Source organism: Schistocerca gregaria, chromosome 3, assembly GCF_023897955.1.
Source record: "Schistocerca gregaria isolate iqSchGreg1 chromosome 3, iqSchGreg1.2, whole genome shotgun sequence".
NCBI classification, from domain to species: domain Eukaryota; kingdom Metazoa; phylum Arthropoda; class Insecta; order Orthoptera; family Acrididae; genus Schistocerca; species Schistocerca gregaria.
In genome coordinates this window covers 534,094,231-534,166,319 of record NC_064922.1, presented here as the reverse complement: position 1 = coordinate 534,166,319, position 72,089 = coordinate 534,094,231, and the positions used below count along the sequence as shown (strand labels likewise).

Here is a 72,089-nt window from a genome sequence, read left to right as displayed (position 1 = left end):
TGCGTTCACTATGCTGTTTGTAGTAGCTTTCCCACACTGCTATTTCTTTATTCATTGTTAAACCTACTCCTGCATTACCCCTATTTGATTATGTATTTGTAACCCTGTATGTTCCTCCTGCCAGCGAACTTCACTAATTCCCACTATATCTAACTTTAACCTATCCATTTCCCTTTTTAAGTTTTCTAACCTACCTGCCCGATTAAGGACTCTGACATTCCACTCTCCGATCCGTAGAGCGCCAGTTTTCTTTCCCCTTATAACGACCTCCTCCTGAGTAGTCCCTGCCTGGAGATCCGAATGGGGGCTATTTTACCTCCGGAATATTTTACCCAAGAGGACGCCATCATCATTTAATGCCCTCGGAATAAATTACAGCTGCAGTTTCCCCTTGCTTTCAGCCGTTGGAAATACGAGCACAGCAAGGCTGTTTTGGTTAGTGTTACAAGACCAGATCAGCCAATCATCCAGACTGTTGCCCCTGCAACTACTGAAAAGGCTGCTGCCCCTCTTTAGGAACCACACATTTGTCTGGCCTCTCGACAGATATCCCTCTGTCGTGGTTACACCTACGGTATGGCATTCTGTATTGCTGAGTCACATAAGCCTCCCCACCAACAGCAAGGTCCATGGTTTATGGGGACCCAAAATACAATACTTATATCAAGAGAAAGAAGCGACCTGAAGAACAGAAGAGTAGGATCACAAACAGAGTAAATGAAGAAACATGAAGAACTGAAGACTAGGCACAATTACACTTCTCTTAGCAAACGCAGAAGAATTCTATGTGCCCTATAACGATCCTTTGTGACTGTATCTTCCCCATACTGTGTGCAAATTCAACAAATAATTTTTCTGTTTCAAAACACACACCCACTTACGTGGCTGCATATTCCGAGGACCCTTCCACATCATCAACTCTATGAGAGGCTGGGAACCTAACGAAATCAACAATGGGCTGAGGCTCCAAAGACTGACTTGCAAAGGCAACATGTCCGATCTCGAACGATGTTCACGTCTTAAACTTCACAAAAAAAACAAAAAAACGTAGCTTCCATCCCTGTACACAAAAGAAGACAAAAGCGTGTTGTGAAATCCCAATCAGTGTGTGACTTTTGATAAAAAAAAGGTGAAATACGTACTGAACACGGAACAGTTGCACCCACAAACTAACAGTTTCCGATATCTATCATGTGTGTAAACATTTTGTACTCATTTTTCAAGTAGTCTTAAGAAAATATTTGTGTATTTATTCGTCTAAAATATTGTTTGACATTCTCTTTGATAATGGTGTGATGTCCTTCACTGTTTTTATATATTTGCGTATTTCCAGAATTTTATTTGTGTATGTATCTATGTAAAATTATTGTTCGTCATTTCTTTGTAAATGATGTTATAGGTTATTGATGGTTTTATGTATTACAACTAGCACACTGTGAACAGTTAGTTCAAATTGATGGTCGATACGAACCCTAATTACAAATATTGTCAAAATAAATGTAACTGTGGTTCATTAAAGAACGCTTTATAACATAAGATTTAGGAAATTTCTAAAGATTATACACGTTAGGTAACACTAGACTTGGTCAATCAGTTTTGTCAAATTATTTTTTTGTGATGTAGGCCAAGAACATAAATATAACCAAGTGAAAATTATTCACAATGTTCCATAGAATTTTATATATTTGTATAATTAACAATAGATAACCTCTTGAATAAGTGATGTAACTGCTTGTCTTGCGTATTACTGGCTGAATGAAGCACATGGAATTTATTGGACGACCACTTTGAAAAGATTAGGATATTTTACTTTAATATTTCTTGCCTCGACCTATGTCCTAAGACAGAGAGCGTGGGCAAGATGGGAACTGCCGTTTTTGGAAGAGCATAATTTTTTTGTAATGTTAGATAATTTCCTTTGATATTGTATATTCTAATTGTCACGTCTCGGAAAAATGTCCCAAACATAAAGGGTAGACTGATTACAATAAACATGTAATATGTAAATATATGGCAGTAAACCCATGAATGAACGCAGAATAACTGTAGAAGGATATATCGTGATTCAAGTGCTCCTCTGCCCTCATATTCTTATTAGTTTGCTTGTACGGACAATTGATCGTCATATGGTTTTGTACTGGATGAGATAATACTATAAGAATTACCCCATCCTAGTACAAAATAGTTCCTTTGGTGGGGGTATGGTAAGGTTGTTATAATTTCGCACCTTACAAGCACTCATCCACAAACTTTGCCATGATCTACAAACACAGTTAGGTATCATGTGATACATCGTATACAGGATGGCTCATTGATTGTGTCCAGGCCAAATATCTCACGAAATAAGCGTCAAACGAAAAAACTACAAAGAAGGAAACTTGTCTGCCTTGAAGGGGGAAACCAGATGGCACTATGGTTGGCCTGCTAGATGGTGCTGCCATAAGTCAAACGGATATCAACAGCGTTTTTTAAAAATAGGAACTCCATTTTTATTACGTATTCGTCTAGTACATAAAGAAATATGAATGTTTTAGTTGGACCACTATTTCTGCTTTGTGATAGATAGCGCTGTGATAGTCACAAACATTTGGATCACGATTTTAGACGAACAGTTGGCATGAGGTAGGTTTTTTTAATTAAAATACAGAACGTAGGTAGATTTGAACATTTTATCTCGGTTGTTCCAATGTGATACATGTACCTTTGTGAACTTAACATTTCTGAGATCGCATGCTGTTACAGCGTGATTACCTGTAAATACCACATTAAGGCAATAAATGCTCAAAATGATGTCTATCAACCTCAATACATTTGGCAATATGTGTAACGACATTCCTCCCAACAGCGAGTAGTTCGCCTTCCATAATGTTCGCACATTCACTGACAATGCGCTGACGTATGTTGTCACGCATTGTCGGTGGATCACGAAAGCAAATATCCTTCAACTTTCCTGACAGAAAGAAATCCGGGGGCGTCAGATCCGATGAACGTGCGGGCCATGGTATGGTACTTCGGTGACCAAGCCATCTTTCATGAAATATGCTATTCAATACCGCTTCAACCGCATGCGAGCTATGTGCCGGACATCCATCATGTTGCAAGTACATCGCCATTCTGTCATGCAGTGAAACATCTTGTAGTAACGTCGGTAGAATATTACATAGGAAATTAGCATACGTTGCACCATTTAGATTGCCTTCAATAAAATGGGGGCCAATTATGCTTCCTCCCATAATGCCGCACCATACATTAACCCACCAAGGTCGCTGATGTTCCACTTGTAGCAGCCATCGTGGATTTTCCGTTGCCCAATAGTGCATATTATGCCGGTTTACGTTACCGCTGTTGGTGAATGACGCTTCGTCGCTAAATAAAAATCATGCAAAAAGGATCCGTCATTGTCTCGTAATTTCTCTTGTGTCCAGTGGCAGAACTTTACACGACGTTCAAAGTCGTCGCCATGCAATTCCTGGTGCATAGACACATGGTACGGGTGCAATCGATGTTGATGTAGCATTCTCAACACCGACGTGATGTGCAGATTATCTGCTACAGCAGCTAAAACACCTACTTGGGCATCATCATTTGTTGCAGGTCGTGGTTGGGGTTTCATATATGGCTGAACACTTCCTGTTTCCTTAAATAACGTAATTATCCGGCGAACGGTCCGTACACTTGTATGATGTCGTCCAGGATACCATGCATCATACACAGCACACGCCCGTTGGGCATTTTGCTCACAATAGCCATACATCAACACGATATCGACCTTTTCCGCAACTGGTAAATGGTCCATTTTAACACCGGTAATGTATCAGAAGCAAAGACCGTTGGTACTGGCGGAATGTTGCGTGATACCACTTACTTATATGTTTGTGCCTATTACAGCGCCATCTATCACAAAGCGAAAACAGTGGACCAACTAAAACATTCATATATCTTTACATACTACATGATTATGTGATAAAAATGGGGGTTCATATTTTAAAAAACGCAGATGATATCCATTTATCCTATGCCAGCGCCATCTAGCGGTCCAAACATAGCGCCAGCCGGTTTCCCCCTTCAAGCTAGATAAGTTTCGTTCTTTGCAGTTTTTTCGTTTGATGCTTATTGCGTGAGATATTTGGTTGACCATTCTGTATATGAATATATAAAGGAGACTGACATTGTCATCTATGTCTTGTAAATAATTGTTAACGCTTATTGAACGAATGGTGACGGAGTCACTTATTTTATGAAAATGGCTTAATGAATGATTGCCTCTACTAGTAGAGTTTGGAACGCCAGTGGAATTGAAACGGCTGCGGAACTCAAGCCCTGGGTGGAAGACCCACACTGGTGTGTTGGTTCAGCTTAAACACAGGAAATAGCAAGATGGACGTTGTAGATCCTAAGCGCTGGAGCACAATAGAATAGCGACTGGCCGATGTTGTAGCCGAACCGGAAGGATTATACTACGGAAACACTGAAAATCTTGGACGCAGGTGAGAGGAACGAAGAAGTTGCACCTCAGAAACCACGCAGGCTGGGTTATTTCCAAGGATTTTTACTCAGAAGCCTACCATTGTACGAGTTTAGGTTTTTCCTTGCAAACTCTCTGCACTGGACTACAAAAGACTAAAATATGGTTGGTCGGCGTTCGGAAGAATCTGTAGACAAAGAGAATATTCCGTGGTTTTGGGAATATTACTGGTTTTTTTGAATTATGATGGTGGGGACCTGAGCCTTGCTGAGAGGCCAGTGGTGGAGAGAAGGAGGTCTTCCACTGTGACCCCCCGTGTGTGGCGGTCGTTCAATATCATATTTGTTGAGACAGACGGACTGGGTATCTTTGCTCTAAGGAGATATTATAGTTAGAACAGTCAGGCCTGCACTGTTGCGAGCTTATACGATTCTGTACTTGACCTCCAGGCTGGACGCCTCAATGAGTATGCAGCATTCAGTGATTGAGAGCACTTCTTCTGTCTATACTTACGTTGAGACGATATTAGAGCTCCATCCTTGTGGGTGGGAGTTTGCGTTTCTCGTCTGTAGAAAAAAGAGAGGAGAAGACAGTATTAGAGTATATTAGTCAGAGGACCACTGTCTGCCATCCTAGTGTTTGAAAGAGTTTTATTTTGTGGCTGGAGTTATTCCATCAACACAGACGTGTACGAGAACCAGCAAGCCGGCGCACTAGACGCTTTGGTTTATTAGGGATACAAAGCTAAACAGCTGTGATCACGTTAGTTTATGTCCAATAAAGTTCCACACCATTGTAGATCATCTTTGAAAGTAGCGTCTTCTAATGTTTGGTACATAGATAATGTCAGTAATTTTGCGTTATTTATGTTAGAAAGCGTGGCCATACAAAGGTGGCAGAGTTGGGTGACTGACTGATAATTTTATTTAGGAAATATAGACAATTGTCAGAAAGGGTATTTTTTTTAAATCTGCAGTAAATGTACAATAAGAAATAACGTTTATCATTTAGTAGTATTAGATGCCTTCATCAATCATTTATGTTTAGATTGTAATTTATAGAATTAAGAGATCCTAAGATTAGGGGGTAGTGAGACAGGGACAAATCTTCATTTTTGGGTTTATTATTTTTCATTATGCACATTCATTTTACACCAGCATGGAGTATCATCTTGGATACTAAAACGTACATATAACCATGTACCAAAGTAAAATCGCAAAGTACATGTATTTGCAGATAGGCTTTGAAATTGCATCTAATAGTCAACGGCAACTTGAATAACAGGCACTTGTCAAGATAGGAGCACCTATCTCACTATGCTTACTTGCAACACATCTTCAGAATTTTGGAAGTAGTTCTTTGCTATTGTGTTTAGAAGTTAGGGCCTGAAGCGGATTTGCTACCTCAGTTAAATACAGCACCTGGAAAAAAATCTTTTCCTTCTTCTGATTGCTATGTCACTTTAATTAAACGTTAGAGGTAGAATGCTTCATGCTGTGTCTAATATTTCCAGTTGTCCTTCATTGTACAGAAACTCACTCCATATATATTAGTCGATTTTTAAAAATTAAAGACAAGACTTATCTGTTATCTTAAGGATGTTGCAAAAACTGTTTTGTTTTGCCATGGAGTGAAAATAGATTGTGGAATTGGAAAACTGGCAGCTAGAACCGGATTTCCAAAATCGATTTTGTAGTGTTTACTTGACCAATCATAAATTACTTTAGAACAACGGTATTGGGAGCCCTATGTAAACATACTCACTATGTTCATATAGTTTCCCCAAAACCGTATTTGGTAAAGACCAATTCACACTCGCCACCATGAACTGTCACATCATGACATTGTCATGCTAAGGTGTATTTACAGAGTATGTCATGTCCCAGCACGTCAAGTCAATTCAAGTCATGTGATCGTAACTCGCATTGCTCTTTTTTGGTGGAATGCGATCTTTACAGAATGATTTTGAAGTGTTTTCACACTTGAAGTGCATGTGTACAACATCTATACGTGGCTTACATATGTGGACACCCGAGTCCATATTTGAAGAAAAAAGACAGTTGTGGAACTCAAATGATTTGCAACTTGCAGGGATAGCTTGAACATCAAGGAAGGAAGAAAGAAATGCAAAATAATGCAAAAATGAGTATGGGTGCGAAAAATGTCATTATGTGGTACAAAAGGAAATATCACACATTTCCATAATCTTGAGAAAGACGAATCTGCATTTATAAGTATTTTAGAAACGTGAAGCTCCAATTTTTTCTTTTATTATGTTAAGCTGTATCCAGAATTACAGAAAGGGAGACAATGTTATGAGATGCCCTCACATCCCACGAAAAATTTATTTGTTTAAGGTTAAGTTTAGTTGTCAGACCAGTGCATTAGTCATATATTCCTCAACACCTTTCCCTTCAAGATTTATAGGTTTTCTTGAGTGTTTGTATTTCATTTTTAATAGTTGAAATGCCTTAATTGTACTGGGTTAACTAATGAAACCAAATATGTATTGGTCACTGATGTTTGCAAAATGGTTTCCAACACAATAAACAAGCCTACCACAAACACACATTTAAACGAACAACTCTAATACGTTACTTGATGTACACTTCAAGAAAAAGCATTTTGCTACTGTTTGCTATGTTTGATGATTTCAGTCCAACTTTTTATGAAACGTGACAAATGCCAGACAACATACAAATTAATTCCACTCAGTAATCAATCTGATTCTACAAAACGTTAATATGGTACCAGTAAGCATTTTAAAAATGTTGTAGATGGCAAGGAATTTCATACACTCGTTTACAGTTCAGACTGCTGCCTCACTGAAAAACAAACAATTGATAACAACCACTAAAACCACGACGAAACGAAATATGGAGTTGTGAACATGTCCTAATATCACGAAGATATGAGCTTGGCAGTCAGCTGATCAACAACAGACTGATGACGTGAGCCATCCAAAATTTCTTCCCAGGAAACTTTGATGGTGCTCTGATGGGACATGTGGGACAGCTGGTGTGTGTAAAGTAACTGAAAATATTGTGATTTAATCGCAGAGGTGCTGAAAAATTGTTCTGGTGACACACCAGAGAAATATCTGGTAAACTTTTTATCTTTGAGAGACATAGGAACAATTTCGCCCTTCGTTTTTTATTTCTTGTATGAACGACTGCTTTTTGTTCTGATGGGCTGGTGGGATGTCGTACTGTCTAATTACTAGTGTGTGTGTGTGTGTGTGTGTGTGGTAAATGAATGAGTTAAAAGACGCAAGATGTGTTTTATATTATTTTCATCGCACAACAAGCCTTATTCCCATGCCTATGGAGTATTTATGTTAAGCAGAGAAGGCGAGTTTTAGATGGAACCGAAGATCTTCAAAACGGCGCTGCGCAACAATAGAGGTACGTGATTGTGCTCTCTACTTTCCTTTCGTGGCCGCTAAAATTACTTCCGATTCGTTTTGCCGAGACATTCAGAACCTGCAATCTTCTTTTTCTTATAAAAATACTAGTCCGATGCAAAAGAAATACTCTTAGATTTAAATAATTGCCATTCTTTTACCCAGGCCACGGGGAATGATAGAACGTACGTGCCTCTACTCTGAATGTACGTTCGCAATCTCCGAGTGTGTTACGACGAAATTATTTCACAATGAAAATTTCTCATCAGACCGCAACCACTCGCACGCGAATGTACGTACCCTCTGAATGTATCTAGTCAGTCACGCGCGTTGTTCAAAAGCTTTACTTTTAATATTCAGTGGATACATTTCCGAAATTAATTTTTGTTTATGCTGCAAATCGTACTTCACGCAAAGTATTTATTACGTAAGTTTCAGGCTCAATTTAATAAAAAAAAGATTCCGAATAATAGAAATAAAGAATAACAATCAAACAAATCAAACCTAAATAAACAGAAAGAGGGAACGTTACAATGGCGACCGAGCGCCATGACCATTATTTCAGTAAAAATCAGTAGAATTGTTAGTTGAAATATTTAAGCTTTTTTTCTTGCCATCCATTATTGCCACTACAACATATTGTTTCTGTTGCATGTCATGCGAGCTACTTACCAGAAACGAAAAACCACATGGAAATTACTAATTTTCGAAAAAAAGTTTTGGACCATTTAATGTTAATTCTTCTCACTACAAAACCGTCAGAAAACACACGTAAGGTAAGAACAACAGCACTAATGCGCTTTAGTTCAAAGTAAATGTGGGACAGTTTTTTTTCATTTTTTCGACACCCACTGCGTAGAACGCATCAAATCCTTTTTTCCAAATTCTTTTCCTTTTCTTTTTAGTTTACGTAAAAATTGCATTAGTTCATTTTCTATTATATGTAAATGCATCACAAGATGGCGGACAATTTTTATTGATTGAGCGCGAAAAAAGTAAGAGTCATTTATCAGTCTTCTGTTTTGCCAGAGACATATTTTACTACGTGAATTTTCACGGACGAGTGCAAAGCCATCTGTGATTTATTTACGTGTAGTACGAGCTGTAGTGATAGTGAAGTTCGGCTGCACGCTGTTTTGTGTTGTGAATCGGCATGGTGAAACTCAGATCTCAGACAAAAACCATGGATAGTTCGTCAGATGAGGAATCAATAGTCCAACCCTTACAAAACTTTGAGGCCGAAAGTACTGCGAATACCGAAAACTCAGTCGCAGCGACCGGCAGTGCTCAGTCGCCAGCGACGGGCGACAATATGTCGACTACAGAAACAAATACGAATACTGACAATACACAAGATCCAGTAGAAACTGACCTTATACGCATGTTTAGAGAGATGCAGACAAATTGAATGTCGCAGTTTGCAGCTCAAGTTGTAGAAAATGTTGCGTCACAAATGCAAGCTCACACAGAAAATGTTGCAGCTCAGATAGGTACTGTTAACACACGAGTAGAAAATGTTGCAGCACAAATGCAAGCTCACACAGACAATGTCACAGCGCAGATAAACGCTGTCACTACCCAGATAGCCAGTGTAACGACACAAATGGACAATATAGACAATGACGTGAAGAACCTGACCGACATGCAAAATAATCTGACGACTCAACTGACCCAGTTAGAAAGAGAGGTAGCAGATCAAGTGATAGAGGTAGTACGCGAAGATTTAAATTACATGAGCCAAGACATTGATAAGTCCACAGTTAAGGATATGCCAGAACAGATCCGTACCTTAACCGAAAATTTTGAAGCTATGAGTTTTCAACAGACCGAGCTTAGTGTGAAAATGCAGGAAGCTGTGGACCAAGTTGATGACATGACGAAACAACAAAAACAGCAGTTTGACGAATTTTTAGAGGAAAAAGACAAACATATCAACCATACATTAGAAACAGAACTGAAAAAAGCAATAACTAACACTGTAGAACAGGTGTTGTTGTTGTTGTTGTTGTTGTTGTTGTCTTCAGTCCTAAGACCGGTTTGATGCAGCTCTCCATGCTACTCTATCCTGTGCAAGCTGCTTCATCTCCCAGTACCTACTGCAACCTACATCCTTCTGAATCTGCTTAGTGTACTCATCTCTCGGTCTCCCTCTACGATTTTTACCCTCCACGCTGCCCTCCAACGCTAAATTTGTGATCCCTTGATGCCTCAAAACATGTCCTACCAACCGATCCCTTCTTCTAGTCAAGTTGTGCCACAAACTTCTCTTCTCCCCAATCCTATTCAATACGTCCTCATTAGTTACGTGATCTATCCACCTTATCTTCAGTATTCTTCTGTAGCACCACATTTCGAAAGCTTCTATTCTCTTCTTGTCCAAACTAGTTATCGTCCATGTTTCACTTCCATACATGGCTACACTCCAAACAAATACTTTCAGAAACGACTTCCTGATACATAAATCTATATTCGATGTTAACAAATTTCTCTTCTTCAGAAACGCTTTCCTTGCCATTGCCAGTCTACATTTTATATCCTCTCTACTTCGACCATCATCAGTTATTTTACTTCCTAAATAGCAAAACTCCTTTACTACTTTAAGTGTCTCATTTCCTAATCTAATTCCCTCAGCATCACCCGATTTAATTTGACTACATTCCATTATCCTCGTTTTGCTTTTGTTGATGTTCATCTTATATCCTCCTTTCAAGTCACTGTCCATTCCGTTCATCTGCTCTTCCAAGTCCTTTGCCGTCTCTGACAGAATTACAATGTCATCGGCGAACCTCAAAGTTTTTACTTCGTCTCCATGAATTTTAATACCTACTCCAAATTTTTCTTTTGTTTCCTTTACTGCTTGCTCAATATACAGATTGAATAACATCAGGGAGAGGCTACAACCCTGTCTCACTCCTTTCCCAACCACTGCTTCCCTTTCATGCCCCTCGACTTTTATGACTGCCATCTGGTTTCTGTACAAATTGTAAATAGCCTTTCGCTCCCTGTATTTTACCCCTGCCACCTTTAGAATTTGAAAGAGAGTATTCCAGTCAACATTGTCAAAAGCTTTCTCTAAGTCTACAAATGCTAGAAACGTAGGTTTGCCTTTTCTTAATCTTTCTTCTAAGATAAGTCGTAAGGTCAGTATTGCCTCACGTGTTCCAACATTTCGACGGAATCCAAACTGATCCTCCCCGAGGTCCGCATCTACCAGTTTTTCCATTCGTCTGTAAAGAATTCGCGTTAGTATTTTGCAGCTGTGACTTATTAAACTGATAGTTCGGTAATTTTCACATCTGTCAGCACCTGCTTTCTTTGGGATTGGAATTATTATATTCTTCTTGAAGTCTGAGGGTATTTCGCCTGTCTCATACATCTTGCTCACCAGCTGGTAGAGTTTTGTCATGACTGGCTCTCCCAAGGCCGTCAGTAGTTCTAATGGAATGTTGTCTACTCCGGGGGCCTTGTTTCGACTCAGGTCTTTCAGTGCTCTGTCAAACTCTTCACGCAGTATCGTATCTCCCATTTTGTCTTCATCTACATCCTCTTCTATTTCCATAATATTGTCCTCAAGTACATCACCCTTGTATAAACCTTCTATATACTCCTTCCACCTTTCTGCCTTTCCTTCTTTGCCTAGAACTGGGTTGCCATCTGAGCTCTTGATATTCATACACGTGGTTCTCTTCTCTCCAAAGGTCTCTTTAATTTTCCTGTAGGCAGTATCTATCTTACCCCTAGTGAGATAAGCTTCTACATCCTTACATTTGTCCTCTAGCCATCCCTGCTTAGCCATTTTGCACTTCCTGTCGATCTCATTTTTGAGACGTCTGTATTCCTTTTTGCCTGCTTCATTTACTGCATTTTTATATTTTCTCCTTTCATCAATTAAATTCAATATTTCTTCTGTTACCCAAGGATTTCTAGCAGCCCTCGTCTTTTTACCTACTTTATCCTCTGCTGCCTTCACTACTTCATCCCTCAGAGCTACCCATTCTTCTTCTACGGTATTTCTTTCCCCTATTCCTGTCAATTGTCCCTTTATGCTCTCCCTGAAACTCTGTACAACTTCTGGTTCTTTCAGTTTATCCAGGTCCCATCTCCTTAATTTCCCACATTTTTGCAGTTTCTTCAGTTTTAATCTACAGGTCATAACCAATAGATTGTGGTCCGAGTCCACATCTGCCCCTGGAAATGTCTTACAATTTAAAACTTGGTTCCTAAATCTCTGTCTTACCATTATATAATCTATTTGATACCTTTTAGTATCTCCAGGGTTCTTCCACGTATACAACCTTCTTTCATGATTCTTAAACCACGTGTTAGCTATGATTAAGTTGTGCTCTGTGCAAAATTCTACTAGGCGGCTTCCTCTTTCATTTCTTAGCCCCAATCCATATTCACCTACTATGTTTCCTTCTCTCCCTTTTCCTACTGCCGAATTCCAGTCACCCATTACTATTAAATTTTCGTCTCCCTTCACTATCTGAACAATTTCTTTTATTTCATCGTACATTTCTTCAATTTCTTCATCATCTGCAGAGCTAGTTGGCATATAAACTTGTACTACTGTAGTAGTTGTGGGCTTCGTATCTATCTTGGCCACAATAATGCGTTCACTATGCTGTTTGTAGTAGCTTACCCGCATTCCTATTTTCCTATTCATTATTAAACCTACTCCTGCATTACCCCTATTTGATTTTGTGTTTATAACCCTGTAGTCACCTGACCAGAAGTCTTGTTCCTCCTGCCACCGAACTTCACTAATTCCCACTATATCTAACTTTAACCTATCCATTTCCCTTTTTAAATTTTCTAACCTACCTGCCCGATTAAGGGATCTGACATTCCACGCTCCGATCCGTAGAACGCCAGTTTTCTTTCTCCTGATAACGACATCCTCCTGAGTAGTCCCCGCCCGGAGATCCGAATGGGGGACTATTTTACCTCCGGAATATTTTACCCAAGAGGATGCCATCATCATTTAATCATACAGTAAAGCTGCATGTCCTCGGGAAAAATTACGGCTGTAGTTTCCCCTTGCTTTCAGCCGTTCGCAGTACCAGCACAGCAAGGCCATTTTGGTTAATGTTGCAAGGCCAGATCAGTCAATCATCCAGACTGTTGCCCCTGCAACTACTGAAAAGGCTGCTGCCCCTCTTCAGGAACCACACGTTTGTCTGGCCTCTCAACAGATACCCCTCCGTTGTGGTTGCACCTACGGTACGGCCATCTGTATCGCTGAGGCACGCAAGCCTCCCCACCAACGGCAAGGTCCATGGTTCATGGGGGGGAGGTGTACACTACCCAAAACACGTCTGTAACTAAACTTCAAACTGACCTAGCTCAGTTACAAAAGACTCTGACACAGGACTTACCTGACTGGAAAAAACATGTAGACGAGCAACTAAAGAGTAAACACCATACACAGAACGAAAGAGAACAACATTCAGAAGAGGAATTTGATGACAGACGCACAGGTAAGAGTGACGACGCAGCAAACAGTTATCTTTATCCCGATGTACCCATGTTTTCACCAAACCAAGGTCGTTACGGTAATCAACATTACCGCGACGAACGAGAGAGACACCAGACAACCGAACCAACTTTGTCGGCTGTTCTGTTAGAGGAAAGCCTTATAAAACACAGGCAGTTTCAAGTGTTTATCCCAGAAAAAAAATCCGTCCACCCGGTAATTTTTATAAAGTCATTTAAGAATGTGTTGCCTAAGACCTGGTCTGAAAAGCAAAAAATACAGTATATAACTGGATATATTCAAGGGGATGGTGCCCTATGGGCAATGGAAATGTCGGAAAATTGTCAGACATTAGAACAATTTGAAGCTGCATTTTTATCTAAGTATTGGTCCCATGGTGTACAAGAGAGATTGAGAAAAGCTCTGTTTAACCCGGAGCCATACAATCCAAAATTTGGATCACTCCGGAAGTATTTTGAAAAATACTTAAACAAAACGCGATTCTGGGACGAGCCCGTCACACACACAGACGTACTGCGCATCCTGAAGGCAAAATTACCTATTAGTATCAGAGAAAAATTAGTACAAGTACCAGAGAGCAATCTCGAATATTTCCTATCTGTATTAGATTCTATCGATTTAATTAATGAGGATGCTAGGCAAAATCAAGCCTACCAAAACAATTTTCGTGGCAGCTCTAGCAACCAGCTTATACAGCGCCAGCCGCATTACGGCGTCAACAATGTAGCGCGCGCGGCTGAATCGCGACCGGCTTTTGTCGATCGCGCCCCTACAGCACAGATGCCAGGCCCGAGTTCGGGAGGAAATTACAACTGCTACAATCAGACCTGCCATACGCAATACAATAGAAAAAGAAAAAACGGGGATAGGAATTTTTCTGGTTATTCCGGTGGCCGAAAACGTAACTGGTACAGAAATGGCAATAGGAACCAGTGGGGAAATAGTTATAATAATTTCCAGCCTGAATTTAGCCTCAACCACACGAGAGATCATCAAAGTAGGCAGTGGCAATATCCTGCTAACAGCCAAGCCTATCAATCAGAAACGCTAGGTGACACTATTCCGCTAAACTCAGGGCAAAACCACGACAGAAATACTCAACTAAGGAGCAACACGTCAGGGGTAAACATAATTGAAGTCGCAAACGAAACACAAACAGATACGAACCGTGGAACGTTAAACTAAACATGGCCTCATTATGCTCCCCAATGTTGGCCATAGATTGTCGTGGGGGCGATCCATGCTGTCATGAAAGTAAATTGCTCAGGTACCAAGATGAAACGGATATGCGTGATTTATTGACCAAGGAGGAAGAACCACAGTCATGTGAAGGTGATGGTATAGTACAAGCTAATTTACAGGCCGTAGTAGGAAAAGTACCTACGCATATCCTTGTAGATAGATACTGGTGCGAAAATTAGTGTGATGTCGAAGGCACTATTTAAAGAATAATGAATGGGTAAACCCTATCCCGTCTTTTCCTAGACAACCCGTCGACCTAAATGAAAAAATAAGGCAAGTATTAATCTCTATCACACAACAGGCCCAATGCCGAAAGAAGCATTATGATAAACGGCTACATGGTGTTACCAGATTTACAATCAGAGAAAAGGTGTTACTCAAAACTCACGTGAAATCTTCCTTGCTAGCTAAGAAAAACGCTAAGTGGCAAATGAAATATACTGGTCCGTACGTAATCGCACATATTCCGCACGACGGTTGTTATTTACTTGCATACCCTCACAGTGGTAAGATCAAAGGGCTGTATGCGCACAGAGACTTAAGAAAATTCTACTATAATTAAGTATCATACGTCATATCTAATAACGCACAAGTATAAAATAAGTTACTGTAAAAAAAAGGAACGAGCACGATTAGGATAAAGAAAATGCATCTTATGCAGCTAAGTGAATCAGAGCATTTCACTATTTCTGTTTACATTTGTCAGTGAACGTGGACGCAAGACACAGGTAAGCTAGGACATACACGTCAGTTGGTGACTAGCGATGTTTAACACGAAGTGTACTTGTAAGTTTTGACGGAATGTTTTTTGTTTGGTCACAGTGGTATTTTAGTTTTAAGTTTATGTACGGGGGTATCTGGAGCGAACAATTGGCACAGACCTCACAGCAAAATAGATGTAAGTTATTTATTCTTTTTTTTTGCCACTTGTGTATCAAGGCAGTAAGGTACAGGGTAAGTTACAAAGAAAAATATTGGACTCCCTAAGGTATAAAGGTTAAATTTGTGACGCAAGTACACGATAGGTTGCTGAGAAAGTATTTTGTGTCTTTGACGTATCCACACCACGAGTTTTTTATCTATAAATATATCGCACAAAACACGACCTTAAATTTTTTTTGTATGCTGCAATTATAAAAAAGGATTCCTAACTGCTAATGAAAGGGTAGGGTACTATATATATATATATATATACCATACGCACAGTGACTTGATCTAAGAAAAGTGCACCTAAAGATAGGATACATGAATAACAACTTGTGTGATCTTACTGTCATACAGATAATTTTTTTTTAACTTTATATACATGTTTGAATGCAAGTACGATGTTGAGATACAATCTGTGAATGTTAACTGAAGCAAACATAACACCGTCCCTTAAAAAAAAAATAAAGGAGTATGTATAAGGTAAGTTACAGGTAGCCAACTAGCCGAAAAACTGAGGTAACGCCGAAACAAACACAATTATTTACAGGTGGCGCTCGACGAGATACTGCGAGACTTCAATCGGCGGGGAAAAGTCATGAAGTTACATTAATGTCACTATGACTGACGATTGACGTAATAAAACATTACCAAGATCACTGAGAAACACACTACGTGATACCCAGTAACGCCAAAGAATTTTAATAATCTATTTTTTTAGTATGAAAATACGAAGGATGTACGCTGACTTTAGAAGGATGCAGTACATTGATTATATTTTTTTATGTGTTTATAATATTTTGACCAATCTGAGCGGAAGATATTTGATGGAAGGAGAAGAAGTAACACAAATATGAACACAAAAAAAAAGAACACCATATACGCGAGCACAGACTTTAGAGGCAGTAGCGCACAGCAGCCAAGCTTCATTATTAATCTGTTGTTTGTACTACCTAGCAATTTATGTATAGTGATTTATTTATGTCTGTTTACTCATTTCCTATTATTATTTTATTCCTTTATGTTTATGATATGTGTGTACCATGCGTTGTTACAAACTTGGGTGAAGAAAGGATGAAAGAATCCCCCCTCCCACATAATAACTCGCGGGTAGAGAATGAACAAACTTTGCCTCATTTGGAGACAACTTCTAAAAGCACTTATAGTGCGTTCATGTCCTAGTATTGTTATTTCAAAACATAAGTGCATCAGTAGCACGACATAGAGTAAAAAAGTGCTGTTGTTCTCAAACGTGTTCTCCTATGCTCTATGAGATGTCAGACAGTGTCACGATCGCGAAATATAGTATTAGAGGCATGTACTTTCTGAGAACACAATCACCTACCAATTTATGTAATAAAAATGTTATGAGCAAAAAGGTACGCCGACAAGGTTCAGTAAAAAAATCGCTGGAACAAATAACGAACGTGGGCATTTATCATAAAAGACAAGCTAGTGATATCATGAGCTACAGTTTTGTTTCTGAATGGACAGGACAGTGTGACAATGTTATTCAGTGTCAGTGACCTGTGAGCTATATGCAAATAGACAAGTGAAAATACGTTTCATACCACGAACCTTTTCCTTCGAGGTAAAAGAGACATAGTGAACTGACGAAGACTGCGGCGGTACAAGTGTTTGTGCACTACATAGGACAGTGTGCCGTTGCTAGCCAAATAGTGAAGTGCAGTACCTACCTTTGTGCAGTGGACTTCGGAGGCACCGAGTGGCCCCTTCCCACAGCCAAGGTGTACAGCAAGTGGAAACAAGTGCGGTTGGTTTTTTTTTTTGCAAACTCTGCGAACACTGCACGAGATACTGAAAAGTTTGGACCGAGACGCGCGGCATCGCTTTATGGCGGTGGGCCCGCGCAACTGCCGAGTTCCACACGGCGCGCAGCGCGCCACCAAACTGATTGTTGCGAGTGCAGTTATGTGCATATGACACATTATTGGCTAACGGCATAACATAGAAGGACAATTTAAATGCAAAGCAAAATCTACGTTTAAATGGACACCCAACGAAGTGCCAAGACATGTAGAAACACAGATTCCTGAAACCCGAAATAAAGTCTGACTACCCCAGCTCATGATTCACGCCCCACGTTACCTTTGAACAACGCCTATGTTTATATGTATATATATGTATTAGTATTAAGTTAGACTAAGTATTAATCCATGTGAATTTTTGTTTGTTACATGTTTATATTACCCATGACGAGACAATAGTAAAATACGGAAAGGATGTCACTAAGCAGATCTTGGCGTAGAAGAGAGAAGCAGTGGAAAGCAGAACCAACTCTAAGCAAGAGCTAACGCCTCTTGCTGCCCCAGACACGACTATTAACCCACAATCGAGATCCGAACACTCTAATAAATCTGTGACTTTCCTGAAAATTTTTTTTAATAAAAAAAAAAGACTTAGGAATTAAGAATTTTATGAGCAGCAAGTGTAAAAGAAGACTGTTTATATAGCGATAGACTATGTATAAAACAATGTAATACCTTTGTATAATGCGATGTACCAAGAAATAATAAAAATAATTTTGTGTATACAATACAAAACAAAAGAGAGAAGAAAGAAGGTAATAGGAGGATGTAACAATTATCCAAATGTGATGATTTTGTGTCAAGGACGATGTAATAATTTTGTGTGTATAGTATGTAAGTTTATGTGTGTTTTACATGTGTTCTGTGTATCCTTATATAAATGTTTTGTCCTCATTGTCATGTGTCAAAACTGGCATCAAAACCATGTTTGTAGAATGAAGTGATCGGGAGAGAGACACTGACAGTGCAATCCCATTATGTGTGAATAACAGTCAAGGACTACCAGTGTGCAAAGTGTTTGGGCTCATTGTCCGCAAAATTGACATTTCTTCAGACAATTCGCCCAAGGGGGCGATGTAAAGGAACTGAAAATATTGTGATTTAATCGCAGAGGTGCTGAAAAATTGTTCCGGTGACACACCAGAGAAATATCTGGTAAACTTTTTATCTTTGAGAGACATAGGAACAATTTCGCCCTTCGTTTTTTATTTCTTGTATGAACGACTGCTTTTTGTTCTGATGGGCTGGTGGGATGTCGTACTGTCTAATTACTAGTGTGTGTGTGTGTGTGTGTGTGTGGTAAATGAATGAGTTAAAAGACGCAAGATGTGTTTTATATTATTTTCATCGCACAACAAGCCTTATTCCCATGCCTATGGAGTATTTATGTTAAGCAGAGAAGGCGAGTTTTAGATGGAACCGAAGATCTTCAAAACGGCGCTGCTCAACAATAGAGGTACGTGATTGTGCTCTCTACTTTCCTTTCGTGGCCGCTAAAATTACTTCCGATTCGTTTTGCCGAGACATTCAGAACCTGCAATCTTCTTTTTCTTATAAAAATACTAGTCCGATGCAAAAGAAATACTCTTAGATTTAAATAATTGCCATTCTTTTACCCAGGCCACGGGGAATGATAGAACGTACGTGCCTCTACTCTGAATGTACGTTCGCAATCTCCGAGTGTGTTACGACGAAATTATTTCACAATGAAAATTTCTCATCAGACCGCAACCACTCGCACGCGAATGTACGTACCCTCTGAATGTATCTAGTCAGTCACGCGCGTTGTTCAAAAGCTTTACTTTTAATATTCAGTGGATACATTTCCGAAATTAATTTTTGTTTATGCTGCAAATCGTACTTCACGCGAAGTATTTATTACGTAAGTTTCAGGCTCAATTTAATAAAAAAAAAAGATTCCGAATAATAGAAATAAAGAATAACAATCAAACAAATCAAACCTAAATAAACAGAAAGAGGGAACGTTACAAGTGGATGCCCCATTTTAAATGCATTGCAGAATGTTTTGACAGGTGAGAATTGGCCTTAAATACCATTTCTGGTTGGTAATGTAAACCCCTCAAAATCGATTCTGGAAATCTGTTTCCAGCTGCCTGTTTTCCACTTACATAATTGTCTTTCGCTCCCATATAATCATACAACCGTTTTCACACTATTTAGCTACTATGGATGGAGTTATTTATTGTGCACCAAAGAAGAAGTGGAAATGTTAGACCAAACATGCAGATTTCGATGTAAATGCAGATAAATAATCAGAAACTGGAACAGCTATTTTCCAGACGCCGCATTCAGCTGGGCTAGCAAACCCGCTTCAGAGCTTGAAATGTAAACACGACAGCGAAAAACGACTTTTGAAATTCGGTTTTCGTCCTGAGGCAGATGTGTCACATATAAACTTAGCCACTGTATCGGAAGTTCTAAAAAGCTGTAATTAAGGTAATGCGAATTGCAGAGTAGTCATGTAGAAGTAAGGTGGATTCACATTTGACGGAACGTCACCGTTCCGTATTTGAACGTAGACGGTCAGAGGAATTAAAAGAACGTCGTGACATTACAGCTTTTCATAAAATACTCACCAGAGGCGCTATTTCGTATATCATGGTAGATCGTCATAAAATGCCGAAATTTAGTTTCAAGCAGTTTGCAATGATTGCTGTTCCATCTGATGATAAGGAACAGAGGGTAAAAAGAGTGTGGATTATAAAAAGGTTAAAAAATCGAGACTGTGAAAGAGAGTTCCTCACGCTTAACAGGAAGCAGGAAGAGAAGGAGTCATCGTTCGATAAATACACTCCTGGAAATGGAAAAAAGAACACATTGACACCGGTGTGTCAGACCCACCATACTTGCTCCGGACACTGCGAGAGGGCTGTACAAGCAATGATCACACGCACGGCACAGCGGATACACCAGGAACCGCGGTGTTGGCCGTCGAATGGCGCTAGCTGCGCAGCATTTGTGCACCGCCGCCGTCAATGTCAGCCAGTTTGCCGTGGCATACGGAGCTCCATCGCAGTCTTTAACACTGGTAGCATGCCGCGACAGCGTGGACGTGAACCGTATGTGCAGTTGACGGACTTTGAGCGAGGGCGTATAGTGGGCATGCGGGAGGCTGGGTGGACGTACCGCCGAATTGCTCAACACGTGGGGCGTGAGGTCTCCACAGTACATCGATGTTGTCGCCAGTGGTCGGCGGAAGGTGCACGTGCCTGTCGACCTAGGACCGGACCGCAGCGACGCACGGATGGACGCCAAGACCGTAGGATCCTACGCAGTGCCGTAGGGGACCGCACCGACACTTCCCAGCAAATTAGGGACACTGTTGCTCCTGGGGTATCAGCGAGGACCATTCGCAACCGTCTCCATGAAGCTGGGCTACGGTCCCACACACCGTTAGGCCGTCTTCCGCTCACGTCCCAACATCGTGCAGCCCGCCTCCAGTGGTGTCGCGACAGGCGTGAATGGAGGGACGAATGGAGACGTGTCGTCTTCAGCGATGAGAGTCGCTTCTGCCTTGGTGCCAATGATGGTCGTATGCGTGTTTGGCGCCGTGCAGGTGAGCGCCACAATCAGGACTGCATACGACTGAGGCACACAGGGCCAACACCCGGCATCATGGTGTGGGGAGCGATCTCCTACACTGGCCGTACACCTCTGGTGATCGTCGAGGGGACACTGAATACTGCACGGTACATCCAAACCGTCATCGAACCCATCGTTCTACCATTCCTAGACCGGCAAGGGAACTTGCTGTTCCAACAGGACAATGCACGTCCGCATGTATCCCGTGCCACCCAACGTGCTCTAGAAGGTGTAAGTCAACTACCCTGGCCAGCAAGATCTCCGGATCTGTCCCCCATTGAGCATGTTTGGGACTGGATGAAGCGTCGTCTCACGCGGTCTGCACATCCAGCACGAACGCTGGTCCAACTGAGGCGCCAGGTGGAAATGGCATGGCAAGCCGTTCCACAGGACTACATCCAGCATCTCTACGATCGTCTCCATGGGAGAATAGCAGCCTGCATACGACACTGTACTAGTGCCGACATTGTGCATGCTCTGTTGCCTGTGTCTATGTGGCTGTGGTTCTGTCAGTGTTATCATATGATATATCTGACCCCAGGAATGTGTCAATATAGTTTCCCCTTCCTGGGACAATGAATTCACGGTGTTCTTATTTCAATTTCCAGGAGTGTCTTTCAAAATGTCTAAACAACAGTTCTTTTGCCTGCTGAGCAAGATACAAATAAAAATTACGAAGAGATGTTTAAGTTCTTGGGGCCCATTGTCGCCTCGACAGAAGGTGATGGTTTGCCTTCGGTGTGTCTAGATTTACCGTTTTAGTGTACTTGATCTATGTTTACATATATTTCTGCAGCCTGACGCTCGTCGTTAAGTTATTACGAATCTTATTTTAAACTTGTGCATGACGCATCGGATTTACTCCCGTTTTTTCTTTTCGCTATTACACTGGAAAAATCTTGAGTAAAGCACACTGAACAAAGTATGAAACGTTTATTTTGCAATGTATTCCTTCAGTGTATAAAATAAAATACTTAAACTTAGTGCTGTCTTCCAACACATATTAAGGCCTTTTCGCAGTAGCGGTCAGTGGAGAATAGTTTCATATTAGTTCAGGACTTAAGGTAACAGTTGCTCTCCAGGTAGGCTACGCTATTTGCCGTCGACAAATTCTTCCCGAGAAAGCTTGACGTGACGTGGTGTGTCGATCACGTACAGTTGATGGCGTGTGTGAATACCACAATTTGAACTACAGACGAGAATATTTCGAGATGATGGACGTTTCGGTGACATTCCGTCATGTGTGAATCCACCTTTAGTCACGAAACGAAATAAAAACGACTTTGGCCGGCACGTTCAGACCATGGAGGTAGAATTTTTACCTCCATGATTCAGACACCTGGAGTTCGACATCACTGATCATGCAGGGCCATAGAGTGTAAGTGCAGGGTGTGATTGCATATCTTTGGATGGTTATGTTTGAAAGGTGTGTTGACTTGTGGAGTAAAGTCCCGGCGTGACATTCGACGTTTGATCGTAATAATTTTTTTTCCAAATGTTCCAGATGACGAAATAAGTAAGATTGCTGTCGCAGTTATCGTTTTGCAGACACGCATGTTCGAAAAAGTGTTTTGTTGTAGACTGACATTCTCGATTATTGTGTTATTTCATAGCACTTTTCGATTGACACTTCTCGTTTAGAAATCTGTACTTTTCATTTAGAAAATCTTCCCCATAATTTGCAGAAATGCTAGTTGGCGGCCACGGCGAATCTAATCCGAACACAAACTGGCTGGACAGTCGTGGTTTATGGATTAGTTACGCTGTGGGGATGCTTGTGCTTCATCTGATTCTTCTAAGTATACCAGTTTTCAGTGTAGCATTTGCTTGGACTCTTACGAATATCATCCATAATTTGGTGAGTATTTTTTTCATTGTTTCAAGTGATTATAAGTAAAATATAGATCGTTGTGTTTGTATCTTCGAGTGTATTTTGTGAGGATTTTAATGATAGCGCGTGAGCAAAGCGTTACTTTTGAGCTCGCATTAACAGTGAGGGGTGCGCATGTACTCATGAAGAGATACCGAAAATATTACTTTATTACATTCAAGTAATGTGCTAATCACCCGCAGTTGTCACCAAAAGATTTCATTTCTCAGTTGAATCACCTTTATCTTTTCTCGTAACAGGTATTGTAAATTTGACATACCGGTGACGGTAGTTCTAAAATACCACATCACTTTCACGGTTAAAACACAATAATGTTATCAAGAACAGTGATAGTGTGACGAAAACACCAAATGAATTTCGCAATTGGAATTCAGGCAATTGACACGTGTAAAGCGCAATGGAATGTGTCTGTTTTGAATTGACTGCGGACTGAGTACTGCACAATAGAAATTGCACTGAAAAATTCCTGTATAGCTTTTAAATGGTTATATATCATAGTGTGGTCAGATCTAAAAACCTCTTGTAGTTAAATATGCAGCCCAGTTGACATTTAACATACATATTTTTGCAGTAATTATTGCGTCTTTATCAATACAGTAGCCAAGTATATTCCAGAATATAATCGCTACTCAGCATGTAATGGCACTAAGTCCAGTGTGTCGACAAGTATAGTTAGAAGTCCTGATAATTGTCTATTGTATAAGGCGTAAAGCAAAAGAATTTCTGTATTTTAAATTTTCGAATCAGTTGCAAAGAGAACCGAATAACAATTCTTTTTCTGTATGCACCAGTTTGTAAAACGTATGTGTTATACACAGTTTTCAAAGTTATAGAGATACTTTGATATGTAATATTTTTTAATCAGAGAGAATCATTCTGATATGTTCTCTGTAGAGTGGAAGTGCATATGTCAACTGACAGAAAAGTGGAGTGATGTATTATTTTATAATTATTCATTTTATTTCATTTGCTTTATTTATTCATCTCATTATCATCCCAAATCAGGATTTGCCATCATAATACAGAGGTGTTTTTCTGGGAAGAAATTGGTTTAAATGTTGGTGTTACATAGGTTTTTAACTGGTACTTTCTTATGGCTACTTAAAAGTTGCCATTCACCTTCTAAAATGTTAAAAATACTACACACTTCCAAGTATACTCCCCTCCCTTACAAACTGTATTATTGCCTTTGGTAACAAGTGTGTTGACATTCATGGTGTCAGATGTTATCGAGCAGAATAATGTGCTACACGAAAGCCTAGTATTTTCACATTGAAGGTTATTATTTTGTTCATATCTAGGGCTGCCACTTTGAAGTACAATGGTCTCAAACTTTTAGTAAAATTACACCCATTGAGTTTTAGGCCTACTACATATATTAAACATGTAAATACTGAAAGTGATTTATGTTTTGTCTTCCTTTATTTTGAATCCATCCCCAAATTTCACAATAGAGCATTGCAGGCAAGATTTATTTGTTTCATTGATTAATTCCATAAATAATCTTTGGAATATCTTAATATTTATATCTAAAAACAAAGATTCTGTAAACCAAACGAAAGTGTTGGTATGTTGATAGGGGCGGAAAAAAAGAAACACACACACACAAATGTAAAGCTTTCGGTTGCTTCATCAGGAAAGAGGGAAAGACGAAATGATGTGGGTTCTGTATCTAATGATATATTCATATCATTATTTTAATATTTAGTTAGATGAGAGCATTAGGAGGGTATGCATGGTTTTTTCTTACAATGTGTGACTGGAAGCACACTGTGAACTATTTATAACACACAGCAATTCATTTCCATGATTTGAATAGACTACAAGCCATTCCCATGTAGGGTCAATCCATAACAAGTGGTCCAGCACTGGTTGCTTGACCATCTCAGAAAAAAGTTGTATTTGCTGGGTGAATTCCCAAATGTTTAGTAGTCGCAAAAATATTTTTAAAAAAGTGTTTATTATTTTGAAATGGTGGCCATATTTGTTCCAGGCCGCATGCGTTTTTTCGTATTTGCAAGCATCTACATTTTTACAATTATTCACAATTTTATTGTCCTAAGCCTTTCAGATAAAATACATTTAGTTCAACACACTCTGGGCTACCAATTAACTTCATTATCACTTAGCTAAATGTATTCTTTAATATATTTTTAGTAGTTCAAAGTTATGAGCCACAAATTAAAAAACTAAATTTTTGAACAGTAGTTTTCCAAATAGAGTTTCTCAGCTTTAATATTTTTTCTGCTATTACGCTGTATAGTATAGTTACTTTGTATAGAGCATGAATGATGAGCAGCTTACACTTACAAAATACAGTGTTTTAATAAATGGGTTTTTTTAATTTTTCCATTTTGTGGCCTGCAATATCTTTGTTGGGGACCAGATAAAAATCTTTAATTTCACAGTCAATAGACCTTTGATATCGAACTTAAGTATAAATTTCATCTTTAAGATTAAGTTGGAAGTTATGGAAAAACAATTACAAATACAAATCAAAAATACATTTAACATTTGCAATATCTGGTAGGCTAATCAAATAAAGTATACCAATTGCATAATGTAGCACACCACATTACACTAGCTAATAATTTGTTGAAACAATGCTGTGATAATAGTTTCAGCAGGCTAACAATAGCATCTGCAAGCCTAGACAATTATGATTCTTGTCTTCCCCCTTACACCAACAATTGTCTGCTCACACTTATTTAGCTAGAAGTTCTTGAAGTGTACAGTTGGAAAATGGCGTCTCAATGTTCTGTTGATGTTTATTATTAATGAAACATGTCTTAAAAATGTGTATGGAGCATATCCTAAAGACATTACTTTAATAGAGGATTACAGTGAAGAAGGAAAAGTGTTGTTTTAATTGGGAGTCGGCCTATAGGTCAAGTCAACTTGTAAGTACCATGAAACGAAATACTTAAAATATCATCACCTTTTTGGTCAGTCTTGTATGGGCCCTTTTGACAAACATGAGAAACCTATAACAAACTGTCTGCAAGAAGTAACATTTGATCATGTTATTCTAAGATATTTGTAATTCACAAGAGAAAGGATAGTGAAACCTCAGATACAGAATTTTGTGACTTATCAGCAACCATCAAAAAAGTAGATACAGCTTGTGAAATCCTGGTTATATCACCTACTAGTAAAATTAGAAAACTAATTCAACGTAAAAGACCAAGTGCCTTGAATACAAAGATTGAGAAAGTGGCAACCATAGTCAAAAAGAATTTGGAAGTTTCATTTCAAAATACAATTTGAACTAAAATAGATGGAAGTTCTAAAACTTCACCTACCAAATGTGATGATTTGATTGAAAAACTAAATGCAGTACGTCAAACAAAGAGGATAAAATTATCAGTTTACTGCTGAATTCTTGGAGTCTAGCAAAAGTTAGTGATGATTTTAATTGGACAGAACGTCTTGTTCAGTTAACAAGGCAATTAGTAAAAGATCTGGAAATTTTACCAGTGTTACAAAAGAAAAGTGCATCTAATTTGGTAGATGAAAACACAATCAATAAAGTTATTAAGTATTATGACAATGACAATAATAGCTGTTTGATGTCTGGCAAAAAAGACTGTTTCTGTGAAAGAAAATGCTTCTAAGATTCAAAGACAAAAAAAGATTAATATTGTGTGATTTAAATGAGCTATTCACTGAATTTAAAAATTTGTTGCAGGGGCATCTGGCACCCATAATGTTCATGTTTGTATCATCAGAACGTAATGTTGATGGTAGATGGGGCAAATCTTATAGTTGACTGTAAAGACCTTTTGGAAGTTATGGTACACAATATTGGCAGTTAAAATTGTATGATCAAGGGAAAATGTGAAGATTGTCCAGGCAAACACGCCTTACTTGACATGTTTGAAGAATCAGAAGACAATTTGATGCCTGACAGTATGAAATACTAACAATGGGTGGCACAAGACAGAACTTGCCTGATAATGAACTTCATCAGTGTGGAAAACTTGTACAACTGGTTCTTCAAAATGAAGACATAGTGGCTTGTGTTTACGATGAACAGTGGTGTATTGGTGAAGTTGATAATATTGACTGTCAAAAACCAAGATGTACATGTTGTATTTTATCACCCTCCAGGACCAAGGACATCTTATAAAAAATTAGGGACCAAGTTTGGATGCCACTTGAAAATGTGCCAAGAAAACTGTCTCCTATGGAATTTACAACTGTGACTGGGTGAACTTATAATCCAACACCCAAACTGAGTGAAGAAATTTCTCAAATGTTCAATAAGCAATGTACTAAAAACAGATAAGAGAACAATATAATGTAATTAGTAGGCTTATTTTTATTAAAGTATGTAATCATAAATATGATTAAATTATATATTGTAACTGATATATTTTATTCTATAAGCCTAGGTATCGCAAATGTTAAAACATATTTTTGAGTCGTGTTTGTATTTTTTCCATAACTTCCAATTGAATCTCAAAGATGAAATTTATACTGAAGTTTGATATCGCAAAGGTCTATTCACTGTGAAATTTTCAGTTTTTATTTGGTCCCCTAACAAAGATATTGCCAGTCCACAAAATGGATTTTTTAAAAAAAGGTGTATTTTTTTTAAGTGAAAGCTGCTCACCATTGATGCTCTGTAAAAAGTAACTATACTATATAGTGTAATAGCAGAAAAAATATTAAAGCTGAGAAATTCTTACTTTGGAAAATTACTGTTCAAAAATTGAGTTTGTTAATTCGTGGCTCATAACTTTGAACTTTTAAAAACATATTAAAGAATACATTCAGCTAAGTGATAATGATGTTAATTTGTAGCCCAGGATGTGGTGAACTAAATGCATTTTATTTGAAAGGCTTAGGACATTCCACTACTGAATAACTGTTAAGAAAAAAATGTAGATGCTTGCAAATACGAAAAACACATGCGGCCTGGAGCAGATATGGCCACCATTTCAAAATAATAAACAATGAACTTTTTTAAAAAATAAATTAGTGCCAACTAAATATTTGAGAATTCACCCATAAAATATAAAAGTTTTCTGAGATGGTCAAGCAACCAATTATTTTTTTCTTGGACCACTTTGTATGGATTGACCCTGTACAGAAATGGTAGAAGAGCCATTCTGCCAGACTATTGATACACTTTTTGTTTAAATTGGCTGTTGAATTCCAGAACAGATCTTTTTGTGGTTTTTTCTGAACACCATTTAGCTATTTGGCCTAACTTTTTAAGAATATATGAAATGAAAATGAAAATGAACACTACCCCCCCCCCCCCCCCTCTCTCTCTCTCTCTCTCTCTCTCTCTCTCTCTCTCTCTCTCTCTCTGTGATAACATAAAACAACTGTTACATAAGTGAGCAACCATATATATAGTAAACCCTGCTATACCTGAGTGTATTATATCCAGGAGGCCTATTTCTTCTTAATGCCATTTAAGAAGTTATAATTATGACCTTCCTTTAACCCCTCTCATATTTTGTTGCTATTGTAGTAACTGGGTGAGATAGTGAACTGATTACACTGAATTTGCATTTGAGACAACAGCAGTTAAAATTTCTGTATGGCTAGCCGGATTTAGGTTTACCATAGTTTTTGTAAGTTGCATAAGGCAGATGTGGTGATGGGTGCTCTGAAAATGACATGACAGATTCCATGCCTCTAATAACCTCATCAACTGGATGTTAAACTATACTGCTGTAATTTTCCATTGTCTGTTCAGAAGACAGTAGGTCAATATTAGATTTGTAATTATTAATTATGGCACTTCCTTAACTGTTAGCATAGTCTGTGAAGAGTATGTACAGCTCCAGATTAAATTCTAATGTGGCTGTTGTGACTCAGATTTTGTAAACATTTGGATGCCTCATCCTGGAGTCTGAGTTACCTATCTTCCTTTTTAAACTCTCCCAACCAGTCGCTACTTCCTCTCCGAAGGATGGAACTAATAGTTTCAAAGGCTAGGGTGCTATGTGCCGTTATACACATTTATAGGTGGTGTAGCAATACACATTTCACCTCCTGAAGGTAAGTGCTGACCAGAAATCCTGTCTATTTATGGGAATGACTAACTGAAGGAAAGCCTGTAGTTAGAAAACAATAGACTCATTCAGTTGTAGTTTGACATTTCAGTTGAGTTATTTGTTCATTATTTTACGTGAGAAACCAGTCTGTTTTAGCAATGAAATGAAAAAATTTGATGCAGTCCAGAGATTTTCATTTCTGTTTGGAAACATTTGACCTTTTCCCATTGTTAAATGGTTGTCAACTGCACTTTGCTGTTGCCTGTTTAGCACTCTTACTGAATTGTGAAATTTGTTTTTTATTTAAGTGTTTATAAATAGCTTCTAGTTCTGTCATTTGGCCATGTTTATGAATTCGTGTTTCCTTAATAGCGAACTTTGTGTCACAGTCATAATGTCAAAATGTTCAGCTAATGTGAGAATGGAAGGAATTATTAGACTGCATAAAAATTTTCAAAGTGAGAGGACGTCTTGTGCTGATGGTTCTGTACAGACTGAGTTATGTGCATAGACAGTTCATCCATTCTGGGAATCGAGAATCTCGACCAATTTTCCTGTTATCAACATTGACAATGACAAGATATCAGTTCCAATGGTTCCAAGATTTTTGAGAATTTATATAAATGTGACATAGTCATGCAGAAGGCAGGTGACTGATTATTATTATAATCAGTAGTTCTGCACTTAGACTGACTGGGTCGCTATTGAAAAACTCGACATCAGGCAAGGAATGGCTTATTAGTCATACAATGTATTTAGGAATTTATCCACCATCAGATGTCTAGGAACACCTGTGAATGTTTGTTTCATGTAACACTTGGAATGCTGTATCTATGTGTAGTAATTGCTGCTGGATATCTGATACTGTATAAATTCTGAAACATGTCAAATGAGCAATAGTCATTCTTTGCCTGATACTTGACATTTACCATTGCAACCCAATCAGCTTGAATACAGACCTACTGATTGTTTTAATTTCCAGTTTTGATGTCGGATAACATATGACAAATGAAATACTTTTTTCATGTGATGTATTTACAAATTAACAATTTTCGAATTTTTTCCTTTACTTGTACTATGAAACTTTACTACTTGCCAAATTTCATCTTTGTAAATCAATGGGAAGTACCCTATAGGTTTTGATGAGTGAGTTTGGGAGTATTAAACTATGGTGATATAAATAGCCATATCTTTCGATTTCATTGTCTTAGAAGCTTGAGATTTTTACACCACAGTGGGACTATGGACCTCAATACGTGACATAAATTTCAATGTAACTTGATCTGTGTACTTGTTCCATTCTTGAGAAAGGGGTTTTTGACTGATAGATTGATGGATGGACAAACAGAAAGCAAACCTATAAGGGTTCCATTTTTACTGATTGAAGCACAGAACCCTAAAATGTGATGTTCGAGATAGTCAGTGCACTACACAGTATCTGCAAGGATGATTCCTATTAAGAAACTACATTAATTAAAGAAATCCAGAGAAAATTAAAAAATGATGACAAATATTTGTTGCAAAAAAGAACTTCTGACAATTGACAGTAAATGTTCAAAAAGCCAGTGATTAAGACACCATATAATACAAGGTTGGGTGCACATCATCTCAGAATTTACAAAAGTAGAATTGTCGGTGATGAGTGCAAACCAACTGTAAAGAGAGAAGGGGCTTTCTCTAAATTTAAATAAAGTAATTGTACATTTAAACATAAATTTATAATGTAGCACCAATTATTAACCTTTTAAAACCAACCAAAAATCCATATGTAATGCCAGAAGTATCAAAAATTTGTTTTTGAGTAAATGGATAGCCTAAATAAATTTTGAAAATACTTCATTTTTATAAATACACCTTTTGTCCAGCTGTACATAAATAAGATGTGTTATTTGTTACTAAAAATGTTAACTGAAAAATGTGTAAATGAAATCATTCAAATTCGGAGACTGAGTGAAAATAATATAATAGCTGACATGGCTGCGAAGACTAGTCTCATTTGGTTGTTTTATTTGAGTGGAAAAAAAAATGCTGAACAAAAAACAATCAACTGGCCAATGAGTTGCGAAAACCTGTCAGTTGTGCCATCACTAATGCTATCTCAAGTTTTAGATTCTGTGAACATAATTTTTAATCTTTGTGACTATACATCTGTCGTATCATAATGTTAAATGTTTTACCTTTTACAGTGTCACTTTTTTTTCCTTCACTTCGTGAAAGGCTCACCATGGGTTCCTCAAGATCAAGGGGACAGTAGGGAACTTACCCATTGGGAGCAAATTGATTATGGAGAGCAGTTTACTGTTACTCGGAAATTCTTGACGGTTGTGCCCATTGTACTGTGAGTTAACTACATTCAGTATTATATTTCACAATTAGCTTTGAACACTTTAAGAATCCACATTGGTGTTTGGTTTTGTGCATGATCATAAGGAACTGAATATGTTCAAAAATAAAAATTTTATAATGCTTAAAATATGAACTGTAACTGATTGTGGTAGTATCATGAGTGATACTGTACTGTAATACTGTATTGTTGTCAGTTGTTTTTGAATGGTATCAAGAATGAGTTATTCTTGATTATAGACTGCTAAGATTATCCAGTTTTTACTTTACTTCTGTACTGCCTTACTTACTGATTTTAAAACTGAATCCATGCATGTTGAGTTTAGTATTCTGTTACTTATTTAATGTTTGTTGGCTGCGTTAACTTCCTTTTTTCAGAATTACACACATTGCTCATCTTAGTGTCTTAGATGGATAGTAAGTGGGTTTTCCAATCCGATTTCATTATACAGGCTGTTTTGAAAATACTTATATGCACTTCGGAGACATATTCCTTACACCAAAACAAGAAAAAATTTAGCATAAACATTGTCAGACAATCTTTAGTTTTTGAGCAATTAATGCAAGCTGACATTCAGTGGCTTTCTATATCTACATTTATACCACAGTGTATGTTCCATTGTAGCAGTTATTAGGGTTTCTTATGGTTCCCTTAACACAAGGAGTGCGGGAAGAATGATCGATTGTATGCCTCTGGGCGTGCAGTAATTATTCTAATTGTATTCTTGCGATCCCTATGTGCGTGATATGTATAGAGGGTTCTAGTATAGTCTTAGAGTAATCATTTAAAGCCCTTCTTGAATCCTTGGTAATACACTTTCTTGAGATAGTTTGTCTATCTTCAGTTCCTTCAGTATCTCTGTAACAATCTCCTAGGGATTAGACAAATCGGTGACCATTTGTGCTACCCTTCTCTGTATACGCTCAGTATCTCCAGTTAGTTGCCCATGTCTGCACCATGTTGAAATCCAATCAAAAACTGAATATTTATGCAGCTTCTTTCAGATAGTACTTCATTATAGATAACTGCATCATATGCAAAACGCCTGATTTTAATATTAATATTGCCAGTAAGGTCATTCATGTACAACATGAACAGCACGGTCCAACACACTTCCCTGGAGCACACCTGAAGTTACTTCTACATTTGACGATGACTCTCCATCCTAGATAACATGTTATGTTGCCTTGATCCAAAGCTTTCAGTACATCACCTGAGGAAAGTGCAAGTTGGGTTTCATATGATCGATATTTTCAAAATCTGCGCTGGTTGGCACTGAAGAGTCCATTCTGTTCAAGGTCTCTCACTATGTTTGAGCTCAGAATATGTTCTAAGATTCTACAAAAAATAGATGTCAAGGCTATTGGATGGTAGTTTTGTGAATCACTTCTACTGTTTTTCTCTTGTAGACATGTGCAACCTGTGCCTTTTTCCAAGAACTGGAGGTGGCTTTTTGTTCGAGGGATCTATGATGGATTATAATTGGAAGAGGGGCTAACTCAGCTGCAAATTCAGTAAAGAATCTTACGGATTACATCGGGACCTGGAGTTTTGTTCAATTTTAATGATCTGTTATTTCTCAACACCACTGACACTAATAATTACTTCATTCATCTTTTCATTGGTATGAGGATTAAATTGGGGCAATTCTCCTGGTTTTTTCTTTATAAAGGAACATTTGAAAATTGAGCTAAGTATTTCAGCTTTTGCTTTGTTACCCTCAATTTCAGTTCCTGCCCCATTTACTAGAAATGGACATTAACTTTAGTGTCACTAATAGATTTTACATATGACCAGAATTTCTGTGGGTTCTGTGAAAGATCACTTGACAATATTCTGCTATGGTAGTCATTGAAGGCATTGCGCATTGCTCTCTTGAGAGCCAAACGCGTTCTATTTAGCATCTATCTATCTATCTATACCCTGTACTTTTCCACCTTTTGAGGCACATCATTACGGTTCCACTTATTGGTGCACCCGTTTGTCTCCTTGTATTCTAGATCGTGTTGTGTTCCCAGGGAAACTTGTTGACATTTGTTGTTTATCTGTGTTTAGTGTGTGCATTATGTACATGTACCACAGGTAGTGAGTTAACTGAGAAAGTGCTCTGTTTAAACAAGACAAGATATTTGTTTAGACATGACACGTTTGGCAGTGTGAATGCTAATGGACATGGGACTGCAAGAATGTGCCAGGTGGTGTTTCCAGACTGAAAATAGCCATCATCCAACCTGTGGTTCTGTGTATCATGTTGCTGATAGAGGATCTTTAGCACGACAAACTATGGCCTGAGAAAGACTATATGCTACATGTTTGCTTGAGCAGGAAGAGCACACTCTACAGGCTGTCGAAGATCCCGGTATCAGAACAAGACAAGTTGCCGTGACATGTGGTACAACTCATAGGTCAGAATGGAGGATGCTTCATGATGAACTTGGTATCCAAATCACCTTCAACGTGCGCAGTGTCTTAAGTCTGCGAATCGCCCGTCACAATAAAACTTTCACTGATGATTTGTTGCATAAACTGCCAATCTGTTATATGCTTCTTCAGTTTTTTTACAGATGATGCAACATTAGGATGAGACAGAATAACAAATTTCCATAACCAGCACAAGTGGACCAGTCACAATCCTCATGCCACAGTACGCATTAGTTTAAGGTTGTGTGAGCCGGAGTTCCAGGTGATGGGTAGGACCATACATTCTCACAGTACATTGTACAGGCACTTTATTCAGAATGCTGTAAAAAGCTATCTACCATCACGGAGGTATAGGTAGAAGAGGATTGTCCCATTGTCTGCATGTTCCCCTGACCTTTATATTTCATATCTGTGGGGCACCTTAAACAACTGGTTTATGCAGCAGACAAATCTAATGCAGAAGCTCTTCATCGACTTGGCATGGAAGCCTGCGAAACCATTGGAAACTACCAGGGAGTATTTGAAATAGTGTGACAGTCCATTATTTGACAAGTGCATTCATGTTTAGAAACAAGAGGAGTACATTTCCAGGATTTATTATGACTCTTTGTGTTAATGAGCTCCAATCACCTAAATTGTAAACTTTCAATATTAATTTGAAAAAGGAACAAATTTTGGGCATATGATATCTGAACTTAATTCCTTGTTTTGCTGTGAAGATTTTTGAAATATGACTATTATAAAAGGGAGTGATTACTAATCACCATACAGAGGAGACAGTGTGCATGTATGTGTGTGATGGGAGTAACTATGCAGGTGATATGAAATGGAACAAGCATGCGAGTATTGTGAGAGAAGGTGAATGGCCAACCTCAATTTATTGGGAGAATTATGGCAAAGTGTGACTGGTCTGTAAAGGAGACCGCATATAGGATGCTAGTGTGACCTATTCTCGAGTACTGCTAGATTATGTTGGATCTGCACCAGGTCGTATTAAAGGAAGACATCGGAGCAACTCATTTGTTACCGGAAGGTTCAAACAACAGTGAAGTATTGCAGAGATGTTTTGGGAACTGAAATAGGAATCCCTGGAGAAAAGGTGACATTCTTCTGGAGCAAGATTATTGAGAAAATTTATAGAACTGGCATTTAAAGCTGACTGCGGAACAATTTTACTGTCGCCATTATATATTTTGAGTAACGACCATGAAGATAATGTATAAGAAATTAGGTCTCATACAGAGGCTTATAGTTAATTCTTTGTCCATCGCTCTGTTTGCGAGTGGAACAGAAATGGAAATGATTAGTTGTGGTCTCACAGATGTTTTGTCAATAAAAGAGAAACATATGGTGTAATACTTTCTCAAATAGCACTACACTTAAGAGAGAAAAACTAATTAGTAAACTATTATTTTCATTTTGATACCGTCTTCCTTCAGATTTTAGAACGTTGATGCGGATTTTCGTAGTTCTAAAAATTTGTTTTTGGAAGCATTTTGTGTTCTGCTTGTTTTTGTATGATGTGATCAGCTTGTAAAAGTCAATCATTAGTCAGGTGCATCAGTTTTTAAATGTGATTCATATTAGGCACACTCTGTGAGTTGCTTTGCTGATCAGCTGGTCCAATACAGCTCACAGAGGGTACTGAGCATAACGGGTGCCTCATCTACCAAGGCGGTAATTTAAATCCTCCATGCAGCTGCCCATTTTAGGTTTGTCACAGCCGTCCTTTTCAGCCTTGGGGCTTGACTTACATTTCTAAATTTTTGTTTTCAGTGTGAGCCATTTCAGAAAGAGCTCCATTCCTAGCATCTATGTCGTGGATTCCTCTCCCTAATTTCCTTCCCCTCTTCCTTCCCCACCATAGGCCCCCTCCACCCCGCTAGGTCACCAGCATGTGTAGCCAGTCTGTGTGGTGGGGCTGTTATGTACCCTTCCGGCTGAGCCCCCTTAAGACACAGGGAGCACACTACTGATACCTGAGCTGTTGTCTCCTCATGTATGCCAAGGAGTGGTTGCTTGTTATCCTGGAGCAAAGGAACTCCTGGCAACAGCTGCTGTGCCAGGCAGCCCCTGCTGTGGCGGGTGGCGCCCATGGGGAGAGCCTCCGATTCGATAGGGGTTGTTTGGCGCATGAAGTGTTCAAGCTGCAAAAATCTGGCCATTCTCAGACAACGTGTCTCTGAGAGGGAAATATTCATTGAATGTTGCTTCATATGGCCCTGCAGCCTTGCCTTCCTTGCCTTTCCTTCCCTGGCTTCACCCCCCAGGGGGCTCACAGTCCTTCTGTGAGCATGTGCGTGGCGAGCATAGTGCCCTGAGCTATTGCAGCCTTGTTTCCCAGGCTGCATTTCCTTTCCCTTTCCCTTCCCCTCCTTTCCTATCCTTGCTCTTTCCCCTCCGCCCTCTCCTCTCCCTCTCTCGGTGTCCCTTGTTTATGTTGGCCCCACTATCCTCCTGGTTGTTGGCTTTGCAATTTGGTTTTGTTGAGTAATTACCTCATCCTTTTGGCATCATCTGGTTCCCCTCTGAGGTTGACCTCCATTACTAAATTTCTATTCCGTAGTGTGAGCCACTTGGGGAAGAGCACCTTACCTAGTGTCTCCGGCATGTGCCCTCCTAGTTCCTTCCATCTTTTCCTTCACATCATTGTCTGATGCTAGGGTACATAGTCAGCACAGTAGCCAGCCCGTGTGGTGGGGTCGCTATGTACTCTTTTGGTTGAGCCTCCTGATAGCACAGGTATCACACTTCTGATACCTGTGTTGTGACGACCTCATGTAAGCCTAGGAGTGGTTGCTTGTCATCCTGTAGCATCAGAACTACTGGCAATGGCTGCTGTGCTAGACGGCCCTTGCTGCAGCTGGTGGCGCCCCTGATCAGAGTGGGTGGTATCAGGGCGGACGCTATGTGAATGAAACGCATACGGGTCCAGAACTTTGGCCGTTCTTCTATGATAGTCTCTCTGAATGGAACTGATTCTTTTAGTGCTGCTTCAGGGTGGAGGGTCAGGCTCGTATGCTAGGGAAAAAACCTTTTCCCCGCTATCTGGTTTGCACCAGGACTGATGGGGATACTTTCACCGATACCAAACTTTAATGTTTTGTTGAACACATTGAAAAAAAGTTTGGCGAAGTGGGCACTCTAAGATGTGGTCATGTTCGTTGTTGATCAACACTGCTTCAGCTGCCCTGTCTGTGGTCCTTTGTGCCTGTGACCATCTTGGCCCAATTCCTGTGTCCATTACCCCCACCAGTCTTTGAATATGGCTCAAGGTGTAATTTTTCACACGGACCTCATCCTTCAAACTGATGGGGAACTTAGGAACAATCTGGGATGGAGCGGTGTTCAGCAGGGCCTGAAGGACAGTCGCATTGATACTGGTGCCTTTATCCTGTGAAGGGGATACCCCCCCCTCCCCTGATAAGGTCAAGATTATGGTTTATCGATGTGACATGAAGCCGTACATCCCACCCCCTATGCGATGTTTTAAGTGTTTGCGTTTTGGACACATCTTCCCACTGTTTGCAGACCCCTCTCTGTGGTGACTGTGGATGTTCACTCGATGAGGGTAGTTCCTGTGTTCCCCCTCCTGTGTGTGTTAATTGTCATGACAATCAGTCTCCGCATTCAGCAGACTGCCCGGCTTATAGGAAGGAAAAGAAGATAAAGGAGTATAAGTCCCTTGATTATCTAACCTACACTGGGGCTCGTAAGAGGTATGCACATCCTCATCCTGTGTCAGTGACGTCTAGCTAGGTTTGTTACATCTTCACTCCTTACTCCTCCTTCCTTACCCCAGTACCAAACCCCTCTCCTTCCCCCACCCTGCAGTTCCCACACCCTCCCCTCCGGGTGCAACTTCCCCTCCCCAGTCGGAGAAGTGTCCCACTTCTTCTGCATGTGGCGGTCAAGGGAGCCCCTCCCGGCCCCCCCCCCCCCCCTCCCCCGTTCCTGGCACCTTTCAGGCCAAAGGTCTGCTGCCACACGACGACCGCGAGAACTACAGTCTGTGGGCCCCAGGTCGCCCACTCTCTTTCTGTTCCAGATCTTGCTGCAGCTGACTCTCTTTTGCAGCGCAGCCCTCCTCGATCTCAAACAGAAAAGAAGAAGAAACATAAGTCATGGGACAAGGATCCTCTGGTGTCGCCAGAGGTCCTGTTCCCACCTTCACAATCTGACTCTGACCTGCTGTTCATGGACATCGCCCCCTCCTTGTCGGTGACCACTGGTGACCCGGTGGTGTGACTGGCTTCAGCCTGTTCACCCCCCTCTCCTCCCCCCCCCCCCCCCCCCCGTCCCCCCTCTGTGGTTATCCAATGGAATTGTAATGGATATCACAGTCACCTTCCGGAGTTGAAATCCCTTATTTCGTTTTACTCTGCAGCTTATTACACTTTTTGCCACATGACAACCTTTGTGATAGTGAGACCTTCCTGTTGATTCTCTCATTCTGAGAGGGGTGGTATCCAATCGCTCATTTACTTCACTTGGAATCTACAGTTCGGCAGCTTTTTCCTAGCGCCACAATTTGGTTGCAGTATTTTTTGACCTTCACAAGGCCTATGACATGGATTGGCACCATCATATCTTTCTTACACTTCACAAGTGGGGCCTGTGGGGCCCACTCCCTATTTCTATCCGCCAGTCATTCAGGGTTCGGGTTGGTACTGTTTTTAGTTCTCCGCGGACTCAGGAGAATGACATCCCAGAGGGTTCCATATTGAGTGTATTTCTTTTCCTCATTGCTATACATGAGCCTGTGGCCTCCATCTGTCCTTTGGTTGTCCCTGCTTTGTATGTGGAACATTTCTGCATTTGGGTTAGTTCCTCTATGATGGCCTCTGCAGAGTGGCAGCTCCAGGGTGCTATACAGCGTGCCTCTGCATGGACCCTTTCACACAGGTTTCAATTTTCACTTCTGTCACCGTACTATGGTTCACCCTGATGTGGAGCTCAACCTCGAAGCACAGTGATTATCTGTGGTCCCATAGTTTCATTTCCTGGGTCGTCTTCTTGACAACAAGCTCACTTGGGTGCCTCATATCAGACTTCTGAAGATAGGATGTTTCCGTAAGCTTGATGTCCTTCGCTTCCTTGCCCACACCTCTTGGGGTGCAGATCATTCCACTCTTCTCTGCCTTTATTGGGCTTTAGTGCTGTCTCCCTTGGACTATGGTTGTCAAGTTTATGGTTTGGCTGCGCCTTCCACACTCCGCCTTCCAGGTCCGGTCCACCATCGTGGTATCCGTTTGGTCACTGGTGTGTTCCCTACTAGCCCTGTTGATAGTCTCCTGATTGAAGCTGGCATCCCCCTGCCCACTTTGTCGGCAGTCCCAGCTTCTGGTTTCTTACACAATCACTGTCCATTTCTCTTGCACACATACTTCCTATTCTATTCTGTTCTCAGACCATGGACGCCGCCCACTTGATTGCCACCCTTGGGCGGGTTTACCTGTTGGGCTTCGCTTTGCGTCTCTTCGCCGTGATTTTCAGCTTCTTTTGTCCTGTCTCCCACGTGGAAAATTACCTCCTGCCAACTGCATATGGGGTGTTTACTACGGAATTGATGGCAATTTCCCAGGCCCTTATCTTCATTAAACTGTTCCAACTCGACTACATTTTCTTATGTACAGACTCAACGTGTGGCCTTCAGGCTATTGATCGGTGTTCCCTCCTCCCCTCCCATCCCTTGGTCTCAGCTATCGATGACCGTCTCTCTGATCTTCACCATATTGCTTGTCCCTGGCCATGTGGGTATCCCAGGTAATGAGCTTGCTGATAGTTTGCTTGTGGAGCAGTCACTCACCCCTCCTTCTTTGTAACCCCTCCTGTGGCGAATTTACAGTTTCATATCAAATCCCACTTTGCAACTCTTGGGAGGCTACCATCCTGTCTAATAAACTTGGTGCGATTAAGGTGACGCCTGTCCCGTGGTGTTCTTTTTTCCGCCTCTCCTGAAAGGACTCGACCATCCTGTGTTCCTGGCACATTTGGGTGCTGGATTATTGAGTGTCTGCAATTTATTTTATTCATTTATTTTGTTTGTTTATTTATTTATTTTGAAAACATAGGGGATAGTGTTTTGTACTTCATTAAACTGAAGGACACAATTTTAAAACAGATGTTATACTTTATTACATCAAAAAATACATTAATTTTCAAAGTAAACTTAGTACTAGAGTCTGTTCTGTACGTAATTCTGCAGTTGTATCACTCAACCATGAACCACTGACACTTGCGTGCCTCAGCGATACAGATGGCTGTACTGTAGGTGCAACCACAACGGAGGGGTATCTGTTGCGAGGCCAGACAAACGTGTGGTTCCTGAAAAGGGGCAGCAGCTTTTCAGTAGTTGCAGGGGCAACAGTATGGATGATTGACTGGTCTGGCCTTGTAACATTAACCAAAACGGCCTTGCTGTGCTGGTACTAAGAACGGCTGAAAGCAAGGGGAAACGACAGCCGTAATTTTTAATAGTAATGGGTGACTGGAATTCGTCAGTAGGAAAAGGGAGAGAAGGAAACATAGTAGGTGAATATGGATTGTGGGGAAGAAATGAAAGAGGAAGCTGTCTGGTAGAATTTTGCACACAGCATAAGTTAATCATAGCTAATACTTGGTTCAAGAATCATAAAAGAAGGTTGTATACATGGAAGAATCCTGGAGATACTAAAAGGTATCAGATAGATTACTTAATGGTAAGACAGAGATTTAGGAATCAAGTTATAAATTGTAAGACATTTCAAGGGGCAGATGTGGACTCTGACCACAATCTATTGGTTATGAACTGTAGATTAAAACTAAAGAAACAACAAAAAGGTGCTAAATTAAGGAGATGGGACCTGGATAGACTGAAAGAACCAGAGGTTGTAGAGTGTTTCAGGGAGAGCATAAGGGAACAATTGACAGGAATGGGGGAAAGAAATACAGTAGAAGAAGAATGGGTAGCTTTGAGGGATGAAGTAGTGAAGGCAGCAGACGATCAAGTAGGTAAAAAGACGAGGGCTAATAGAAATCCTTGGGTAACAGAAGATATATTGAATTTAATTGATGAAAGGAGAAAATATAAAAACGCAGTAAACGAAGCAGGCAAAAAGGAATACAAACGTCTCAAAAATGAGATCGACAGGAAGTGCAAAATGGCTAAGCAAGGATGGCTAGAGGTCAAATGTAAGGATGTAGAGGCTTATCTCACTAGGGGTAAGATAGATACTGCCTGCAGGAAAATTAAAGAGACCTTTGGAGAGAAGAGAACTACTTGCATGAATATCAAGGGCTCGGATGGAAAACCAGTTGTAAGCAAAGAAGGGAAGGCGGAAAGGTGGAAGGAGTATATAGAGGGTTTATACATGGGCGATGTACTTGAGGACAATATTATGGAAATGGAAGAGGATGTAGATGAAGACGAAATGGGAGATAAGATACTGTGTGAAGAGTTTGACCGGGCACTGAAAGACCTGAGTCGAAACAAGGCCCCGGGAGTAGACAACATTCCATTAGAACTACTGACGGCTTTGGGAGAGCCAGTCATGACAAAACTCTACCATCTGGTGAGTAAGATGTATGAGACAGGTGAAATACCCTCAGACTTCAGGAAGAATATAATAATTCCAATCCCAAAGAAAGCAGGTGTTGACAGATGTAAAAATTACCGAACTCAGTTTAATAAGTCACAGCTGCAAAATACTAACGCGAATTCTTTACAGACGAATGGAAAAACTGGTAGAAGCGGACCTCGGGGAAGATCAGTTTGGATTCCGTAGAAATGTTGGAACACGTGAGGCTATACTAACCTTATGACTTATCTTAGAAGAAAGATTAAGAAAAGGCAAACCAATGTTTCTAGCATTTGTAGACTTAGAGAAAGCTTTTGACAATGTTAACTGGAACACTCTTTCGAATTCTGAAGGTGGCAGGGGTAAAATACAGGGAGCGGAAGGCTATTTACAATTTGTACAGAAACCAGATGGCAGGTATAAGAGTCGAGGGACATGAAAGGGAAGCAGTGGTGGGGAAGGGAATGAGACAGGGCTGTAGCCTCTCCCTGATGTTATTCAATCTGTGTATTGAGCAAGCAGTAAAGGAAACAAAAGAAAAGTTTGGAGTAGCTATTAAAACTCATGGAGAAGAAATGAAAACTTTAAGTTTCGCCAATGACATTGTAATTCTGTCAGAGACAGCAAAGGACTTCGAAGAGCAGTTGAATGCAGTTGAAAGGAGGAAAGGATGATATAAGATGAACATCAACAAAAGCAAAATGAGGGTAATGGAGTGTAGTCAGATTAAATCAGGTGATGCTGAGGGAATTAGATTAGGAAATGAGACACTTAAAGTGGTAAAGGAGTTTTGCTATTTGGGGAGCAAAATAACTGATGATGGTCGAAGTAGAGAGGATATAAAATGTTGACTGGCAATGGCAAGGAAAGCGTTTCTGAAGAAGAGAAATTTGTTAACATCGAGTATAGATTTAAGTGTCAGGGAGTCGTTTCTGAAAGTATTTGTATGGAGTGTAGCCTTGTATGGAAGTGAAACATGGACGATAACTAGTTTGGACAAGAAGAGAGTAGAAGCTTTCGAAATGTGGTGCTACAGAAGAATGCTGAAGATTAGATGGGTAGATCACATAACTAATGAGGAGGTAATGAATAGAATTGGGGAGAAGAGGAGTTTGTGGCACAACTTGACAAAAAGAAGGGACCAGTTGGTAGGACATGTTTTGAGGCATCAAGGGATCACAAATTTAGCATTGTAGGGCAGCGTGGAGGGTAAAAATCGTAGAGGGAGACCAAGAGATGAATACACTAAGCAGATTCAGAAGGATGTAGGTTGCAGTAAGTACTGGGAGATGAAGGAGCTTGCACAGGATAGAGTAGCATGGAGAGCTGCATCAAACCAGTCTCAGGACTGAAGACCACAACAACAACAACACATCACTGACTATCAAACATGTCCCTAATTTTTTAACTGTCGCAATGATGATACGTGACGGTGGCATGCTGTATCATGCAACCGCTTTGCAAGTGTTGCATAGGTACTGTATGTATATGGTTGTTGCATAATGTCCTCCAGGAAGAACTCGGCAGCTTCAGCACCAGCAGTGTGAGAAATCTTCATGCTCTCTCCTCCTGGGTCCTTTTCTTCATCAATTTCATCATTACTTTCTTACGCACTTCATCTTTTAAAATTTGGTCGGTATCACAGTTTTCCTCATTCAGCCATTTAGTAACTTCATCAATTTCTTCTTCCCCTGGAAGATTGTGAAACATGTCAGTGTACAAATTAATTGATAATTCTGAATTGACTGTCTCATCGCTGTCAGTCAGTACTTGATCCAACTTGGCATAAATGGATGGCCACAATTTTCTCCAGCTCTTCATTATGGTAGTGCTATCCACATTATCCCATGATTTGGCTGCTTGGAAAATGCCATGTATGTTAATTGCTTTCCACACCTGCAGTATAGTCTCGATAATTGTTTTCACTTTTATTCAGCAACGAGAAGAGAAGCAAATGTTGATAATGGCATTTGATTCCAAAATTCCCTGGTCCATGGGCTGAATTAGGGCTGTCACATTGGGTGGGAGAAAGAGTGCTTGTATACCATTGGACTTTAGAGAAACATCTGAAGGATGACTGGGGGCATTGTCAGTTATAAGAATAGCTTTCAGTGGAAGCTCTTTCTTCTTATCACTATAAGCGGTAGTTTATGACTCCCATTTGCAGCAAAACATGCCATTAACATTACATGCTGTTTCTGTTGCTTGTAACTGTAAGCTTCCTTCTCATTCTTGGCAGCTAATGTTTTTGAAGGAAGCATCTTTTAAAAGAATCCTGTTTCATCAGCATTATACAAGGCATCAGCAGTTAAATATTCTTCCTCTGTTATCTTCCATATCTAGCTTACAAACTCATCACCATCCTTACCATTAGCTGAGCGACCTTCCCCAGTGACTGCCAGCTGCTGAACGCCATGTCTTTTTTCCAATTTGGTAGCCAACCTTTGCTCACTGCAGACAAGTTACTACCGCTAAGTTGTATATGGAGCTGCTTTTTCCTTTATAATCAGCCACTGACTGGGATTCCTTTACTGTGTTTTGTATGAACCATCTATAAACAGCTATGTCCAGTTCTCATTCTCACTCTTTCGCATAACCTTCCGTTTTCGCAGTTCACTATCCATTTGTCTTGAGTACTATCGAATAACGTCTTCTTTCTTTGTGATGTCATAAATAGTTGCTCATCCAACATTGAACACAGCAGCAATTGCTTTGTGCGAAGAACCTTGATGTAACTTGTCTAAAATTTCGAGTTTCTTCTTGAGGTCTAGTGTAACATGTTTCCTTTCAGAAGATATGATTCTGAATTGTAAAGAAAGCTACAGTTTCAAATACAGTGTATAAAGCTTTGTTTAACTAAGCGTTGTTGTGCACGATAATTCATTGTGCACGTGTTTTTGGGTGTGCACCGGATTACTGAGAGGGTGGACAACTGAAGGCCAGATTAGCGAGAGTCTAGTGTACCTCTGCTGCCTAGTCTGCAGCTCTTTGTGCTTGGGATCATCTTTGTGATGTCCCGGTGTCTATTACCATTCACCAGTCGCTGAATTTGGTCCAGGGAGTGATTTTTCATTGGGACCTCATCGTGGAAACTGAAGGAGAACTCTGGGGTAATATGGAGTGCGTGACATTTACTTCGTTCGCCATGTGCAGAAGGGTCATAAAGACAACCACATTGATACCGGCGCATGTATTCCGGCTTTCGAGAGAGGTATCTTCCCAGAGAAGGTCAAGGTCATGCTACCAATGTGACTTGAAACTATACATCCCATTCGGTGCTTGTGTTCTGGGCATATGTTTTCCTGCTGTGTGTGGTGACTGTGGACACTCACTCCATAAGGGAAGCACCTGTGTTTAACCGCCTGTGTGTGTGTAAGTTGTCATGACTGCCGCTCTCCACACTTGTCAGATTGCCTAGCTTACAACAGATAAAAGAAGGTCCATGGGTCGCTTACCTTATGCTGAGGCTTGCCAAAAATGACACTATCTGGTGTCACTTTCAACTTTTGCCTCTGTTAAACCTTCCACCCTCCTCCCTTTTCCTCAATGCAGCTTCTTACCGCTCTCACCTCCCCCTCCCCTGCAGTTTCCGTGCACTCCCGTCTGGGTGTCACTCCTCCTTCCTGCCTGTAGAAGTGCCCCCCTTCTTCATTACCCACCCGTGATGGGGCTCCCCCCTGGGTCCCCCAAGGTCTCTCAGGCTGGAAGCCTGCTACCACATCGTGGCTACGAGACTCACTGTCTTTGCGGCCCAAGGTCGCTTGCTCGCTTTTGATCCTGGAGCTTGCAGAGGCCTGCTCTTCCTGGGTATCCTGCCCTCCTTAAGCTCCTAAAGAAGAGGAGCAGGAGGAGTAGAAGAAGTGACCTCCCTTTGGCTTCTTTATGTCCATCCTGGACTCGTGCAACACACTGAACCAGTGGAATTGCAACATATTATTGTCACCTCCTGGAAATACAATACTTTGTTTCCTCTTATTCTGCGTTCTGTCTTGCCCTTCAAGAAACACACTTCAGAGGTGATAACTCTTCAACGTTTTGTAATTATTGGGTTTTCTGTCAGAACTGTGCTGGTCCTGGGATAGCATCTGGAGGTGTCTGCACCTTGGTTTGTACCAATGTCATTAGTGACTAGATCCTCATTTGCAATGTCTACCTCCCTTCAGATAGGCCACTTCCAAATGTTGAATAGCCTATCTTAGCACAGCAATTCCCATCTCTCTTATCTCCTCCTTGGGGACTTTGATGCACACCACCTCCAGTGGGGGACTGCTACTCTGATGGGTATGGGTCTTCTAATTGACCAGCTTACTATGGGCTTTGATTTGTGTTTCCTCAATGACAGTTCCCCTACCCATTTCAGTGACTCTCAGGGCACCTTTTCTGCTATTGATCTCATGATGTCCTCCCCTGCTCTCATGGCTTCCATACATTGGTCACCGTATCATGGTCTTTGAGACACTGACCACTTTATGGTGATTCTGTTATCCACCTGCTGCTGCCAGGCAGACAGGCCCCCTTTTTGGGCATTCTGCAGAGCCAATTGGCCTTTATATAAATCTGCTGATTAGTACTGTGGTGGACCAAGGACATTGCACTTGCTATGTAGGACCGCCGATAGCTGGTGCAATGATTTACGTGACATCCTTCAGAGATCAGCCTTATGGCAGTTAAGCATCTCTGTGCTAAGGCCCGCTACCTTATTAAGCAGAGTAAAAGGGAATGCTGGGAGCAATATCTTTCTTACCTGGGGATGTATGTTTATTCATTGCAGGTTTGGTCCAAGCCCTGTAGCCTTTTGGGCCACCAACAATCAGCTGTCCAGATCTTATCCTACAGGGTGTTCTGCTTACTTATCCATTTATCCTTGCAGAACATCTTGTGAAGCACTTTGCAACAAAATCGGCGTCTTCTTCCTATCCTGCTACCTTTCTCTGGCAGAGTTGAAGAAACCCCTTTCTGTTTCAACCATTCCCAAGCTGGAACCTATAATGAACCCCTCACTGAATGGGAATTTGTGCAGGCTCTTACCTCTTCACATGACATGGCTCAGGGCTCGGATTCCATTCACACTCAGATGATCCAACATTTGGACATTACACAGAGGCAACATTTGCTCAGGGTCTTCAACCGCATTTGGCTCACAGGTGGTGTTCCCTTACAATGGTGAGACAACATAGTTACCCATGTCCTTAATCCTGGGAAGAACCCAACGTGTGCTATCGGCTGATTAGCTTGACCAGTGTTTTAAATTGCTCGAGAGGGTAATTAGCTTCGGGTTATGTTGGATGCTTGTATCTCGGGGCCTTTTGTCACTGTATTAGTGTGGATTCTGGGAAGTATGATTTGCATTTGCCATTTACTCAGATTGGAGACAGTGATCTTCTTTGACATACATAAAGCGTACAGCAGGGCCTGGTGCTGTTGCATTTTAGTTACCCTCCATGACTGGGGATTTCGTGGCCGCCTTCTGGTTTCTATCTGTGAGTTTTCATCCCACCAACTCTTCCAGGTTAGAGTTGACACCTCACTTGGCATCCCTCAGACCCAGGAGAATGGCATCCCATAGGGTTCTGTATTAAGTGTCACACTCTTCACCACCACAATCAGTGGGCTTGTGCCTTCTGTTGGGCCTCTGGTTACCCTGGTGGCATATATTCACAATTTTTGCATCTGGTGCAGCTCCCATTTGTTAGCATCTGCTGAAGGCCAGCTCCAAAGTGCCATCCAACTGGCCTCTGCATGGGCCCTTTTTCATGACTTCCAGTTTTTTCCCTCCAAAATGCAGGATATGCATTTTCGCAGTAGACCTACAGCAAAACTACAGCAGACCCAATCCAGAAATTTATTTGGGCAACCAGTGCCTAGATGTTGTAGTGGAGTTCCATTTCTCGGGCCTTCTTTTTGATGAAACGCTGACACAGCTGCCTCATATTCGCCACCTAAAGACGACATGCATATACATCTACATCTACATCCATACTCAACAAGCCACCTGAAGGTGTGTGGCGGAGGGTACCCTGAGTACCTCTATCGGTTCCCCCTTCTATTCCAGTCTCGTATTGTTCGTGGAAAGGGGAATTGTTGGTATGCTTCTGTGTGGGCTCTAATCTCTCTGATTTTATGCTCTTGGTCTCTTCGCGAGATATACGTAGCAGGGAGCAATATACTGCTTGACTCTTCGGTGAAGGTATGTTCTCGAAACTTTAACAAAAGCCCGTACCGAGCTACTGAGCGTGTCTCCTGCATGCAGTCTTCCACTGGAGTTCATCAATCATCTCCATAACGCTTCTGCGATTACTAAATGATCCTGTAACGAAGTGCGCTCCTCTCTGTTGGATCTTCTCTATTCTTCTACCAACCCTATCTGGTACGAATAACACACTGCTGAGCAGTATTCAAGAATGTGGAAGCTTAATGCTCTCCGCCTCCTGGCCCATAATTTGGGGTGCAGACTGTGCTAATCCTCTCCACCTTTTCTGTGCTTTTTGTCCAGAGGGACTGATGACCTCAGAAGTTAAGTCCCATAGTGCTCAGAGCCATTTGAGCCAGCCATTTTGTCCACACTAGATTATGGTTGTCAGGTTTATGGCTAGGTGGCTCTTTCCACCCTGAAACTACTTGACCCTGTTCATCATTCAGGGGTGCATCTGGCTATCGGTGCCTTTCACCCTAGTCCTGTTGACAGCCTCTCCACAGAAATCCCCTCTACAAATACGATGGGACCAACCCCTGGTTACTTAACACAATTGCCATGTGACGATTCCCTACCCATCATGTGTACTGTCCTCTTTGAAAATGAGGGATGTCTCTCCTGATACCAGCCCTCGGGTGGGACTACTCGTTGGATGTGTGTCGCTTCCCCCTTTTGGGATCTCTATAATGTGTCCGCTATGTGGCATGATATATGCCCATTATTTTGTTCTACATATGTCTGTAATGCGTCTATTGGTGCTTTACTTTCAGCTGAAATCCTGCCATTCATTAGAGTGCTGCACTCTACCCGCAGGTAGCATCTGTGGTACCCGTGTATGTTCGCAAACAAGTCAGGGGTGCCCTTCTGATTGGTATAGGAACAGTACAATAGCATTACACCTGCAGTACACACTTCTCCATGTGTATATACAAGGTGACAGCTATTGAACTATATGGGAAAAAAGGAAATTAGTTACAAACTACAGCATGTACACACTTTATTCAACATGTAAACATCATTACAGATATTCAGATTTAGGTTATGACATGTTTGATATGCTTGCCATCATTGGCAATGATGTGGTGCAGACTAATAACAACATTCTGCTCGACCCACTGAGATGTTGGAATATTGATGCTGTCGGTGACCACCTGAACAGCTGTTTTAGCTCAGCCATGGTTTTGTGGTTATTGCTGTACACCTTATCTTTAATATAACCCCACAAAAAGGAGTTGCATGTGTTCAGATCCAGGGAATACATCAGCCAATCGAGGCCCATGCCAGTGGCCTCTGAGTGCTCCAGAGTGAGAATGCAGTCACCAAAGTGCTCCTCCAGAACATCACACATACTCCTGCTTCAATGGGGTTGAATTCTGTCTAGCATCGCATCTTGTCGAAATCAGGGTCACTTTGAATATGGCGATGAAATCACCTTCCAAAACATTCACATAGCATTCTGTAGTCACCATGCCATCAAGGAATATCACACTGACTATTCCGTGACTGGTGTCATAGTACTAGACAGTGTGTTTAAAGAACTGATAGAAGCCTATTATGTTGTCCTCTTCAGCTTCGTCCAGCTGTTCATATAGAAGTAACAGGAGTGTAGCTGTCCAATCTCTTTTTACACCTCTGCAAAGTTTCCTGAAATGAGGGAACATAGAGTGAAAGAACATCCCCTGAGGTAGCTCCACTCTCTGCATAGCAGGCCACAGCAGATGAAAATAGCAGCAAGTGTGATGTGTAGCAGTCAGCCTCATTGCAGACAACCTGCAATATATATCGTGTATTTTCTTGAGACTGGAAAGAATATCTCTCTTCATCCACTGTTAAAAGCAATTTCAATGTTAGTTTGCTGCATATGAAATATAGCTATGACCTTAACCCACCAAACGTAAACTGACCAATGACTACTGTTCACTGCACTCTTTCCAAAATATGGTCGCTGGTTTACATATTTGGGAAGTGTATCTGTGGGCAAGAATGGGGGGGGGGGGGGGGGGGGGGAAGTGAGAGAGTGAGAGAGACAGTGGTTTTTAATTTTCTGGCAAGAGAACTATACTAGGGTAATACCAGCTGCACTGGTTGTATAAAGCTCTTTTAAGGACGTGTTAACTTCTCCATCACTGTTTCTGTATCCTGTTTTCTTGCAGGCACAGCATTGCCTTCCAAAGGATAAGTTGAATTGGCAGGGTTTCATGGCTAGTGCCAAATACAAATAATATTTCACTCAAAGGAGATAATGAGGGATCAAATAAGGCATCAGTTTGGCTCTATTTTGGTTAAACATAGATTCAGGAATCAAGTTCTGGTCAACAAGAGTTATTGTGGTAGTCACAGTAACATAGTACTAATAAAATACCAGCTGAAATTCAAGAAGGTAAAGAGAAAACAGCCAAAATGTTGGAACTTGACAAGTTAGAGGAACCAAAATCACAAACTGCCATGGAAGAACATGCATTGAATGAAACGGCTCTTCAGGGAATTACAGTGTGGAAAATTATGTTTTGACTATAAAAAATATGTATTAAATGCAGCAGAGAAAGTAATAGAATTGAAAAAGGCAGAAAAGAGGCAGTCACATATAACAATGTTATACTCGAGAAACAACAAATACATTTATTTTGGCTCAGTCTTGTACAACTGGATTACAATGAACTTGTTTAATGTGGTCTTGAAGTACTTGTGCATTCTCAACCAGTTTGTGTACTTCTTTCGGTTACCCTTTTTAAACTGCTGACAGATGTCATGGTTCTAGTGATTTGTATTTTATCATCACTGCTGCGCATAATCATAACTTCGTGTATCAAGTGTTATATGGGTCCAAAAAGTGTTTTAAATGCCCAAATTGAATACATATATATTTACTGAATTATGTTTATAGAGAAAATGGGTGGTTTAGGTATATATTCATTATTGATTTTGAATTTGTATTGATTGATTTTAATCAGAATTGGCAGCAACATTTTATTGAGAATATTTTCTCTTTTGCAATTGTCAGTTTTTTGTGCCCAACCATAAATGTCCAGCTACGAAAACATGTTAAAACTTAAACCGTCAGTACACTAACTTTAATACACTTTTGTATATAGTCATTAGTTTGCAATGTCTAGTGACTGTCTGTGTTGGTTGTGTTCACTGCAAAATCATATGAATTCTTGTACACACATGTAACAACCTTAATATACCATCTCTGTGGTCTAGTGTTTAGCATTGCTAATTGCCAAAGTGCAGATCCTGGATTAGTCCTGTAGTAAGATTGCTACAGAATGGGATTCACTCGCCTTTGTGACGCCAAATGAGAATCTACTTGAGTAGATAATTATTGACAGCAGTTTGAAGAGTACTAGTGTGGTGCCAAATCAAAAGGCTACCTGGTGTTGAACATGGCATCCATTTCGGAATCCCAAAGAATGATAACTTTGTTTCAATATCAAACAAAGGTAGAAATTTAAGGTCCAAAATGTGCTTTCCAGACATTAAACAATGCAGTTAATGTGACAATATGAATAAACTTGTAAATGTTTACGATAAAGGTGTATGGCATTTATGTCATGTGCTGTAGAGACCTTAATTCTGAGTTTAAACAAATCTCGGCACTAGTGCTTATTTACCACTTCCCTCTCACTCAGGAATTGTAGCTTTAATATATAATTTGAGTGCTTACAAAATACATGCATGCTTGAGTGAGAGGGTGGTGAAGGTGCTAATGGTGGAAGGTAAGCAGTGTAGATAAAGTATGAGAAGTGAAAATAAATTGAGTATTATTTGTTCACTCTTTTTTTTTACACTATTTTTTCTTTTTTGGCAGGTTTTTCCTGGCTAGCTACTACACAAGGTATGCAACTGGACATTTCGTAGTGAATTTTGTATCGATGATGTTGGTTTTGCTGCCGAAGCTACCACAGTTCCACAGAGTGAGACTTTTTGGTATAAATAAGTACTAAGTATTTTTCTGATGACTTACTGTGTGTAAAATTATACAATGTTACAGACGTCACTGCATCTTTTGCAGATGCACTGTACTTACAGTATAAACTGCCATTATGTTTGAGATTGCAGTTAAGTGTGTGTGTTTTTTAAACACTCTCAAGCTTTGAGAAGTGTATGGCAGGTATTGTTACTTCATTTTCTGTGTAAAACTTTCCATATAAACACGATATTGTTCAGACTTTCTTTGCATTGATTTTACCTCTGTTGTTTGACAAATTTCTTTTGGTTAGGATATTTGTGTAAAAAGAAAGAAAGCGAATATTGTTTAAATAAACTCACTGAAATGGTGACATTCTGCATTATCATCACCCTCTGCATTTGTGTGAAGCAGCTCTTACATCTTTCACATATTTAAACTAGATTCAGGTTTGTAACTGCTGTTTAACACAATTAATTGAATGTCATGTTAAATATTTGTGAAAATACTTATAATTTGTCAAATAATTGCAGTTATTGTGCTTTTTTCCAAATTCATTATTAAAAACTGCAGGATCCTCTTTTGCAGCTGAAGCATTGGTATGTGTCATTATTTTTATGTTAATATTATTAGTCATTGATTTTTAAATTTAGTTGGAATTTTTGTTGTTATAACTGCCACACTTAAATTTTGTAATGTTTTTAAAGATGATCAATATTGACAGGCATGCCACAGGTTCTGGAAATCAGGGAAATTAAGGAATATCAGGGAATTTTGAACATGTCAGGGAAATTGGGGAAATGTCAGGGAAGTTTAAAAATAAAATGGAAAATCTCGTTTCTGTCTCAGTAGATGAAACAGTTTGTTTACGCAAGAGTCATGCATGGTCACTGACAGTGCTGCTCAGTACATTCGCCACTTCCCCACTCCCCTCATTACTACGCACCCATTCCTACCACTCCATTCAGCTTGGAGTCAATGCTGCCACCACTACTTGCCACTAGCCTAGCAGCTGCTGATGAGAGGCAGGGAGGCACAAGTGGTTTATTTGGATCTGATTGTCAGTGACTGTAGACGAAACGGCCGGTGACAGCAGTCATGTGTGCTTGAGTTAGGTCTGATTGACTGTGTGAATGTGTGTGTGCTCTTGTTTTCTGACAAAAGCTGTGGCTGAAAATTTAGTTGTGAGTGTGTGATTTTCTTTTGTATGTGGCTGGCTGCACCTCGGCAATGATCTTTATGGTGAATTGCTACCTATTCTTATTATTATTGATTCACAGAGTATTTGAACAACTTATCTGTTGCATGGATTGATCACCATGCTATCTGTGGCTCATGAACAGCTGGCCGCATGATTGGATTTCTGTGACAGACCAGAACCGCAGGCCATTTCTTTAATGGATCGGGCCTGCCTATCCGAAGCCATTCTGTTTCCACTAATGTCCATGCACTCCCCGTCTGATCTAGTCTCACCATTCTGCCTGCAGGATGGGTCTGTTTGTGTATGGCATAATGCAGTGGATTTTCATGGTTTATCCATGGACCCAGGACTGTGGTGCTCCTCAGCAGACCAGCGGTCATAGGTGATGGATTTTAGGAATTGTGACTGTCTCACAGCAAGAACATTGTACAGTGTGGCATTTTATAGACATTTTATTTGTTGTAGTACATTTTGGCACTTCAAAAGTAGTTAATACGTCAGAAAGTAAGCACAGTAAGAGGAAGAATATTCAGTCGCTGGCAGTTTGTACACTGTGAACTCATATTTCTTGAAAGAAAAACTAACAAAATATCTTTAAAATAATAGATATAACACAGTGGGTAATAACAGACAATAATGGACATAGTAGAACCAGCAGTTTATTGGTGGTCTCTTACAGTGTTGGTTTACACAATTCTTCCCTGGCGTATGCACGTCTTCCCTGGCGTATGCACGTCTTCCCTGGCGTATGCACATGCACGTCTTCCCTGGCCTGAGTCCTATGTTTTTCTGAGGTTATTTCTGAAATCAGTGAAGCTATTTTAAATCTCTCTTGCAACTCCAAGCAAATGCATATTTTTGTCACCAAATGTGTTTTGTTTTATTGAAATAAAATATCAGCCATCTTAATGAAACACACAAACCACTTGGCTTGCTTTCTCCATCTAAAAACAGTTCATTACAAAAGAAGTTCATGTTCGTACTTAAGATTTTTGTTTACAACAGTATACGCTTTACAACAGTATAAGCCATCTGCTTGCAAGCTTTCTGTCTTTTTTCATTTTTTAAAGATATTTCTTCGTTTGCGATATTGATTCTTGTACCATAGCTGCAAATACATTGTCACGTTACATATTAACGTACCCTTAAGGTCTCAAAATTTGTCAGCAAAAAATGGTAAAATTTGTCTGGAAATCAGGGAAATATCAGGGAATTTCAGTTGGCGAATCTTGGGGCAACCCTGATTGAGTTTACTTGGTAATTTGTAGAGGTCCTGCAGTGAAATTGAATCATAGCCATGATTTTACTGAGTGTCAGTGTAAGAGTTTAAAGTTGGTAACTGCTTCATGCAGACAATGCAATGCCAACTTTCAAATAAATGATCTTTCAAAGCAGAAGTTACAAGCAAGTATGCAGAATGAAGAAAGGTGGTATTACAAAAGTGCATGTATTGAATTTGTCGCAGGTAAAGAATACATTGAAGAGCACCATCTATGCATGCAACATGTGCAGACAATGTAAGCACATAAGCTTTTAATGAATTGGAGGAACAGATTGTGCAGTATAAGTACACACAGGTGAGACACAACAGAAGCTGACCCTTCGTATGAAATTATCAGAATAAGTGAACTGAAGGCATGGCAATTTTCCAGAGGCAGGTAGAATGTAATTTGAAGCAAATATGTGAGGAGGGGGAGATGAAAAGACATGGAATTACATTACAGTGAAGAACATTACAGTAAAAAATTGCATATCTTGGAATTTGATGAAATGTGGGGGTAATGCCAGTTAGACATGTTATTCTGATGTGTCAAATAGTGTTAAGTGGCCTTATCTAAAGCACTTGCAATAAAAAGGCTGCAATAATGCACACTAGAGTGCTTTGGAAGATGCCAGGAAGCTGTGCTGCTTTGCTGGAAAGCAGTGGCAAAAGAAAAAATGCCTGCAGGATGTACTTTTAAATGCCAATACTTTATTGTAGATTGATTGAAGGACATTTAGAGCAGAAGATAATGCTACTTAACTCTATAGCTGTGGATGACATCAGATTTTTCTGTACAAAATCACAGGGCATATTTGTATGATAATTAGAATGTTTTAAGGATAGAATTAAAGGAATGTAATGAGAAAACAAGAAACTTAATTTAAAGTTGGTATATGTAAATAATGTGGGAAACATGAAAATTGCATTCAATATTATAATAGTGCAATAAATTTTTTTATAGTTTTTCTGAGTGGTGTATATCTTGAAGTGAGGCTCCATACATAACCTTGGCAATATGGTTACAGACTTGTTGGTGCTAGAAAGCGTATGTGTAAGTATGTGAGTGATACTGGAGAAAGTGTAAAACATGTCTCCCAATGTTTCTAATGGGAAAATGGTGATCTCCGATGTTCCAGAGCAACACACAGATTTTATGGGAAAATAGCAGCCTACAATGTTCCAGAGCAACAGAAAAGTATTTGATGGAAAATTTTGCTATTTCTGACGTGCAAAAAGAGCACAAATTATGAAAACAGTGGGCTGGGGGTTAGAAAGGGAGTGGAGGGTGTATATTATTTTTCATAAGATAAATTACACAAAAAGTTAAGGATCCAATAGCAAAAGACAACACTGATTTAATAATAATTCATGTTCACACAACTTTGTAGCTTCTAGTAGTGGTCATTGTGAACTGATTTTCATATGTCATGACTAACAGCTTTGTGACCACTTTCCTTTTAAATGATGCACCATGTTCACTATAGGAAAGAAGTTAAAGATTTTGTCAAAATGCTTCCTGAACTCAAGGATTCTTAATGCCTAGAGTAGAAAGGAGAAAGATATGGCATCCTTCCAGATGGCGATGCCAGTGATGATGAAAATGAAATAGGTGATCCAACAGAATATTAACTTGGGTAGTGTGTAAAAAGAGGGAAATTTAAAGTAAGGTACAGGTTAGCTGTTTGATTTTTGATTTGTTTCATTAAAATAATTCAGGTATCCAGAATTGTCATATGTTTGCAGTAAGTAGTGTCAACTTTTTGGATGGGTTTTAAAATACTTTACATAATAGAACAATTTGTGGTTTTTACTAGTTAGAACTTGTTAAAAATAAGAATATTTTCAAGGATTTTTTGAAGATAGTGGGATGTCTTGTGTTCAGGGTCAAATTGTAATCAGGTAAAAATTGTTTATTGAATTCCTTTCTTGTAGACGAAGGTAGGAACATCAAAGAAGGTGGTGGTGATAATTAGGTTGACATCAGGCTATGAAAAATGTAATATGTAATTGCTCACTGACAAACTCCAGTAACACACAGACTAAGAAAATTAGTAAACTGAGATGCCAGAAAAGTGATATCTGTGAAGGTAGTTCGTTTGCCCCACTGTACAACATGTGTAAGAGTTCTTCGTGATTTTAATTGTATGGACGTTGGACTGTGGTGTAAGACATGTTTCTGTACCTCATATTTTGGTATGACTCTTGTCAGTTGTACATGAAAATAAGATGTCTCAACTATGTGAATGACAAAGCAGTAGCTGCCCAATGTGAAACATTGGGACATGTGCAAATGCAGTTTGTATTATTAGGTCCCACTGTAATGTTTAATGCCTAGGGTATTTATATTGTGATCCCATAGCACACCAAGCACTAGTTAAGCTGACAAGAAAACTGCCTTTTTATTCAGGTCACAAATTTTTTTCTATCACACTTCATTTTTTACAGTTTCGTGTCAGCTTCAGTATTGTATGGCGTCTTAGACACAAAGTTAGCTATTGACACACACAACTTTTTCATCTCATTTTCAGTCGGCAGCTCATTCCAGCTGTTTGCTAGGTCATAAAATTTAATGCTCTTGATCTCAGAACACAATGTGCTGCCCAATAACATTTAAAGGCTCTCAGCTTCATGAAAGAAGTCAAAACCAATGGATACCTGAAAATGATGGAGAAATAACTGATCCTTAATTTTCTACTGAGATGTTAGAAAAAATGCAAGTAACCATCTGTATTCCAGTGACAGTTAATTAAGCAAAAAGTAATTGAGGCGTTTAAGTATGTTGTTTGAAATTATGTTGGTCAGAGTTGTATGCAGTCAGAAAGTCCACTTGCTTGTGATGTCTTCACAGCTCTGAATTTGACAAGATGGTGCCAGGCAGCTCTCTACCTCACATGACATTCTTCCCTGCTTAATTCTCAAGGAAGTTTGCAGTGGGGACAGTGTCGGTAGTTATCTCCATAACTCATGGGTTCAAATGTTGCATCAGTGATGGGTTCTTAACAAACATGGTGGCTTATGTAAATGAAGCTCTATTGCTGATGCATTAAATCAATGAATAAAAATCTTCTTCACCAAGTCTGTGTTGCAGGGATCCTTTTACAAGATAGTGGTGGTCCCTTCCTTTGTGGCACCACAAATGGTAGCCACCTTTATCTTCGACCATTACCCATCTGATCCTTGCAGAATAGGTGTTAGAGCTGAGTTCTACCATAATTCTGGGTACAATCAACATGGCAGGAGCTGGGTGCAATATCAGGTGTGGTGATGTGAACTAGGACCAGACACTGTGTCCATTTTTTTGCTGGACTGTGCCAATGATCTCCCCTGCTGTTACTGCCATCCCCCTTATCTCACCCACACACAGTGGAGGGACCCACTCTCATCTCTCTTCCATAGCTCTGCCACACCAACCAAGGTTGTCATTGGTAGACCTTCTCTGTGCCTTGTTGTGTTGTTCAGTATAGTACAAAAAATTTATAGTTGTTGCAGTCTTATTTAGTGATAAATCCAAAAGAGTTTACATTATATAAATAAAAAGGTATGTTTGAATTTGTCTCTCAGGTTTTCTACCAGTGACAAGTCTTCTCGTCTAATCTTAGTGATGCTTGCTCCACTGTTCCTTGGCGTGCTGCATAAGAGTTGAAGGCTTCCGTATTTGTACCATTTCACAGTGTTGTGCAATATTTGATAACTTTTTAAAAAGTCACATACTCTGGTGTATATTCCATGAAAAATAAAGATGCCCTTATAAAGTTAAATATAAGGTGTAAGGTTAGTTACTGTGATACTGATACACACAAGAGCATTTCAGAGAAAATCATATTTACAGCCTCAACTTAGTTTACCCTGCAAGGTGTAACATCACCAAGAAGATTAGTGAGAACACGTGGGAGTGTTAGGTTATTGTCTCCAGCAGTACTGCATAAAATGTGGCGTAGTGATTAGTGTCACTAGCTGGTGTACTGCAGTTTGCCAGTTCAAACATTGCCACCAACAGTTAGTTGTTATTTAGTATTTCATTTCTGCAAGGTTCTCAGAATTCCTTACATTTGTAATGTAATCCAATCTGTGTAAGTGCTAGTTGACTCAGTGGCTTTTTTTTCCCCTCCCATAATGCTGAATGCTTTTCACCATTGGTTCAAGAAGACTGTTTCACAGTTCAAAAGTGATTGTGCTGAAGGTTGCAAATGGGAAATACGTCCAGACAAGAACCTGCCTTATAAGAGTAACTATCAATGACAGAGCACAGCCTTTCAAATTTGTTTTATTACAATTTAGCCATAATGCTTTTTCGGATAGGACTTATTACAATCACCCGTAGACTGTGGAATATAAATTCCCAGATTGAAGAAGCTATTTCAACAAGTGCACACAACAGATACGGCTCTTGATGGTTGTTAGCTGTTGGAGATATTATCCTGCCATCAAAGACAAGTTCCAGTTGGCAGTATAGACGCTCAGACAAATTGTGAAGCTTCTGTTGACTGCAAAAAGCTACTCAGGTTCGCAATAGGAATCTTCATACCAGTGACAGTCATTACTGGTGGTCTAGTAGTACTTTGGATCACTGTCACGACCACTCCCAACTCATCCCTAAAAGTAAGAACTATGAAACTAGTTCAGGGTGAGCACTTCAGTGTCACAGACCAAGAATCATATTTCACTACCACTGCAGACAGTTCAGTGGAGGAAGCTGTTATCAAACTGCTAGGAGGATCTGGTCTGACACAGTAACAATTTCGATGAGTGATAGCTGCTCTTTTGACAAGTTTTGGATGTTTACAGAGCAGGCGGACAAGGGTAAAAAACAGCCTTGTATTAATACTGAGGTCATTTACTTATCAGCCAGTACTCTTATAGGTGTTGCTAGCTGAAGGATGGATAATTCAGGAGGAAGTGGTGAAGGTGCTGCAAAATGACATGAACATAAGCATAATACCTCCAGACATGAGATGAACAGTAGTAGAAGTTAAGTCAAGAAGAATCAGTTAGCTCAGACATCCCTGGGGTAACACATTCTTTATTTTACAGTCTTCTGAGGATGTAATTTGTGAAAACCTGCTTTGCTGATGACCTAATTTAGTCCATAAATGAATGGGTCACACAGAAAACATTATTTCATGCCACTTTTGCACAGTGGACTTCTTTGTCTCAGTTGGCTACTTGAGACAAGTGAATCTACTCTAGTGCCCATTGGAATTTTATTTCTGTTTCTAGGGTCATTTTCATTTATATCTCGGTGCAAAATTGCGTGTATTGTGAGAGCTGTGTGCTATGCAGTTTGGCATATTAAGTGAGGTGGTGAGGGTCCATACTTTTTATGGAAAAAAGATATTTAAAACAATCGAATGTAGGAACAAGCAATGATAAGATTTCATTAACAACCTAAGTAGAATTCATAGTGGAAGTTCTTGTCAAAGGCCTTAGGTAAGTTCTTAACACTTCTGAGAAATGGAAGAATAGGAAAAGTGTCACCCAAACAAGTCAGAACAAAATTTGCTTGAGAAAATGTATATTTGCAAATGTGAAAATATCCAGAGTACAGCAAATAGCACCTTTTTGCTTTATTATTTCCATCTCGTTTTCTTGCAGAGTACCAAATAATGTTTCTCATCAAATAATTCCGACTTCTTCACTGTTGAAATAATTTAATTGAAAACATGTTTATCTATTTAGTCATATGCATAGTGTAAGCTTTTTCCTCTGTAAAATGTCAATCCTCTTTGTTTTCAGTATTTTGTCTCTTGTAGGAGAACACTGAGAGAATACCAGAACCCTGTGTAGCTTTTCAGTGTCTCACGGAAATGAAACAAACAACTTAATTAAAGGTAAAGAAGACACAGAAGCACAAAACCAAATTCAGTAATAGGAGTGAGCGTTGCCAAAATAGGTTAACTTCTGATGTTAGCAGATGGCCAATAGTCTCTAGTGTATGCATGTGGGGCATACAGCATACTTTAGTCACAACAATCTATAAATCATTGATGTCATAGACGCACTCACACTGTAGTTGGTTGCTGATTTACACAGAGACACAAAAGGCACACACACTTTTGAGTAATGGTACTCTATTTTCATTAGAAAGATTCTAGTGTAAAACAGGCTCAACAGCTACACTACTAAATTCATGAATATCAGTTTCATGTCTTCATTTTATGGGAATTATTAGTCCTGGGCTAAGAAACCCAAGGCTATAGACATGTAGCAAACATCTTCAAATAGTAGAGATAGGGGAACATTTAAAATAGAAGATTACAGGCACGAAGAAATATGTGACATACTTCAATCGTGGCAATTAATATCAGAAAACACTAATACAGTAAAATAATATCAGAAACGAGCAGCATCTGGACAAATTATTGTAGAATGAAAAAAAGAACATATTTGTTGACAATTTATTTGCCTCATTAAGCTGAAAGGGAAAAAGTTAGAAAAAAGCATTCCACAAGCAAATTTAAATCTTCGTACAAAAGTTAGACATGAAAACAAAAAAGAATGTAAAAATAGTGTAAAAGAGATGGAATTAGATATGTAGATACTTTGGAAGCTGTATCACAGCAGTGGATGAAGGTTGTATAGCACATGTAAAATAAGCGTAGTCCAGGCAAAAATTCTTTCTTTTCCAGAAAAGAACAGTATTGGCATGAACCAGTAACTGCCTGACTACTAGCTCCTTATGGCGTATATTTATGTTTGGACAAATTGGAAGACCAAGGAGTGTGGAAAAGAAAATATTCTGTGATTGGGTTGCCAGAAGAGGGTGATGAATTTGAGTGACTTAGCTAAAATAGGGAAGTGTTGGAGAGGCAAGGAGCCTATTTAAAATAACCACCAGGAAAATGTGTTTTGCCAGTTCACTGCCATGACTGGGAGAAGAATGGAGGAAATGAGTGTTTGAGACTTCATTGGTGAAATTAAAGCTGAGAGGTATCTGATAATTTTTGTCTGCGCCATATTGTAAGGCGGGGTATGAAGTAAAACTGTTTAGATAGGATTGATACTAGCTTGTTAATTTTATCACACATTACAAAAATTAAACAATGAGTTTCATATGAAAAAACTTCTCTTCCCATCGCCAGTTGTTTGACTTTCCAATTCATAAAGCATATAGCTGAAATTAGGTCCTTGTTAATGAAAGGATTTCAAGAATTTTCTGCTTTAAATATTGAATTTGTGTCTGCTAATCAAGACTGTAAATTATTCAGAAAAAAGATTCTTTGTGTGTTGGGCAATAATTAGCTGTTGGGTGAGCATTTAAGCATTTATGCTGAAGTGACAAAAGTCATGGGATACCTCCTAATATCACGTTGGACATCCTTTTGCCCAGTGTAGTGCAGCAACTCAGTGCTGTGGACTCATTGGAAGTCCTCTACAGAAATACTGAGCCATGCTGCCTATGTAGCTGTCCATAATTGTGAAAGTGTTTCCAATGCAAGATGTTGGCACAAACTGACCTCTCGATTATGTCCCATAAATATTCGATGGGGTTGATGTCAAGCAGTCCAGGTAGTGAAATCATGTGTTCAAATTGTCCAGAATGCTCTTCAAACCAGTCACAAACAGCTGTGGCCTGTTGACTTGGTGCGTTGTCAGCCATAAAAATTCCATTTTTGTTTGGGAACTTGAAGTCCATGAATGACTGCAAATTATCTCCAAGTAGCCGATCATAACCAATTACAATGATTGGTTCAGTTGGACCAGAAGATCCGTTCCTTCTGTTTAAACACAGCCCACACTATTATGGAGCCACCACCAACTAACACACTACATTGTTGACAACTTGGGTCCATGGCCTAATCAGATCTGCATCACACTGAAACCCTACCATCAGTCCTTACCAACTGAAACTGGGACTCATGTGACCAGGCCATGGTTTTCCACTTGTCTAGGGTCCACCTGATGTGGTCATGAGCCCAGGAGAGGTGCTGCAGGCGATGTCATGCTGGTAACAAAAGCACTCGCATCACTTATCTGCTGCCAAAGCCTATTAATGCAGAATTTTGCTGTGCTGTCCTAACTGATTCATTCTTTGTACATTGCACAGTGTTTTCTGCAGTTATTTCTCACGGTGTTGCTTGTTTGTTAGCACTGATAGTCTTTTTGCAAATACCACTGCTCTGAGTTGTTAAATGAGGGCTGTCAGCCACTGCATTGTCACTGGTGCAGGTAATGCCTAAAATTTGGTGCTGTCGGTACACTTGTGACATTGTGGATTTTGGAGTACTGAATTCCCTAATGATTCCTGAAATAGTGCCATGAATATAGCTCCAACTAGCAATGTGGATTCAGTCTGTTAACCCCCTTTCTGTAGCCATAATCACACTGGAAATCTTTCCACATGAATCGCCTGAGTACAAATGACAGGTTTGGCAATGCACTATTCTTTTTATGCCTCTCGTATGTGATACTACATACCATATGTATATGTGCATATTACAATACTATGACTTTTGTCACCTCAGTGTAGGATGTCTGGTTAAAAATATGTAACAAACATTTAAGAGGAATTAAGCAGCAGATGATTGAAGAGTAAAACTACAAAAGAGATGAAGAAGTACAGAATGTGGGTTTTAACCATGGGGACTGGAACAAAATATGCTGTATTGCTCTAACACAATTCAAGGTTGAGAAATTGTTAACATGCGAAGTATTTTGGGATTAGAATATCTGCAGAAGATAAAATTTTGTTCATAGTTGGCCAAAGAACTTTGAAAATTCTTTCCAGTGTACACTGGAGAATATCCTAATGTGGAATTAGGAAAGAATTCTTTGTAAAGTATTGGTTGGCAGGTAACTTAAGAGGATAGTTGCTTAGCTGAAATTGGTGGAAAATGGGAAGAAAGCAGTGGCAGCTGCTGCTTTTATTAAAAAAATTATTAATGTTATTAAATAAAGTGAAATGGCTGATTAATCAATGTACATTAAATGTTAAGTGAAATGTACATTTGAGCTTATACCTAGAATGACTGGAGCAATGTAAACTCATTGTGGCGTGCACAACTTATTGTCTGAAAACAAAAATACATATTGTGGTGTTACTCGTTGTACCATTCAGGAATATTTGTGAGCAAAGGTTTGTAACTAGTACACCTGAAACAATTTAGCATGAACTATACATAACATTATGCCTCACTGTATGGTGAAAATACTGCGAGGATTAAATTGACTAGTCCTAGCGCTGGTGGCACTGGTGGTGGTGACAAGGCTGAAATACTGAAAAGAGGTATTTAGTGTTGAATGTACAAATTTCAGTGTTACATTGCTGATTGATTGGTTCTGATGCCATTTAAATCCAAATCAAGTGGGACAATGAGCAGAATTCTGTAGAAGCCTCTGGCAGGAATTAAATGTGCAATACCTAGCTCAATTTCCACCCCATCTTTTACTTATTTTATCACAGAACCTCGACTTGGCAAAACTGTGTAATGGCTTAAAGCTGAGAGTTATGATTTTGTCAGGCTTTTGGCAACATTATTAATTTTTCCTCACTTTTGTTTTTAATGGCCATGTAGTGTGTTTGCTTCTGTCTTGAATTAATAATAGGTGGTTCTGGGCAGTGTAATTGAAGTTCCTAATTTAACAAGAAAGTATAAAGTGAAACAAATTTCATCCTATGAAAAATAACACATTCTAATGGATTTGCTTTCAGATTTAAGGCATTACAAACTCATTTATATTTGTGTTCTGAATCAGAATAAAAGATCCCTGGACAATTAGTTACATATTGTGAAGTCAAGTGAAGTGAGACTGCTGCCCAATTTCTCACAGCATAAATATTTTGTTAATTCAGGAAATTATGGCTACCTCTGGAGGCAAAGCTAAAATTCAAAAAATATCACTATAGGTAGACATGATTCCATTTCTTATGTAATTTTATGTGTAGAAAAATGAAGAGCTAGTGTGAAACCAGTTGTAACATGTAAAATCCGCTCTTGCAATCTGTTCACATGAAGGTGCCAGAGTGAATATAAAAGATACTTCAAAAAATACTTACACAAACTTTGGAGAAGCTTCCATACACCAAAACAAGGGGGAAAAAAGGTTCATGTAAACCTGTGGCCAAAAATTCTTTGTTTTCTAGTTATTAAGTTAATGTTCAATGGCTTCTAGACACAACCCAACAACTTCAATTAACCACTTGAGTCATTGTACTGTGGATGGCGTTATGTTGCCATAAAGATTTGTGTTTGTCATTTGTCTGTCTTGAACATGACAATTGTGTACACTTACTATAGGTCGTGGGTTACTTGAAAGTGCTTTGTTCAGACATGGCAAGATATTCGTTTTGTGAGCAGGCAGACATTTTCATTTACACTCACACAAATAGTAATAGATACAAAGCTGCACACTTGTACCAAACGGCATTCCTAGATCGAAAACAGATGACTGATCCAGCCTTTGATGCTGTGTATTGTTGCATTGCAGAGAGAGGATCTGTGTTGCTCATATGCCTCCCCAGGGACTGGGTGTTTGTGTTGTTCTCAGCATTTCATCATCATCATTCATGAAAGTGGAGAGATTGGACTTCGTAAAGATTGGAAATTTCTAAGGGTACCAGGAAGCGCACATTCTGAGGGCTGTTGAAGATCCAGGTATGAGCACAAGGCGAAGTGGCCCTGGCATGTGGTACATTTCAAAGTTCAGCATGGATGAACGACTTGGTAGCTGTATCATGTTCACCTTGTACAGTGCCTTATGCCTGCTGTACCCACCACAGGGGAATTTTTGCCCTTGGTTTGTTGCACAAACTGCCAATCCATTGTTTATCTCTTATATTTTGTTCCCAGATGAGGCTACATTTGGAAGAGATAGAACAACAAATATCTTGTTTACAGACAAGGCAACATTTGGAAGAGTTGGAATAATAAATCTCAACATCACTCCTCGACACGTGACATGCTATCCAGCACGGTAGCCAGTCTGTTGTGGTGGGGCCGCCGTGTACTGTGTTGGCTGTAGGCCCCTCATCATACAGGGGTCGCTTTGCTGATGCCTGCGCTGTTAACTCACCACATGTGCCAAGGAATAGATGCCAGTCACCCTGGGGCACCGGGACTCCCGACAACGGCCATCATGCCAGGTGGCCTCTGTTGCGGCTGGGTGGTGCCGGTGTGGAGGACCTGTGGTTGGAGTGGGTTGCATCAGGGCGGATGACACGTGATGAAGCATAGTCCATCATCTCTCGCTGGTGGTGAAACACCTGCAGTCTCTAAGTGATCACGAGCTCTATTCAACACACGGAAGTACGACCCCAAATCATTCCCCTCCCTGGCCCCACCATGGGAGGAACGTCAGCATAAGGATGGCAGTGTATCTTATTTGCCCTGGTACCTTGTATGTTCGGGAGCTGATGGGGAACCTTTCGTGACGATGAAGCCTCAGTCTTTTGTTGAGCATTTAGAGGACAAATTCGGGGAGGTTGAGGGCTTGTCCAGAATGAGATCTGGGTCAGTCTTGATTAAAACAGCATCCTCTGCCGTGCTACGGGAGTTACTCACTTGTGACAAGCTGGGGGATATTCCTGTAACCATCACACCCCATAAGAGCTTAAATATGGTCAATTGTATCATATTTCACAGAGACCTTCTTTTGCAGTCAGACGATAAGCAGCGCACCAATTTAGAGCGGCAAGGTGTCCATTTCGTCTGGCGTGTCCATTGGGGTCCAAAGGATAATATGGTTGCCACCGATGCCATCATCTTTGCCTTTAAGGAGACACATTGCCCGAGAAGTTCAAAGTGGTCTATCGGTGTGATGTACAGCCCTATATCCCTCCCCTATTGCAGTGCTTTAAGTGCTGGATGTTCGGCCATATGTCTTCTCGCCGTACTTCCAGTGTCACCTGCCGAGATTGCAGACGCCCATCACATCCCAATACTCCATGTGCAGCACCTTCCATCTGTGTCAACTGTGGAAAGCACCATTTGCCTTGCTCGCCTGACTGCAGGATTCTCCAGAAATAAAGGAAAATCAAGTAGTAGAAGACCATGGACATACTAACCTACGCTGAGACTAAGAGCAAATTTGAACGTCTGCATCCTGTGCGTTATGACATCGTCTTAAGCCGCCTCTACAACAGCTGCACCAACCCATGTCACCTCTCAGTGCTGGAAGACTACACCTGCACCCTTGATGGTCGGGGGGGGGGGGGGGGGCGGCGGCATTTCCCTCCCTGTTGCTTCTGCACCACCTACTTTGGGAGATTTTGACGTCCACTGAGGACCTGGATCTCACCAGACCCTCAGACACAATGGATATAGACTACTCGGGCAATAAATTGGTGGCAACGGGTGACTGAGGCATAAACTGCCTCATTGAATATTCTGTGTCATCCTCCAGTGGAATTGCGGCGTTTTTTTCCACCGCCTGGCTGAACTACGGCAACTGTTAAGCTTTACACCTGCGATCTGCATTGCCCTCCAGGAAACCTGGTTCCCAGCAATGCGGATTCCTGCCCTCCATGGCTATAAGGGATATTACAGAAACCGTAGCGACAATAGTGTGTCAAGTGGAGTTTTCGTTTCTGTCCTAAACTTGGTCTGTACTGAACATGTGCTCCTTCAAACTCCCCTTGAAGATTTGGCTGTCAGAATGACAGGTGATTGATCAACTCCCTAAACCTTTCCTAACCGCCGTCTGCTTCACGTCTGCTGTGCAGCGAGCTACCTTAATTTAAGTATTATCTGTATTATTCTTACTTGTCACTTCTTCTTCTGCGTGTTTTTTGCTTTTAGGAAGCTTTAATAGTAGAGTGCTATTAAGTGTTCCATAGATCTCGTGTGTGTTTCGAATACAGTCAGAGAGTCCCTTTAGTCAGCCATAGTGCTCGTAGTGCTAGTGTTTGTTTTCAATACCGTCCAGAGACAGGTAGTGCTATTTTCCTTGTTTCTACAAGAAGTGGTTAGCAATCACAGTTTAGTCAATAATCAACCGCCTTTAGTGAATTAGCAGTCTAGTTAAAAGCTGATTAACACTCTATAGTAAATTGATTTCTTAGGATGGCTAGGATGTGTGGCTGCTGTGTACGGACGCAGGAGGAGCTGGCCACTCTTCGCGAACAGCTGAGCGTGTTGATGGCCGCGGTCAGCCGTCTTCAGGCTGCTGCCTCGGAGTGTAGCGGCAGTGGGGAGTCTGGTGCGTCGCATGGTGCACCCCAGGTGTTAGATGCTTCACCCACTGTCCCTGCTGTCGAGACATCGTCGCGGGTACCGGGCGCGGTTGGGCCACCCTCTCCCCAAGGGGAGTGGCGGGTTCAGCGGCGTTCGCGGCGCACGAGGCGGAGGGTCAATGTGGAGGCTGGCCGTGTGGCATCGCCCGCTCTGCCTGTGAGTGGACATGTGGCTGCTCCTTCAGCAAGGTCCGAGCAGGCACACGGGGGGAGGGGTTTATTAGTTATTGGGAGCTCCAACGTTAGGCGGGTGATGGAGCCCCTTAGGGAAATAGCGGAAAGGTCGGGGAAGAAGGCCAGTGTTCACTCTGTCTGCTTGCCGGGGGGTCTCATCCGAGATGTGGAGGAGGCCCTACCGGCGGCGATAGAGAGCACTGGGTGCACCCGACTGCAAATTGTTGCTCATGTCGGCACCAATGACTCTTGCCGTCTGGGTTCAGAGGTCATCCTCAGTTCGTACAGGCGGTTGGCGGAGTTGGTGAAGGTGGAAAGCCTCACTCGCGGGGTGGAATCAGAGCTAACTATTTGTAGTATCGTTCCGAGAACCGATCGCAGTCCTCTGGTTTGGAGCCGAGTGGAAGGCTTAAACCAGAGGCTCAGACGATTCTGCGGAGAGCTGGGGTGCAAATTTCTCGACCTCCGCTATCGGGTGGAGAAATGTAGGGTCCCCCTGAATAGGTCAGGCGTGCACTACACGCCGGAAGCGGCTACGAGGGTAGCGGAGTACGTGTGGAGTGCACATGGGTTTTTTTTTAGGTTAGAGAATTCCCTCCCTAGGCCCGACAAGACGCCTCCTGAGACGCGGCAAGGCAGGAGTAGGCAAAATGCAACAAGGAATAACAATATTAATGTGCTAATAGTAAACTGCAGAAGCGTCTATAGAAAGGTCCCAGAACTGCTCTCATTAATAAACGGTCACAACGCCCATATAGTACTAGGAACAGAAAGTTGGCTGAAACCAGACGTAAACAGTAATGAAATCCTAAACTCTGATTGGAATGTATACCGCAGAGATAGGCTGGACAGTGAAGGGGGAGGCGTGTTTATAGCGATAAGAAGTGCAATAGTATCGAAGGAAATTGACGGAGATTCGAATTGTGAAATGATTTGGGTGAAGGTCACGGTTAAAGCAGGCTCAGACATGGTAATTGGATGTCTCTATAGGCCCCCGGGCTCAGCAGCTGTTGTGGCTCAGCACCTGAAGAATAATTTGGAAAATATTTCGAGTAGATTTCTCCACCATGTTATAGTTCTGGGTGGAGATTTTAATTTGCCGGATATAGACTGGGAGACTCAAACGTTCATAACGGGTGGCAGGGACAAAGAATCCAGTGAAATATTTTTAAGTGCTTTATCTGAAAACTACCTTGAGCAGTTAAACAGAAAACCGACTCGTGGCGATAATATATTAGACCTTCTGGTGACAAACAGACCCGAACTATTTGAATCAGTTAATGCAGAACAGGGAATCAGCGATCATAAAGCGGTTACTGCGTCGATGATTTCAGCCGTAAATAGAAATATTAAAAAAGGTAGGAAGATTTTTCTGTTTAGCAAAAGTGACAAAAAGCAGATTACAGAGTACCTGACGGCTCAACACAAAAGTTTTGTCTCAAGTGCAGATAGTGTTGAGGATCAGTAGACAAAGTTCAAAACCATGGTACAATATGCGTTAGATGAGTATGTGCCAAGCAAGATCGTAAGAGATGGAAAAGAGCCACCGTGGTACAACAACCGAGTTAGAAAACTGCTGCGGAAGCAAAGGGAACTTCACAGCAAACATAAACATAGCCAAAGCCTTGCAGACAAACAAAAATTACGCGAAGCGAAATGTAGTGTGAGGAGGGCTATGCGAGAGGCTTTCAATGAATTCGAAAGTAACGTTCTATGTACTGACTTGGCAGAAAATCCTAAGAAATTTTGGTCCTATGTCAAAGCGGTAGGTGGATCAAAACAAAATGTCCAGACACTCTGTGACCAAAATGGTACTGAAACAGAGGATGACAGACTAAAGGCCGAATTACTAAATGTCTTCTTCCAAAGCTGTTTCACAGAGGAAGACTGCACTGTGCTTCCTTCTCTAGATTGTCGCACAGTTGACAAAATGGTAGATATCGAAGTAGACGACAGAGGGATAGAGAAACAATTAAAATCGCTCAAAAGAGGAAAGGCCGCTGGTCCTGATGGGATACCAGTTCGATTTTACACAGAGTACGCGAAGGAACTTGCCCCCCTTCTTGCAGCGGTGTACCGTAGGTCTCTAGAAGAGCGAAGCGTTCCAAAGGATTGGAAAAGGGCACAGGTCATCCCCGTTCTCAAGAAGGGACGTCGAACAGATGTGCAGAACTATAGACCTATATCTCTAACGTCGATCAGTTGTAGAATTTTGGAACACGTATTATGTTCGAGTATAATGTCTTTTCTGGAGACTAGAAATCTACTCTGTAGGAATCAGCATGGGTTTCGAAAAAGACGATCGTGTGAAACCCAGCTCGCGCTATTCGTCCACGAGACTCAGAGGGCCTTAGACACGGGTTCACAGGTAGATGCCGTGTTTCTTGACTTCCGCAAGGCGTTTGACACAGTTCCCCATAGTCGTTTAATGAACAAAGTAAGAGCATACGGACTATCAGATCAATTGTGTGATTGGATTGAGGAGTTCCTAGATAACAGAACGCAGCACGTCATTCTCAATGGAGAGAAGTCTTCCGAAGTAAGAGTGATTTCAGGTGTGCCGCAGGGGAGTGTCATAGGACCGTTGCTATTCACAATATACATAAATGACCTGGTGGATGACATCGGAAGTTCACTGAGGCTTTTTGCAGATGATGCTGTGGTGTATCGAGAGGTTGCAACAATGGAAAATTGTACTGAAATGCAGGAGGATCTGCAGCGAATTGACGCATGGTGCACGGAATGGCAATTGAATCTCAATGTAGCGAAGTGTAATGTGATGCGAATACATAGAAAGATAGGTCCCTTATCATTTAGCTACAAAATAGCAGGTCAGCAATTGGAAGCAGTTAATTCCATAAATTATCTGGGAGTACGCATTAGGAGTGATTTAAAATGGAATGATCATATAAAGTTGATCGTCGGTAAAGCAGATGCCAGACTGAGATTCATTGGAAGAATCCTAAGGAAATGCAATCCGACAACAAAGGAAGTAGGTTACAGTACGCTTGTTCGCCCAATGCTTGAATACTGCTCAGCAGTGTGGGATCCGCACCAGGTAGGGTTGATAGAAGAGATAGAGAAGATCCAACGGAGAGCAGCGCGCTTCGTTACAGGATCATTTAGTAATCGCGAAAGCGTTACGGAGATGATAGATAAACTCCAGTGGAAGACTCTGCAGGAGAGATGCTCAGTAGCTTGGTACGGCCTTTTGTTAAAGTTTCGAGGACATACCTTCACCGAAGAGTCAAGCAGTATATTGCTCCCTCCTACGTATATCTCGCGAAGAGACCATGAGGATAAAATCAGAGAGATTAGAGCCCACACAGAAGCATACCGACAATCCTTCTTTCCACGTACAATACGAGACTGGAATAGAAGGGAGAACCGATAGAGGTACTCAGGGTACCCTCCGCCACACACCGTCAGGTGGCTTGCGGAGTACGGATGTAGATGTAGATGTAGATGTTCTGAGCGATTTTAATGCCCATAACCCCTTGTGGGGTGGTACCATGCTTACTGGCCGAGGCAGAGATGTCGAAACTTTACTGACGCAATTTGACCTCTGCCCGTTAAATACTAGGGCCACCACACATTTCAGTGTGGCTCATGGTAGTTACTCCGATCCCTACGTAAAGCCTTAGGCTCTTCCCAGAACTTCCTCCCTTGATCCATTTCCCACCTCACCCACATGACACATTGCACACCTGTCTTCTAAATGATCTACAAACTCAATTCTGGACCCCCTATTGTAGCTGGCTATTGTCCTTCCATTGATAATTTCTACCCTCATTGACCAACACTTCCAAGAAAATGCCTGATAGGTAACCTCCTACATTGAAGGTACCAACCACTTCTTTTACCATCTCTTCAGCATTACTTCCTGTATGTCACTGTTCATGCCAATGCCATCCACAATCATGCCCATGCCCATGCCCATGCCACTATTGAAAACTACCTCTCCCTACGTGCTTCAAAATAGAAACCTCATTGTTTACTTGGGTACCAGTACGATTTCATTCTCTGCTGACTTCGTAATGTGGCAGTGACAACTTATATCATTTACATAACAGTTGCCTTTTACAAAATTTGCTCTGATTTTTAAAATGGGGACAAAAATGTGCTTAGGCATTCTAAATTGTGGTTTACTTCGTGTTTCACAATTATGAAGTTTGTCACTAAGCAATGATCACTGAGTGGTGTTCAGGCTTGTCATTCAATGTTATATTTATTCATCGATGAGCTATGCCAAGTGCAATGCAATCTTGTATTATCTTTCCCTCATCAGCATTGGAGTGCAGTATTTTCACAAGAAACAACTTTTATCTTTTTCGTAGAAAATTGTTTACTTACTTTTCACATAAGGCATCTGGCCCATCATTTAATAGTTTCACTTCAATCAAATTTCCTGTGTCAGTTTCTTATTTACCTTTTTAATCGTACATAAAATTAACTCAAGAGGATACTGAACCAAGATTCTTCATTTATTATACAAAAAAAGGAAAAAAGGACTGATGGGTGTGATGTTGAATCAAAGAAAAATCTTAAATTCTGCTAATTCAGTACAATCTTCACCCTAAACTTATTAATCAAGAGAATAAACAAAAATTTGAGCAAAATCATACTTGGCTATGCCACCTTTCATTCATACCAAACAGCAAATAGCTTTTTACCCCTTACATGTGTTTATTTCAAACTTACCCTACAACTAATCACGTATCTGTTTCCAAAATACTTTATAATTTAGATTGGAGCATTCCTGTCAACATCATATATCAGGGTGTAAACGACCCAGGAAAAACTCGGGAATTTTTCCATCCGGGAGAAAACTGGGAATTGTTTAGAATTCCGGGAATTTTTCATTGTTTTAGTTTTCAGTTAAATTTTTGTGATTTTGACTGGTAGAACCAATACTCTAACAAAGGATATTATTGTATCCCGCTACTGCAGAATGATACTGCACCAACAAAACATGAACGTGAGAGAG

The 72,089-nt window shown here is 40.4% G+C and overlaps 1 protein-coding gene across 1 annotated transcript; it reads left to right on the top strand.

Annotated features, from left to right (window-relative positions):
* Positions 1 to 22,358: 22,358 nt before the first annotated feature.
* On the top strand, positions 22,359 to 51,668 carry LOC126355245 (ORM1-like protein 3). Its single transcript, XM_050005527.1, has 4 exons — positions 22,359 to 22,479; positions 22,649 to 22,821; positions 31,055 to 31,206; positions 51,197 to 51,668. Exons 2-4 carry the CDS (start codon positions 22,651 to 22,653, stop codon positions 51,330 to 51,332), a joined length of 459 nt encoding a protein of 152 aa, XP_049861484.1. The 5' UTR covers positions 22,359 to 22,479; positions 22,649 to 22,650; the 3' UTR covers positions 51,333 to 51,668.
* Positions 51,669 to 72,089: the final 20,421 nt, after the last annotated feature.

What these genes read in the sequence shown, in the direction of transcription:
- LOC126355245 (XM_050005527.1), top strand. Translation starts at nt 22,651, where the DNA reads ATGCTAGTTGGCGGCCACGGCGAATCTAATCCGAACACAAACTGGCTG. An exon ending in CGAATATCATCCATAATTTG is followed by an intron (nt 22,822 to 31,054) that starts GTGAGTATTTTT and finishes TACCTTTTACAG; the next exon opens with TGTCACTTTTTTTTCCTTCA. An exon ending in ACGGTTGTGCCCATTGTACT is followed by an intron (nt 31,207 to 51,196) that starts GTGAGTTAACTA and finishes CTTTTTTGGCAG; the next exon opens with GTTTTTCCTGGCTAGCTACT.